Source organism: Aethalodelphis obliquidens, unplaced genomic scaffold (genome assembly GCF_003676395.1).
Source record: "Aethalodelphis obliquidens isolate GAN/ISIS:26980383/991018 unplaced genomic scaffold, ASM367639v1 scaffold12, whole genome shotgun sequence".
Classification (NCBI taxonomy): domain Eukaryota; kingdom Metazoa; phylum Chordata; class Mammalia; order Artiodactyla; family Delphinidae; genus Aethalodelphis; species Aethalodelphis obliquidens.
In genome coordinates this window covers 23,029,551-23,095,403 of record NW_020837956.1, presented here as the reverse complement: position 1 = coordinate 23,095,403, position 65,853 = coordinate 23,029,551, and the positions used below count along the sequence as shown (strand labels likewise).

The 65,853-nt window shown below is 53.4% G+C and overlaps 1 protein-coding gene across 1 annotated transcript; it reads left to right on the top strand.

Moving 5' to 3' along the window:
* Window positions 1-21,530: 21,530 nt before the first annotated feature.
* Window positions 21,531-60,251, top strand: KCNK3 (potassium two pore domain channel subfamily K member 3). The gene is made up of 2 exons (XM_027113629.1): window positions 21,531-21,970; window positions 56,988-60,251. The coding sequence occupies exons 1-2, from the start codon at window positions 21,688-21,690 to the stop codon at window positions 57,905-57,907; spliced, it is 1,203 nt and encodes a 400-aa protein (XP_026969430.1). The 5' UTR covers window positions 21,531-21,687; the 3' UTR covers window positions 57,908-60,251.
* Window positions 60,252-65,853: the final 5,602 nt, after the last annotated feature.

The following is a 65,853-nucleotide window of genomic DNA, read 5'->3' as shown; positions in this document are numbered from 1 at the left end:
CACACACACACACACACACACACACACACACACACACACACACACACGTGTGTATGCACTCCCATCTATTCCCACCCTGGAGCATCCTTGAATTTCAGAGATGCACGTTGTGATGTGGACCCTGGTCCCACAAGAGGCAAGAAAGAGATTTCTGGGTGACCCGAATCGCTGGGAACACGTATAAGGAATCAGAGGGAAAAAACACAGGCTGGAGGAAACAAAACATAGGAGAAGGGATTTCCTGAGTGGAAGGGGTCGTGAAACTGACCTGGGGTAGGGCAGGGGTGAGGTGCAGGCAGCTTCCCTGGAGTAAGTCTCTGGCAGCGCCGGCAGCTGGGGCTTCAGAGAGGGCGGGTGTGCCCTGGCGCTGAGGGGCTGACTTAGGATCTGAGAAAGAGACCATTCCTTCTGAGCGACTAGGGGAGCTCAGCTCTGGCCTTAGACAGAAGGATGGAGGGAAGGAGGGGAATGGTAGGCCAGGATGAGGCCTGGAAGCCCTCTCCAGTGGGCTGGTCCAAGCAGCTAGGCAGAGTGACTCGTTGTCTGGGCCAGGGTTGTCCTTGCTCTGGCTTGTCTGTGGTGTCATTCCAGTACTTTCCTGTAAGTATTTGCCTGAAGGGTGGTCTGGGCAGAGACAGGCTAGGGATGGGCAGAGTTCAGAAGCAGTGGTGTCCTTGGGTGGAAATGTGTCACATTTTCTTGGCATCCAGGGGAGAGGTAAAAGGTAATGAGAGGGATTTTCTCTCTGTGGGAACGTGAGCTAAGAAGAGATTCAAGGGAGGGTGTCCAGTAGACCAAGTTGCATTGACCCTGGTGAATTAACCATTATCCCAGACCAGGCCTTGTCAGGCTCTCAGAACTAACCCAACCCATAGACCCAACTTGCCAATCAAAATCCCAAGAGTCAGGAACATGCAGGTCAGCCTTGGCCAATGTATTCAACCGTAATGTCGGCTCTGAATGCCCCCACCTGCACTTGGCTGCCCCAGCTTGGCCCTGGACCCCTATACAGCTGAGGCTATGAGCGTGGGATGTGTGCAAAGTCTGAGGGCCACTACATCCTAGCCATGGTGCAGCCCAATGACATTCCCGGGCCACACTAGAGTATGGGGCCTGGTCCCCGGAGCATTTCCAGATTCAGGGCCTCTCCCCCACATGGTGTTGGACAAGCACTGCCCCCCTTGGCTCAGGGCTCCTCTTGCCCCCCACTCCTTTGGCCCCCATCTTTGGGTGGAGTGAGTCCATTTCATTACACTCACCCAGAGCCTGCCCCCCAGGGGTCACCTGCAAGCCTCGGTGGGCACTGAGAGTGCTGGCAAAGCTGGTGATCCCACAGCTCCCGACAATGGCTTGGCTGACTTCCTTAAGCTCAGATGGTGAGCTTAAGGCTGAGGGAAGCTTCTGAGAGTTGCCCCCAGATCCTGCCCCTGAAAGGGGCTTGGCCTCTCCCAAGGCAGATGCGGAATCTCTGAGAGAACGTAGGCCTCCGCCAGTGGAATGTCAGGGCTGATGAGGACGCTGCAGACCTCCCTGTCCAACCCACACACCACACAGATGAGGACCCTGCGTCCTGGACTAGGTCACAGAGATGGGTTCAGGGCAGACTGGGGCCAAACCTGGGCTTCCTGTTGCTCATTCTTCCTATTACAGCTCACGCTACCACTCCCCAGCCCCTGCTCAGATATTAATACCCAGGAAGCCTTCCTGGGCCCGGGTGAGGACCCCCGCCCCTCCCCACTCCCCAGGATGAGCATTGGTGGGGGGCAGGGTGAACTCTGGCCAGGGCAGGGAAAGTGCTGTCTAAACACGCAGTGGGGCCTGTGTGTCTGGCTCGCTGGCTGTCACCCGGGCCAGGTGGGCCTCTGACACACAGCAGGAATTTTCCATTCGCGCATCCTCTGGCTGGTCGGGATCCAAGGCACTTTTAAGCCTTTGTTTTTTCATTCCCGTTGTCTCCCCTGCCCCATGAAGATGCGCCCTGTGGTCCAGAACATGAGTCCCTAAACTCTCAGGAAGGCTTCAGTGAGACTCACCCAGGAGCCACCTGTTAGCGCCTAAAATCTAGAATTATCAAATGTAGGAGCAGGAAAAGTGCTTTTTAAAAATCTGCACGGATGATGAAATTAAAGTTCCGAAATAAGGGTGACCTGGCCAAGATCACTCCACCGTTAAGTGGTGCGACCGAGATCACAGGTTTGTCTAACCCTGACACTATTATACTTCCATAGTCCCAGTTTCCCAAGGTTAAGAGCCAAGGTCAGCGAGAGACGCTCTAAGCCACGTGAGGGAGCAACAAATGTGAAGCTGCCTGCAGGAGCAGAGCCATCTGTATGGGGAAACTGCTGGATCACAGAAGCCTCCAGAACGGGCAGCTGAGCTGCCCAGGACACCTGCTTCCCCGCGCTCCTTTTCCCAGCCTGCAGCAGCTCCAAAAGCTCCTTCCCAGAGGTAAGGCCAGTGGGCAGCGGCCCCACCCTTCTAGGGCCTGTGACCCCATCCAGCATCGCGGTGATGAGGGTATTTCCTGGGTTGGGGCAGACTTGGCCTTGTGTCCAGGGCGTTCCTTGGGCCTTGACGTGGTGGACGTGTGGGGAGTACAGACTGGGAGGCTGGGCCCACATACTGGAGACTAGCCGTTCTTAAGCCTGAATCTTTTTTTTTTTTTTTTTTTTACTATTTATTTGTTTATCTGGCTGTACCAGGTCTTAGCTGCGGCATGCAGGATCCAGTTCCCTGACCAGGGATGGAACCTAGGCCCCCTGCTTTGGGAGCACGGAGTCTTAACCACTGGACCACCAGGGAAGTCCCGAGCCTGAATCTCGTGGGATCTTTGTCAAACAGTGCAGGGGCTCCAGGGGGCCGCCACAGGCAGAGGTGTATCCCCGGGGCAGTGTGCCTGGTGGTTAGATCAATAGCTTTGCCTGCAGGGCAGGTTCACAGCCAAGGGGAAAAGACTGGCTCTCCACGTTGAATGGCATTCTGCAGACCCCTCCCTGGGACCCTGGGAATGTTTCCTAAAGTCACAACTAACTCCCCAGAGAGTGGGTCCTCGCAAAACTGGACCTCAAGGAGCCTCAGCCTTGTCTAGGGAGGTTGACAAATGGGAAGGGGGTGACAGGGAGACCTGGAGTGCCATTTGGCTTGTGCAACCTCCTACCTCCATGAAACATGAAGAGAGAGGGCCCCAGTTATAAACTCAGCATTTCCCGAAGAAGTTCTGTGAAATAGAGCCAAAGAGAGTTAGAGAAAAAAAAACGTCTCCATGGTCAAATAAGCTTGGGGAACCGGGTTAAATCAATCTTACTTCCTCAGACATATTACACATTTCCTACACATCTCCTAGAGCAGTTGTTCTCAGCCAGGGGCAAATTCACCCCCAGCGCACATGTGGCAATGTACTGAGACGTTTTTAGCTTTCACAACTGGAGGGGTGCTACTGGTATGTGGTGGATGGAGGCCTGGATGCTAAACATCCCACAATGCCCGGGATAGCCCACCACAAAGAAGTGTCTGGTCCAAACGTCAACAGTACTAAGACTGGTAGACCCTGCGCTAGAGCACGGCGCACTCCCAGGGCAGGTGTCCAGGGCCCACAGTGCAGAGAACAGTTGTCATTTTGGGCCAATCAGCACCTGCCCCCCTTTCCTATGTTTAAGGGTTTCCCCTGTCTGCTGAAGCAGAGGCTGCCTCCCAGTACAGAAGCTGAAAGTGTAATGTGAAATTCACATTGTCCCCGCCTCTCTTGAGCTAGGGCGCGGGCACATGACCTCACTCTACCCCTAGACCGTGATGCAAGGAAGCCCAGAATATGTAGGTTCTACTCTGATGTGAGTGGTGGCAGCAATGGTGGCAGCAGCCACCATCTGTTTTCAGAGGCTTCAGTGGTGGCAGTTCTAGAAGCGGCTTCCAGGGCTGGTGGAGCCAGTGGCACAAGTATAAAGCACTAGTTCAGCGGCGGCAGCAGTGGGGCTTCCTGGGGCCAGGCATGCAGTATGACTTTGGGCATTGTCCCTGGCTGCTCTGCCCTTGGTTTTCTGACCCTGCAGGAGATTCTTTGAGCTGCCCAAGGTCCTTAGAATAAATCCCTTTTAAGCTTAAATTAGCAGAGCTGGCTTCTGATGCTTGCAAACAAGAACCAACGCTGAGTGATGCTTAGAATTTCCCAAACACATTGGAGCGCAGGACGTTTTCTTTTGCAAAACATCTCAAGACACCATTGTTCTATAAGCATCCTTTGAGGAACACTGGCCAAAATGACAGTCGAATGGGGATTCACATAACCTCTGCTCTAGCCGGAACCAGACCACTGCTGTGGCCCACCCCTACCCAAGGCTACGACGCTCAGCGCCGCTCTCCCGGTCCTCGATGAGTCAGGGCTACGCACATCTACCCTCCTCCCCCGTGACAACGAGAGTTGAGAATAACCACAGCTGGCTGCAGCCTCAAGAACCAGAACATAATCAAGGTTTGGAAATGATTGGGCTTGTCGGAAGGTGGAAGGAACTGAAATATGGATACGAAAAGTGTTGCTTGATTGGGCTGGTGGTATGTTTAAAAAGAAACTTGAGGTTTTGAGAGTATGTGGCATCAGGAAGGAAAAGAGGGGACCTTTAGGGGAGGTCAGAGTGATGAAGAGTGAAGCTATTTTAGGGAATGTTCTGCCTGGACTTCATGGAAGGTGCTGAGCAGGGTTTCAGGTGTGTTTAAAGACTCATTTAGACTCATTCATTTACTATGGAATTCAGACACTGAGCAGGTGCTGGGGAGACAGTGTTGAACCAAACAGACACACCGACCTGCCCCTGCCCTCCTGGAGTTTACGGTCCAGTGGCGGAGACAGACATCACATACTTGAGGTACAGCTGGTCTTTTCATTATGATGGTGTTTTGTCATTGGGAAGGAGAGGACCACGGCATGAGGGGCCTAACCTCCCTGGGGTCAAGGAGGACTTCCTGGGGAAGGGACTGTCAGAAGAGCAGGTGTGCGCCAGGTAGACACAGGGGCGAGCCCGGGCAGAGGTAGGGTTCGTGAGGAGGCCAAGATGGAAGGAGCATGACCTGGGGACCTGAAAGAAGGATCCAAAAGCCCAGAGGGGCAGGGTAAGTGGACTGCCAGGCCAGGCTGGAGCAGTAGGGGGTGCGGATCCGCAAGACCCCCCTGCAGGCCACACCGAGGGGCCAGGTCTTCATCCTAAAAGTGATGGGAAACATTCAAGAGTTCATACTGGAGCCGTGTGACACAGGCTGAGGGGAACCTGAAGCTAGAAAACAAAAATGACGTGGCTTCTCCGTTGGCTGGGGTTGATAAAGGGAACCGGGCCTCAGATGGGGATGAGCCTCCAGGTGAACTAAGAAAAGGAGGTGAAAGGGGAAAGCACAGACTTTGGGAAGCACCTCTAGTGTGCTCAGATCACGTGCTGGGTGTTTTACATGTGACTTTACATTTCCAGCAGAGCTGAGATAACCATAAAAGCAGCCCTGGTCCCACACAGAACTGGAATGCATGCTTTCCCTCCCCCCTCCTTCTCCCTGCATGCTGTTCAGGCCTGAAGACTGTCAGAGAAGTTCCGGGAGAAACAGGCAGGGTCCTTGAGAAGCAAGGCGGCCAACCTACACTGCTGCACAGTGCCAGAAAGTTGGGGAGTGGGGGGAAGGAGTCTTAGAAACCTGGCTGGTCCAGCCACCCCTTTTATAGATGAGAAAACTGAGGTCCAGGGTTCAGCAGCAGAGCTGAAAATAAAGCCCAGGTCTTCGGCTCCTCGACCAATGCTCTCTCTGCTGTTCCAGATGTGTGTATGTGCGTGTGCGTGCACACGCACGTCACACACATATGCCTGTGTGGCTGAGACGAGGCCATCCGTCTCTCCATCCATCCATAATCCAGGCTGGCCATGATGTCGGCCTGAATTAAGATGTTTATAGAAATGAAAAAAAAATGCTTAGAAAAGAAGTTGATCTCTACATGGAGGGGAGTGTCCAGTTTCAGAAGGTTAATATCTTGATTTTTTTTAAATCCCTTTTCTATTTTTTCAAAGAGGATTTGGTGTTCTCAGACCCAGCTGGGAGCTTAAGAAAACAGAGTGGTGTTTCTCTGCCTTTCCCTGCAGCTCTGGGCCTCCCTTACTGGACCTGCGGACAGGGAAGCTTGGATCCTGACATTGGCTCAGGCCAGCCCCGTGCCTCATTTCCCTCTCTGTACAGGGGCATCAGGCTTCCCTTTCTGCATCCCTCCCCCGACCTGGTGGAGAAGGTTGGTCCAGCCTGAGGGTGAAAGGGCTCAGATACAGGAGGTGAGAAACGGGACTTACAGTTGAAGGTGTTCAGGGGAACTGACCTGGCAGCTGAGGAGAATCACAGGCCCTGAGGGAGGTGTGTGCGGAGAGAAGAGGCAGATGCAGAGACCGTAGTGTGTCTGAAAACCCAGAAGTCCCACCTCCCCCACTTACCGTCTGGGTGGACTTTGGAGCCACCCTTCCTCCTTGGAAAAATGGAGATGACAGCGGGACCACACATGCACTGGATGTGCTCTTAAAGCTGAGTTTTGGGGCAAAGAGGACAACATATTTCTGGGTTCACCATTGGTGGGTGGACAGAAGCCTTGGCGTGGCCATCTGTGTGCCCCAGTCAAACCCTTGGAGATCAGCCACCTCCAGGAATCCTAGTCCATCAGACCCTGAAGCTCCCTGGTCCCAAGCTTCCAGGAGAGAACACCCCTCTGCAGACGGCTGGGCCTCACAGGGTAGCAGGTGAGCCGGAGCCCTACCCAGGGCTAATTGGGTTCTCAACAATTTTGACTACAATAAAAATCAAGTTCCAGTTCCTCCAGATTCCCAAGGTGAACACAAATACCTCTGCTCAAGTCTGGTACCCTGACCATTGCCTGGAACCCCATTATTTCTTTGCTAGTCAGAGATCTTTCTTACTAGGAAACTCAGCAATGGGACTAGAACTCAATCAAGAACCAAGTACCATCATCATGTTGCATGCCCTTGACCCTTCCCTTCCCTGGGCCTCTGTTTCCTCACTTGTAGAGTGGGAATTTCGACCAGATGACTTCCACCACAACTCCACACAATACACACACACACACACACACACACACACACACACACATTTCCTGTGACACTCATTTCAAGATTCTAAATTTCCCCTGAATCTCTGCTGAGTGTCTTGCCTGCCTCTAATCAGCTCAGTCCATCCACAGCCCACGCAACACATGCTAGACCAGGAAGCCCCTTTTCCTGACCAGCTCACCTAAGCCTCAGGGCTGGCTTCTTCCCTAAGCTCTGGTGCAGGGCTGGTTTTCCCCAGCTCTTACCCGGGAAGTAGGGAACAGAGGGAAAGGAAAGAAGCACTGAGACATGCCAGTCCTGACTCAAGGACTGGTACTTCCCTTCTCTCACCTAATCCTGCCAACACAGTTTAAGAAGGTGGGTCACACAGCTGGGCAGAGCAGGACCCACCCAGGGATGCTGACCCCAGAACCTGTGCTCTTTCCTCTGCCTCACGACTGCATCCTTAGATCCACTCCATTGAAACAGGGTAGAGTTCTCTGGCCAGGAGTTCTGTCCTGACTCAATTCATCAATCCTTATTAAGAGACCGGAGGGTTTGTTTGACAAGGTGTTGCGGGGGGCAGAAAAGGTCCACGGAGCCTATGGGGTGACTCCCTTCTGGCCTCTGGACTGGGGCTCAATCCCTCCCCCAGGGCCGTGTCAGGCCATCATCAGACACCCCTGGGCCTCTGGCAGCAGTTTTCCCGTTTGTCCTTTTGGATCCAGCAAGTTACAGCTCATTCCTTTGGCCACATTGTTCCTCAACGACATCACTTTTTCCATCTCCCTGACGGCGCAGTGCCCTTCCGCCTGAGCACTGCCTTCCAGCTGATCTCCATCTCCCCGATGGACTGTGGGTTCCATGGACCACTGGACTGTACCATCTCTGGGTCATCGGACATCCATGCAGCACAGAGCCCAGGTACCCACCTGTGCCTTCCCATGGTGACCCAGCACCAGGACCACCCCCTGTCCATGTGGGTGGATGGTCCGTTCCCCTTCGGATTGCTCGGTGTGCTAGTTCTCCCAGACACCTAGCTCAGAGACTCAGAGGTATCCTGCAATCTGTGCACGGCCGTGGAGACCCTTCTGAGTCCCTGCCTGGGCTGGTGGCTGGGGCACCATGCTAGGGCGGGCCGTGGACAACCTGGCCTCCTCTCTCCTCTCCACCTCGGATCAGTCACTGAGTCCAGCTTGTTCATGACAGTCCTGTCTCCCAGTCCCTTTGCAAGCTGGAGTCACTTGGCCTCACCCACAGTTCTGCCCTGTTTCCTAGTCAAAGTCAAGCATCTGTCCCTTCTGGCACAAGCCCAGGGTCTGTGTCCTAGCCCTTCTTCCTACGGCCTTCCTCTCTGAGCTGCTCATTCATTCACACAACCAGTATTTTTGAAGCTCTAGCTATGTGCCAGGTTCTGTGTGGACAGCACCTTTTGTTCTATTCTCCTGTTGCAGCTTGGTTCTGACCTCAATCATTTTCTAGCGAGGGAGTGTGGCAGAAGAGTGAAAGCACAGACTTTGGAGTCAAACTGATCTGGGTTGAATATTGGAACTGGCATCTATTTACCTGTAAGAGCTTAGCCCATTTGCTCCGCTGTGAGCCTCAGTTTTCTCATCTGTAAAGTGGGAATGCTGCCATTCCAAAGGCAGCACTAAGTGTAATTATATTTGTACCTGGCACAATGTGCGTTTCTGGCAGAAAAGCAAGAAGGAGCCTGGAACATGTGGAGAGACTGCGAAGATTACAGAATGGCTGGTGCAAAGAGCCCTACGCGGAGCAAGGGGGATGAGGCTAGAGAGGCAGACTGGGCAGATCACACAAGACAGGAGCCCAGGCCGAGGGACACGGGCTTGGCTCTGAGGGCCATGGTCTCTTTGGAATAGCCCTGGCTGAGCACCTTTCATGTTCTCCCACTGCCTCCATCCAGCCGTGCAGATTTCTTCTGCTGGCACTCCAGGCTTTCCAATAACCTCCCAGTACAGCCCTCCCTCCCACCACTCTCAGAATAGTATGGGGAATAAAGTGGCTTCTTCCTCATACCCTCTCTTCTGGCAAGTGACTAACGTGGGGTGCTGATGAGCAGGGCAATCCGGGCCTGCTTGGTGCCCCCTCCCCCTGCATCCCACCTCCCTCCTCTTTCCTGCCAGTATGATCCAGGGGGAATCGGCTCTCCTCAAGCCCAGCATCTGAATCAAGGTTGCTTCTCCTCCCCCCAACGAATGCCCAAAGGCTATGCGTGGCCCAGCAAGGCCACTGGTTGCCAATCAGCGCCAGGGCTCCTCTTTGAGGACAGACCAAGGCTTTGGTCTGATTACATGGGCTCCAGCCATCTGAGATCACCAAGGTCAGGAAAAGCTGGCAGTCAGGTGGCCCCCACGCTCTGCTCCAGCAAGGCCACCCTGCTCTGAAAGCTACAGTCATGAAAATCAAAAGAGAGAAGGGCTGGATTAGAGAGGGAGACCTGGGTCCCAGCTGTTGTTAATAAGAACACTCTTTTTTTCTTTTTTTAAAAAATTGAGATATAATTGACGTGTAATAACGTGTTACATATAATGATTTTATATGTGTACATATTATTAAATAAGTTTTGTTGACACCCATCACCATACATAGTTATCATTTTTTTCCTTGTTATGAGAACTTTTAATATCTACTCTCTTAACAACTTTCAAATATAGAGTGTTGTTAACTATACATTAGACCCGCAGGACTCATAACGGGAAGTTTGTACCCTCTGACCACTTCACCCATTTCAACCACCTCCCACCCCCTGCCTTGGACAACCACCAATCTGTTCTCTGTATCTATGAGTTCAGTTTTTGTAAGATTCTACATGTAAGTGAGGTCATACGGTATTTGTCTTTCACTGTCTGGCTTATTTCACTTAGCATAATGCTCTCAAGTTCTGTCCACGTTGCCACAAATGGCAGGGTTTCCTTCTTTTTAATATCTGAATAATATTCCATTGTACATATACCACATTTTCTTTATCCCTTTATCCATCAATGGACGCTTAGTCGGTTTCCAAATCTTGGCTATTGGAAATAATGCTGCAATGAATATGGGTGTGCAGATACTCTTTTGAGATAGTGATTCTATTTCCTCCAGATTAGTACCCAGAAGTGGAATTGCTGGATCAGATGGCAGTTCTATTTTAATGTTTTTGAGGAGGCTCCACACAGTTTTTCCACAGTGGCTGCACCAATTTACATTCCCGCCAACAGCGCACAAGGGTTCCCTTTTCTCTACATCCTCACCAACGCTCATTATCTCTTGTCTTTTTGATAATAGTCGTTCTAACAGGTGTGAGGTGATAGGTCACTGTGGGTTTGATTTGCATTTCCCTGGTGATTAGTGATGTTGAGCATCTTTTCATGTACCTGCTGACCCTTTGTAGGTCTTCTTTGGAATAATGTCTATTCAGATCCTCTGCCTATATTTTAATTAAATGGTTTGGTCTTTTTTATTGAGTTGTATGAGTTCTTTAACTATTTTGAGCATTGACCCCTTATCAGATATATAATTTGCAAATATCTTCTCTTGTTTTGTAGGTTGCCTTTTCATTTTATTGATGGTTTCCTTTGCTGTACAGAAGCTTTTTAATAGTTTACATTCTCACCTTTTAATAGAATTAATTAATTAATCTTAGTTTCACATTCATCATCTCACTTGGAATCCCTCAACCACTGTGTGAGGGAGGCTACAGTGGAGATGGCTCTCATCCTTCTCTGCTGTACAGGAGGAAGCTGAGGCTCACAGAGGGGCCATGGCTTACCCAGCTCTCACAGCTGGTTGCTGCTGAGGTCTGCTGGCTTCTGGCCTCCTCCACTAGGCTGCCCACATGGTGAGTTTGGGTCACGTCATTTCCTTAGTACCAACCCAGAATCTTAGAATTTCAGTGCTGGGAGGGACTGATGTTTCAATTCCTCTTCAGTGGTCTTGGAGAGGGTGTGGAGAAAAGGGAACCCTCCTACACTGTTGGTGGGAATGTAAATTGATACAGCCACTGTGGAGGCTCCTTTATAAACTAAAAATAGAGCTAGTATATGATCCAGTAATCCCACTCCTGGGCATATATCCAGGGAAAACCATGGTTTGAAAAGATACATGCACCCCTAATGTTCATAGCAGCACTATTGACAATAGCTAAGACATGGAAGCAACCTAAATGTCCATTGACAGATGAATGGTAAAGAAGATGTGGTCGTATATACAATGGAATATTACTTAGCCATTAAAAAGAATGAAATAAGGCCATTTGCAGCAACATGGGTGGACCTGGAGATTATCATACTAAGTGAAGACAAATATCATATGATATCACTTTTAGGCAGAATCTAAAAAAAAATGCTACAAATGAACTTATTTACAAAACAGAAACAGATTCACAGATTTAGAAAACAAGCTTATGGTTACCAAAGGGGAAAGGTGGTGGGGGAGGGATAAACTGAGAGTTTGGGATTGACATGTACACACTACTATATTTAAAATAGAAAACCAACAAGGACCTAGCATATAGCACAGGGAACTCTGCTAGATATTCTGTAATAACCTAAATGGGAAAACAATTTGAAAAAGAATAGATACATGTATATGTATAACTGAATCACTCTGCTGTACACTTGAAACTAACACAACATTGTTAATCAACTACACTTCAATATAAAATTTAAAAATTTTAAAATAAATGAATAAATAAATAAATTCCTCCTCAGCGTTCTGACAGCATCCAAGAATCTTTCAGGGAGTTCTTCCTCTGGGAAAGGAACCAGCACAGGTAGAACAGACACTGCCATGGCCCAGTGACTCTCCTGTCTCCATCTGGCTCATTACCCCCTCACTTCCAGGGACCTCCTCTCCCGTTCCTTCCCCCGCTAACATGACCCAACTTCCTCAAAGAATCTGGAAGCCACTAAATCATGGTCAAAAAAATCTTGTCTGTTTTTGAGGGAACACACATTTCATTAAATTTCTAGAGGAAAAAAATTCCAGGAGGGCATTCGTAATTTTTAAAAATACATTATTTCAGGTTTTTTTTAATAGCCTGAATAATTAGATCCTGCAGCATATATTTCCATGTTTGAGGATTTCAAAAAGTTCTTCTCTAGCTGGTCAGGTCATTTTAGCCTGGACTAGAATCCAAACCAGATGGACTAGATAGACTAACATCTCTGCTTTTGTTTTTTTTAAATTAAAACCATTTCATTGAGACATGATTGACATACAAAAAACTGTACATATTTAATGTATAAAACTTGTTGCATTTGGAGATAAGTGTACATACACCTGTGAAACCATCCAGACAATTTATGTTGTAAGCATGTCCATCGCCTCCAAAAGTTTCCTCCTACCTCTTTATTTATTATTGCTATTATTATTTTTAACAGATTTTATTTTTTATTTTTATTCTATTTATTTATTTATTTTTATTTTTGGCTGTGTCGGGTCTTAGTTGAGCCATGTGGGATCTTTCATTGTGGCGTGCAGGTTTTTCTCTCTCTAGTTGTGGCAGGCGGGCTCCAGAGGGCGTGGGATATGTAGTTTGCAGCACGCAGGCTCTCTAGTTGAGGCACGCGAGCTCAGTAGTTGTGGCGTGCGGGCTTAGTTGCCCCACAGCATGTGGGATTTTAGTTCCCCGACCAGGGATCAAACCCGAGTCCCCTGCATTGGAAGGTGGATTCTTTACCACTGGACCACCAGGGAAGTCCCCTGTTGTTGTTGTTATTATTTTTTATAAGAACACAGTGTTAGATCTTCCCTCTTAGACATTTCTAAGTATACAGTACAATATCGAGATGGACTCCAGTTTCAAGCTTGGACTAGATTCTTCCCTAGTCCATCCTACTCACTTGACAGACAGGGAAACTGAAGCTCAGGTCAGAGAGGCACTCTCCCCAGTGAAATTCAGCTCCTTGGTGGCAGAGCCAAGTCTCAACACAGGTCTTTGAGTTTCCATTCAGTGCTGCTTCCACGGAGCTGCAGCACCGCAGTGGCCTGAGATCTGGGCAGCCCAGGGAAGGGGCCGGGGTACCACTTTCTGAGCAGCCTTTGGCCTGAGACAAATCTGCCCAGGCCTGAGCCTCAGACTGCTTTGATGCTCCTAGTCACGCATGTGTCTCGCTCAAACGACTGTCCCTTTGGACTGCTGCAAGGGGCTGATTAGCTGTAATTGCTTTGCCTAGAGCAAGCTATCCACTTAATAGAATCAGCTCCAGTAATTAGCCTGCTGGAGGCTCATTTCCCTTGCTGGAGCCCTAGGGCCTCTAGGCCCTTACTCCAACCTGTGAGTATTGGGCTTCTGCAAGCAGTGAGGTGTAGGGTATACGTGTGGGGACCTTGGGTGGGTGGGGATGGGGGAGCTGGGAGAAAGCAGTGCTGTGAGGGCTCAGCAAGGGCTCCAGGTACAGCCCTTCCTGGGGCCGGAGCATTATATAGCATTTCCAGGAGGGTCAAAGGGCCTGGCACAGAGGAAATGCTCCATGAATGGACCACAGAGTGCGTCTAGTCCAGCCCCCACACTCAGTACTTTTAGCAATCATGTCAGAAGGCATTTCTTGCAGATGCTATGTGCCAGGCACTGTACTAGCTCTTTGGATCCTTCTAAAATAGCCTCAACCCCAAATAGACGAGGGAGATTAAGAGGTACAAACTTCCAGTTAAAAAATAAGTGAGTCATGGGTATGAAATGTACAGTGTGTGGAACATAGTCAATAATAATGTAATACCTTTGTATGGTGACAGATGGTAACTAGACTTACCGTGGTGATCATTTTGTAATGCACAGAAATATCAAATCACTTTGTTGTACACCAGGAACTAACAAAGTGTTGGAGGTCAATTATACTTCACAAACAAACGGACACATCCGTAGAAAAAGAGATCAGATTTGTGGTTACCAGCGTTGGGGGGGAGGGTATCGGATGAAAGCAGTCAAAGGTACAAACCCCCAGTTGGGTCTAAGATAAATAAGTACTAGGGATGCGGCGTGCAACATGATGAACACAGTGAACACTGTTGTACGTTGTCTAGGAAAATTGTTAAGAGAATAAATCCTAAGAGTTCTCATCACAAGGAAAAAGATCTTTTTTTCTTGAATTTTGTATCTATACGAGATGATGAATGTTGACCAAACTCAATGTGGTAATCATTTCATGATATATGTAAGTCAGATCATTACGGTGTACACCTTAAACTTATATAGGGTGGTATGTCAATTATATCTCAATAAAACTGGAAGGAAAAAAAGACGAAAAAGAAAACAAGACAGCTTGAACCCAAGCGATCAATCAGGCTGTGCTTGCATAACTTCATTGACCAGGAGCTCATTACATCTGGGCAGCCCATGGCTTCTGCAGAGGCAGAGAGAACGCTCCATCTATTTTAAGCTGAAAGCTCTTTTACTGGAGCATTTCCACACAGATCACCGGCCCCTCCTAGGCCACCCAGAACAAAGCGAACCCCTCCTCCGTGTGACAGCTCACATGTCCTCTGCATCTTTTTTCCAGGCTGAACATGCCAAGTTCCGTGGTTTTGCCATGTACATCACGTTGGTGAAGTCCCATGTTAATCTAGTTGACAGGCCTAGAACTGGCTTCTGTTCATCAGTTCCTCTCTCCCAGTATATGGTCAGGACCCCAACATCCAGGACGACAGGATAGGACTCCTCTACCGGCAGAAACAGCTGCAGCTCTAGCCAGATCACAACTCTACCCAAGGAGTGCCACGGTTGTGACCCAGCCCCTCAACTGAGGGAAGGACACCTAAAACCTGCTCACTGGGAATAAAGTCACCCCCCTTGCCCTCTCCCCGACCCGGATGGACACACACACACACACACACACACACACACACACACACGCTGCCATGCATGCTCACAGACACCACTCAATGCTCACTGGCTGATTAATCATTGCAAGTGCTATTATAATTATTGTGTTTGTTGCTAAGAACTGGCTGCCTCTGCTTGCTTCTCAGAAGCCATAAACCTGCAAAGAAGGATCTCAAGATTTGTGAGGCTGTTGACTAGATCTCCAGGCTCATTTTTTTCCTTAGCAGCAACACGTTTGTCAGAGAATACGGGTCATGGCGGCTCCAGAACCTCTACTGAGGACAGGCTGAAGGGACTTAATTCTAGCGATGTGAGGGGGGAAAGTCTAGGGCACTTACCTTGCCCTCGAGGTCAGGATAGCTAGGCTCAAATCCCAGCTCTGGCCCAGCAAGCCATGAGGCCTGGAGATGCGGACTCCCCTTGCCAAGCCTCGGTTTCCTCATCGGCACTGCCTGGTCTAAGGTTTCCTCTCGTTTTAATTATTCTGTGAGCTTGGCCAAACACAGAGGAGAATGTGAGTGGAGGGGAAACTGACAAGGGTTGGCGGATAGAGAGGGGGAAAAAAAGATCAGGCCTGAAACTGAAAGTCTCAGGCTCACAGCCTCCTTTAGACACACACACACACACACACACACACGCACACACACACACACACACACACGCACACACACACACACCGGGCTGGAGAGCAGCGGCTGGTTTTCTCCCAGATCTCGCTTTGTCATCACCTGCATGCCTGCCTAAGACCCCAGTAATGTAGGGGAGGGGAAAGGGAGAGAAAGGGGGAAATTAGTAGAAAATAGTGAAACATACAAGTGGCAAAAATAGAAAAGTGGATCATACCAGTGTCAGTGAGGAGCAAGCAGACCAACTCATGCACTGCCAGGGAGAGTGAAAACCAAGACAGCCACGCTGAGGACAGCCCCGCGGCGTTTAGTGCCATGCAGTGGGCATAAGTACTGTGACGCTTCTGGGTATGCGTCCCAGTGGAAATTCCCTGCAGGTCCTTAAGGACACACACGAGGATGCTCATCTCCACGCAGTATTCAGAGTCAGAGAGGGAGGCCACCAAGGAGATCGTCTCTATGGGAAGGGATCCGTCCAATGTGGTAGCTAGGTGCAGACTTTGGACTAAGGCTTTCTGCTAACGCAGGGAGCAAGCCCGTTCCCTATGGCAACTCTATGAAGACGGGTTGGTTCTCACTCTCACTAGCAGGACACCCAAGTCTGTGTTGTGAGCTTGTCACCCAGCCCATCGGGGCAGGACTGAGAACAGAGCCAGGTGTCCACCTCCAGGGGTAGCGCTCTTCCCCCAACAGCTCGCAGAGCCTCTCCTTTGTGAACAGCTGCCTTTTGTGTTTGGTTTGGGCTTGAGATGTTAAACAAATAGTGTCTCTTGACAAACGCGAGCCGGCTGCACTGGACTGGTTATGCTCTGTAAATCCAGACTAATCCTCCACGTCTCTCCCTACAGAGGCACACCAAGAAACGCCTCAGTCATAGCTTAAGTGCCCTGAATCCAATCAACCTGCCCTCGGAGGCCAGGATCCCTGGGGCAACTCTCCGTGTCAGCCACTTCCCTCTCTGCTGCAGCTCCTGGGCCCACAGGGCCCTCCCCCTTCTCAGGCCTGCCCCTGGCTTGATGTTGAGATGGCCCTGGACACTCCTTCCTACAGCAAACCAGGGGCTCCAGGCCCTGCCAGCCCACCTAGCCCAGCCAGGGCTACTGGAACGAATGGAGGAGTGTTTCCAGAGCGCTTTCTGTGCCAGGTGCTGTATCAAGCGTTGTGGACCGTGGAGATGACTAAGGCCCTATCCCTGCCCTCCAGGAGCTTGTGGCCTCATCCAGCCAGGATGGACCAGAATTTCACGGCAGGCTCTGGTCCAACTAGTAATTGATAGAATCAGGATTTGAACCCCAGCTTGTCTGACTAGGGGTCAGTCCTTTCTCCCCCTACCTCACCACCTCCTGCCACCATCTTCCAGCCAAACTGGCCAATAAAGGGGGGCTAGAAAGTGAGGGACAGAGAGGCCTCTGTGCTCCTCATCTGTCAGACCGTATTCTTGGCTGTTGTAGAATGAGCATTGCTAATCACAGGGCTAAGCCTGTCGTTAACATCACGGAATGTCAGAGTGAGAAGAGACTTTTCAAGATAACCCACCCTTTCATCCTATAGAAAAGGAAATCGAGGCACAGAAAGACAAAGCGACTCCTTGAGTCCACCAGCTAGTTGGTAGTTGGCAGCAGCACCGGGACCAAAGCTCCTGGACCTGGACTCCCAGTTCAGTGCTCTCCCCACTGACTTTCTCAGGCCTTCAAACTCTCAAATTTATCTTTATCCTCTTCTTCTAAACAAGGCAGGGCTTGCTCCAGCCTTTGAAGTATCTGCAAAGTGTCACAGAAAAAGATTGTCCGGGTTTTTCTGCCCACAGGCTTTGCTGTCTGGGTCCCTGGCCTCACTGACGCTGCTGGTCTCTATCCCAGCAGGTGAGGATGCTTTAAGGTCTTCACTGTGTACTGAGTACCCAAGGAAACATGTGGGGCGACTCTGATGTGCAAAGCACGGTGCTCCCACTGCGAGAGGTGTACCATGAGTAAGAAGGGTCTCTGCCTGGAGAAAATAATGAGCCGGGGAGGAAGACAAATATTAAAGGGTCAGCAAGGCAGGGGGAGTGTCTACTGAGTTGAAGCTTGGACAGGGGGCTGTGGAAGCCCAAAGGAGCCAATGATTCTGATTGGAGGCAACTGGGGAATGCTTCATTGAGGGTGTGGCCTTTGAGTTGGGTCTTGAAGCCTGAATAGGAGTTCGATAGATAGAAAATGGAGAGGTTGAGGAGGTATCAGCATCCCAGCTGATGGGAGCCACATGAGCCAGGAGTGAAGCACAAAAGTACTTGGATGTGTCTAGAGCTTAGAGAGGAATGGAGTGGAATATAAAACTGGAAAATAAGCACAGGGAACTCTACTCAATACTCCGTAATGGCCTATATGGGAAAAAAAAGTAAAAAAGAGTGGATATATGTATATGTATAACTGATTCACCTTGCTGTACACCTGAAACTAATACAACATTGTATATCAACTATACTCCAATTTAAAAAAACCTGTAAAATCTTATGTGTATGATGCTTCGTACATAATAATATGCAGCAACTAATGATAATTAAATTCTGTACCATTTAACCTGACTCAGACTGTGTCCTTTTCCTCACAAACTAAAGTCTTAAAAGCAGTGACTATACTCTCTTTTCACCTGATTCTTGGAAGAACTAGGGAAGCAGAAGCAGGCCGGGAAGGTCATGGGATGTTATAAATGAAGGGAACAGACATGCCCTGATCCAAACCCCTCCATTTATGGCTGTGCAAACCGAGGCCCCGGGAGGAGTGACTGGCCCACAGCAAGCAGGTGGCAGAGCGGTGGCAGAGCCAGGACCCCAGCCCAGGCCTCCCAACTCTCCACCCTGTGTTCTCTGTACCGGACAGGATTTCAGAAAATCCTCGCACAGAAGGCTGACCAGTATAATGATTTGAAGGATGTAAAAAAATCTCTCTCTTACTGGCCCAAAGCTTCCTCCCCTGGAGTCACCAATGGATTAAAAAAAATACAAGAATTTGGAGAAGCCACAGCTGAGCAGTTTTTATCGTTTATAACGGACAGGGTTGACAGAGGTGCTTTCTGACACTTGACCTTGGGCAGAGGGTGGGGCATCCCCATGGGGGCGTGGGGGTGGTGGTGAGGTACAGGCAGGTCCTGGAAGTCCTGGACAGAAGGGAGCAGAATAGGCTTCCAGGCCTTTGGCACCATCCCACCCAGGTCGAGGGCTGGCCAATGCGATTCCTGCCTATAGGTCCTGGGGGTTACTCAGAAAACCTGAGTGGCACCCGTGCAATTACACCCACTGGTCCCCCCTCCTTAAAAGAAGGGAAGGAGGAGGGGCAGGAGGAGGAGACCCAGGCTGCCCTCCTGGGCTCCAAGGGCACTGTGCTCCCCTGCTGGTGGGTGTCCTGACCTCAGACATAATGAGAGATAATAGGAAAGACCCCAGCCACGGCACGTGGGTCCTGGGCTTCCCACTCGCTTTGGGACCCTGGGCAGCACCCTTCTTACTCTTTGGGCCTCAGTTTCCTCATCTGTAATGTGAGAAGCTTGGGCTAGATGATCTCTAAAGGTCCTTTCAGCTCTGAAGTGCTGTGAGAACAAGCATTATCACTATTAATAATAAATGCCCTGCCCCTAAAGAGAGCTTTTTCCCTTTTCCAAAGCTCTTTCACTCATAATATCACCTTTCATCTGCACAGCAGTCTGGTCTGGTAGCCAGAGGTGAACAGACCTCGGACACATACATAGCCTTTCACACTGAAAAGCAGGCTAGTGAGACACTTGCTCCCCTAGACTGGCTTCGGGGGAACTGGCTTCTGGGGTGATTGTGGCCAGGAACACAGAACCTAACTTGAGCCTGCACCCCTGGGAAGCCAGGAAAGGCAGTGCTTTTCTTCCAAAGAGCTGCGGGATGCCAAGAGGGAAAGGCTGCAACAGGCTGAGTTCATGGCCAAAGGGGCAGGACCAAAAGTTTGTGGCCGATCAAAGAGTCTGACACAACCCAAAGACCTTTGAGGGGAGGGGGAGGGGACAAAGAGCCACCAATCAAGGCCTTCCCAGCAGGCTCTGGTCAAAGACCTGAGTCTTAGGGGAGAAGAAGTTGTTATAGAACCTCATATTGTCTGATTTACATGTAGGTCATCCCCTTTGATTCCTTACAACAATCTGTTCAAGAGCTAGTGTGATTAGCTACCCCATTTACAGTGAAAATAAACGAAGGCTCGAGGAGTCATCATGGAGAAGAGGACGGGCTTGGAAAGCAGATGGAAGTCTCTTCCCAGCAGAATGCCCTTGGGGGATTCTCTGCATTGCCTTTAGCCTCAGTTTCTACATCTATAAAATGGACATAACCATCCCTTCCTTTCAGGATCATGGTAAAGACTAGAGATAATGAATGTAACGTGCCTCGCCTGATACAAGGCAGATGTTTGATACATACTTGTTGCACGAATGGCGGAAGAAAGGGATGAGTTGGGGCACTCCTGGGAGAAGCAGTGTAGTGACCGGCAGTGACAGGTCAGCCCAGGATGTGGACAGATGGTGCTCCCGCTTCTGGCTGGCTGCCTCCTGAGCCCACCCTCAGAGGTCTTGGGGTCTCTCGCATGTCTCTCCTCATGGCCCACGCCAGGGTCCTGTGAAAGACTTTTTGACCCTCCTTGGCAGTGGGATTTGCATTCCAGTCATTCTGCTCACTCAGCCCATCCAAGTCTGGAGTTGTTTGGAGCTAAGCAGGGCCTGTGGGATCATCTGCCGTGGCACCTCATCGAGGAGATAAGGAAGCAAGACTCCGAGGGGACAATGACGCCTCGCTGAAGTCCCACAGCCTGCCGTCCTCGCCACCACTGCACCATGTTGACAAATGAAGAAACTGAGGTGTAGGAGGAGGTCTGCTGGCTCCTCCAATTTGTCAGCGAGGCTCCTGATCTGCGCCCCTCCCCCCCCACCCTATTTCAGTTAGATCCCAGTTCTATTGGGATGCCCCGTGGTGGTGTCCAGTACTATCCCTGGCAGCCCGGCGCAAGCCCAGCCTGGCCAGCTGGTGCAGGACAGGGGCCATAGGTGTCAGGCCCGTCCTCGAAGGCCCCTGGGGAGCAGAGCAGGAGCCCCTAGGACTGGGTGCTAGTGGCCTAGGCTAGCAGCCTGTGCTTCCTCAGCCAGTTCCAGGAGCTGTGCTGACCTAGGAAGGGACACATTTCACGAGAGCAGGGCTTTCCCTTGGGTGTTGGCCCATGTGTGCCCGGTCCACAGCTGTGCCCTCCTATTTCTGAGACAGCCAGCAGACTGGCACAGGGGAGGGACTAGGGCCTGGGAGGAGGGAAAGCTTGGCTGGGTCCGAGTGCTGACACTAACTCACTGTGTGCCCTTGCACGGCACTGGACCTCTCTGCCTCAGGTTCCTCATCTACATAGTAAAGGGCAGGACAGCAAGGCCCGAGGTCCCGTCCAGCTAGAGCCTGTTGTGATTTTGGTGGAGGGCTGAAGGTGGGGTGGCCCAGAGGCCTGATTGGCCCAGTTCCTTTCCCCTTCCTTGCTTCTCTTTTTCTGTGTCGTCGGTTTATCTCCAGCTATCCAGGTCTCTCTGTCTCTCGCCTGCGGCTCTTTCTGTTTCCATCTTTCGCTCTGTGCCTCTCTCGCTCTGTATTTTTCTGCCTGCCTCTTCTTTTTTCTGTGTCTATGAGTCTACCTCTGGTTTTATCTCCTTGTCTGTCACACCCCCTTCTGACTCTTCTCTCTCTCTTCCTCTGTAGTTATATGCATTTCTCTGCCTACTTATCTTTCTCTGGGTCTCTCCCTCTCTCTCGCTCTCTGTCCTGCCCGGTCTCTCCGCTGCTCTCCCGTCGCTCCCCCTCCCCTCCCCCTCCGGCAGCCCCCCCTCCTCCCTCCCTCGGCGCGTCTCCCCAGTCCTTATTTGGCTGGGCGGGAGGGCTGGCGGGAGGAGGCGGCCTGCGGGCGGGGGGCGGGGGGGCGGGAGCGGGGCCGGGCGGAGGAGGGCGGTGGGTGGTGCTGAAGGGACAGCTCCGCGGCGGCGGCGGCGGCGGCGGCGGCGGCGTTGGCGGCTGCGGCCCCGGGGCGCGGAGTGGGTGCCCGGCGCGGGGAGCAGCGAGCGCAGCCATGCCCCAGGCCGCCTCCGGGGCAGCAGCAGCGGCGGCCGGGGCCGGGGCGCGGGCCGGGGGCGCCGGGGGGCCGGCGGCGGCCCGGGCGGGACGATGAAGCGGCAGAATGTGCGCACGCTGGCGCTCATCGTGTGCACATTCACCTACCTGCTGGTGGGCGCCGCGGTCTTCGACGCGCTCGAGTCGGAGCCAGAGATGATCGAGCGGCAGCGGCTGGAGCTGCGGCAGCAGGAGCTGCGGGCGCGCTACAACCTCAGCCAGGGCGGCTACGAGGAGCTCGAGCGCGTCGTGCTGCGCCTCAAGCCGCACAAGGCCGGCGTGCAGTGGCGCTTCGCCGGCTCCTTCTACTTCGCCATCACCGTCATCACCACCATCGGTAACTACTCGCCGGGCGGGGGGCGGGGACCCGGGGGCTGGGCGCCGGGTTCTGGGGTAGTCCGGAGCCGGCTGGGGCTGGGAGGTTCTCCCGTAGAGGGTCTAGGCGCCGAACCCCGCGCTCCCAGAGACCCGAGTTCAGCCTGACGTGTCTGCTCCGTAGGGACAGGGCTCGGGGGAGGCGTCGAATCCTGGCTCCGGACTTGACTCTCCAGCAGGGCCAGCCCTAACTTGTCCCTGCCAGGCTGCGAGAGGGCCCCAGGGGACTCTGAAGTGTGTGAGAGGGGCAGGAGCGACGGGCGGCGGCTGGGGAGGAGGGGTGTGGCCGCGCCAGGCCCTGGAGCAGGGCGCCGAGTGTAAGTGGTGGGGAACGCTCGACTCCTCCGTGTCCTTGCAGATCGGCTCCCGGACCCCAGCGTGTCTACGCCGACTGGGGCTTCAGGGAGACGTGTGGAGGCAGGTACTTGGCACTCTGAGGCACACGGGGCCGCTCTGGGTGCCTGGAACACTCCATAACTGTGGCTATGAGTACTTCTTGGGGTGTGTGTGTGTGTGTGCGTGTCTGCGTGCACGTGTGTGCCCAGCGCCAGGAGTTTAGGCTCTGCCAGCCAGTGCCTTTAATTTTCTTAGGGCAGCAGAGCTGGTGCTGGAAGCCAGACCCAGCCCTGTCTGCCTTCTTTACTGCTGTCCCAGGAAAACAGTCACCTCACAGGAATGGCCCCAGTTCTCCTCTTCCAGCCAGGGCAGACCTCAATGTAGGAGGCCACACACACCCAGACTCTCTCACAGTATAGGCACAGGTGCACACACAGGCACACACGCAAGCTCACACAGGACATACACGGGCACACACACAAGGCGCACAAGTGGGTACCCGAGAAAGAATCTCCAGTGAGGCCCTTGATGTGCTATTCAGTTGTCCAAACAGGGATAAACACCTTACCCACTCCCAAGACTATAATTCCAGCCCAGCTCCATTACTTGTCCCATTGTATGACCTTGGGCAAGTCCCTTCCCCTGCCCGAGTCTCAGGTTCACCTCCAGACAATGAGGGTTTGGCCGAAATGACCTCCAGGACTCCTCCGGGTCCTGATGTGCTCCCAGCCCACCTCCCCCCAGAGCTCACTAGGGCGCCTCCAGGAGCTGTTTCCTCCATCTTTCCCGTTCCTTCTCCTCTCCCTGGTCCTCCTCCTAGCCCTGGCTGAGCTCCCACGGGCTCATTGCCATTTGGCATAGCCCATGACAAGATGGCAGTGTTTTCCTGGGAGTCAACAGGAGCCGAGAGGGGTAAAAGGCAGTACTGGACGCCGTCCCTGCCGTTTGTCCACTGCAGGACTGTCCCGAGATTCCGCTGCTCTCTGGAGACCGCAGGGAGTTATGCTATGTGGTTTCTGGAAGATGATGAAAAGGACCCCAGGAGTGAATGTGGCCCAAGTGGGGGCACCTCTGGGTCCTGCTGATGCTGTGAGTGAGTTTAGTGCAGGATGGTCAGACTCAGGTCTGCCCAAAGAGGAGCCTGCTTTCCTGGGAAGGACCAGACTGGGTTTTGTCCGGCGTCTCCTCCCCTCTCCCACCTCCCTGCCACCTGCCAGGGTTTCAGGAGCACTGCAGGTCCTTAGACCTTCCCTCTCTCTCTCCCCACACATCTTACCCTTGGTGTGTGCCCCACCTTTCTCAGTACCCTGGTCCCCAGCTCCACAGTAACCACCCAACTGACCTCCTTGCCTCCAGCCTCATTCCCCTTTAGGGCAAGCTCCCGAGGATAAGGCTGCCAGAAAGAATCTCCCCAAAGCACAGCTATGACCATACCAATACCCTTCTCAGAAGCCCTCAATGCCTCCCTGCTGCCCATGTAATCCATAAATCCACACTCCTCATCCCAAATTTTCAGGACCTCATACCTGGCTGCAATCTCTATGTCCGACTTCATTTCTCACTTCTTACTGACATGATCTCTCCACTGCAGCCCAACTGTCCCTCAAGAACACCTGAAGTGTGCCCATCTGGCATGCCTTTTTCTCTGTCTTCTATTTATCTTGTCCAAGCTAACCTTCCAGGTCCAGTTCAAATCCCATCTCCTCCTTGAAGTCTTCCAGACCATCCCAGGCCACTGGCTCCGGATGACTGCAGGACTTACTGTCAAGACCAGCTGAGTGACACAGTGTAGGCTGTTTTGCACAGCTGTTTACATTTCAGGGGGTGTATTTTGTCTCTTTAACCACACGGGGTGTAATTAACCTCCGTGGGGGCAGGGCCCTGTGGTTCCCATCTCTGTGCTCGCAGTGCCGGCACAGTACCCAGCAATACGCAGGAGCACTCAGAGGATGCTACTGATGGGTTTAAGGTGTGCAGAAGTGAGACGGCATCATCCTTCCCCTCCATCCCTGCCGTTTCCCGAAGTGTTTGTAATCCTCACCAAGAGAGAAGCTGAAAGCTGGGGGTAGAGGCAGACAGAGTGTGGTTCTGATGATTTTTTGTTTGTTTGTTTTTTTGCGGTGTGCGGGCCTCTCACTGTTGTGGCCTCTCCCGTTGCGGAGCACAGGCTCCAGACGCGCAGGCTCAACAGCCATGGCTCACGGGCCCAGCCGCTCCGCAGCATGTGGGATCTTCCCGGACCCGGGCACGAACCCGCATCCCCTGCATCGGCAGGCGGACTCTCAACCACTGCGCCACCAGGGAAACCCTGATTTTTTTTATTTATAAGGAGCTTGGCAAGAGGAAAGAGAGCATCAAAGAACCACCCTAGTTCTGTGGGGGCTCTAGACTGGCACTGCCCACTCTGCCCCACCCAACCATCACTGGCTTTTTGTCACCTCTCACTCTGGCTATGATACCTGGCTGGGAGCTGTCCATATGGGCTCAGATCTAAGAAACAGCTCTCTGGGCTGTGATCAGATGGTTGGAAAGGGCCCTATATTAGACTGATCTTGACCCCAAACCCAAAGGCAGCAGTCTGTGTCCACCTGACCCCTTTGGGGACACAAATGGGTCTCCTGAGAGACTGGGAGTCCCTCTGGGATAGAATAATGACAAAATTTCCCGTTCTTTCAGTGCCTTAGTGATCACAATGCACTTTCATCTCATTTCTTGAGTCTCAGCCTTCATAGCTCAGGGGAGTTGCCAGGGCAGGTACTGTTAGCTCCCTTGCACAGATGAAGGCATGGAGGCTCAGGAAGGGGAAGGGACTCCCTCAAAGTCACGCAGCTGCTGAGCAGCGGAGTTACTTAGAGCGAGAAGCAGGGACTCCTGACTCTAAGCCCAGTGTTCCTTCCCCTGCTGGTTTCTTGGCCGCTTCCTCTGCCTCCATATGCCGTGAAGCCCAAAGCCAGCCAGGATTGGCATGGCCATGACGTGCTCAATCATGCCGGCTTGCAGGGCGCTCATGGGCAGCCCTGACTGGTTGAGGGTCAGCAGGGTCTGAGTTAGTCATTCACCTGGTTAGTCACAGTCACCACTAACTGCGAGGATTCCTCCAGCTCCCTCGTCCCTAGTCTCCCAGACAGGAAACCCTTCCTTTGTCGGGCCCTAAGTTCATCAAATGCGAAGGGAAACTCTTTTTTGGGAAAGTTTAACCTCTCTAGCTGTTGAGTCATTAGGCTCCTCCGGGGCCCCAGCCACATCTATTCATAGCCTGGAGGCTGTCAGAGCAGGAAAGGGCCCTGAGATCAGCTGGTGCTACCCACCCTCTTACCGAGAAGGAAGCAAAGAGGTGACGGGAATAGGGTAGTCAAACCTGACTCGCAGGCCCCCGCTCCTTCCACTTGTGCAGACTGCTTCTTTCTTTGTTATTATTATTAACAGCAGCAATGGCAACAATGCTAGTGGCAGCCGCCGTTTATTAACTACTCTTCGGCAGGCTGTATACAAGACGCTTCATTTATATTCCCGTTCAGTTCTCTCCCCAACCCTTCAAGGTGGGCATTATTATTCCCATTTTTCAGTGGTGGAACCTGAGGCTCTGGGTGTAAATTACTCACCATGGCCTGTGACTTGAAAGTATAGATTCAGTGGAGCCTCTCTGAGTCCCACGCCCTGTATTTTTTACCAATTCTTCCTCCACTTCAAGAACCCAGCCCAGACCCTTGTACTTTGGGTCAAGTAGCCAAGGCTTGTCTCTTCCTCTGGCAAAATCCTCCCCAGAAAGAGAGGGTCTCTGGCTCCAGCACGCTGCAGCCAGCCTCTGCTCCCCTGCACACTGGCCCCTGACCAACCCAGGCCACGTGCCACAGCCGTGCCCGGCACCAGGCCCTCCCGGAGACTGCCGTGGGCTCACAGGTGCCCATTCTCCCACCGCAGCTCCCTGGATTCCTTGTGGCTCTAAGGTAACAGGAGGCCAGGTGATTGATTAAGCTGACGGAGCTGGGACAGAAAACCTTCTGTTCTGCTCTCTCCCCAGCTTCCAGCAGAGCACAGGCTCCCATCGCCCACCGCATGGCCTGGGAATCCTTAGATTGTGAATTCAAGCAGATAGTTCATGAGGGAACCTGTACTTCTTACATCTTTCTAAGAAGGAGGAAAGTATAGGAGTGACCTGCCACCCGCCAAAATCCCAGAGTCCTCAAATCAAAAAGTGAAAGGAGACAGTAGCAGTCATCCAAACATCCAGAGAGGTGAGTGACTTGCCCAAATTCACACAGCAAGTCGCAGGTACAACCCTTTGGGTGCCTAAAGATCTCTCCGTTGCCCCAGCCTGTTTTCCTCACGACCCCCACTTTGCTCTTAGCACCAGGGTCTCCGTCCGCTTATCACTCAGCTGTTCCCAGTACTCTCTTGACTTCCCGGGGGATGGAGGGGCAGTCCAGCCTGAAACGGTCCCACTGTCCGCTCTCAGTCAGTATTTCCTTCCTCGCTGCCCACAGACCACCCCTCTGCTTCAACTGTACAGCCTCTCCTGAGGGTGGCATATGAACACGGGTGCTGGCTTAGAAGCCCGAGTGCCTGGCTTCATCACTCAATCCCCCTCTCCGCTCGCCACCTCCACCGCCTGCTACTAGTTGTGTCACTTTGGACAAGTTACTTAGTCTCTCTGAACTTGCTTTGTCATTTACTATGGGGGAGAATAATATCTGCCTCCTAGGATTAAATGGGATAACATGGAAGAAGTGCCTGGTACAGAATATGTGCTTAATAAACAGTATCTACACTTTAAAGTGTTATCATTTCTCATGTATTATCACTTTCCCTACAGAAGGGAACTGCTCTGTTTCCCAAGGATTACTATGACCACAGCACCTCTACTCCTTCCTAACAGGTGGGGACAGTGGGATTGGGGACCAGAGGCTGCCACACCCTTCCCTTTATCCTCCTAATCTCACTCCCCCATCCCAGGCTTCCCAGATCCTCACTCATGCCTAGAGTCTTCCTGACATCCAGGCTCAGGGGCAATGCTCCCTCCTCTGAGCAGGCAGACCCTGCAGCAAACCAATCAGGGAGAGTGAGGTGCATGGTGGTAGAACCCATCCTGGATTGGAGCAAGAGGACAAAAGTTCCAGTTCCACTTAGCTTAGCTGCTGGTCCTCTATGACCACCAGTTTCTTCATCTACAAAGTGGACGTATTTGATCAGAGGTCCTTCTGGCTGCCATGCCTCCTGCCTGCACGTCCAGTTCCCACACGTCATGATTGGGGGCTAGAGACATGGAGGGAATGGGGGCCAGAATAGGACAGAAATAGAAGACACATGCCTGGCCACAGTGGGGACAGGACAAACACAATAAGTATTTTCAAAGAAAACATAAACAAGCACAGATGAATGTAGTGCAAATCACCACTAGAAACAGCTTTCAGCTGGCAGCACAAACGGTAAATCTGTGAGTTGATTTTGTAATAAAAAAATGTAAAAACGATTTCCCTGCCATCAGCCAGCAGCAAGGGAAGAGACCCAGCTCTGATTGAGATCATGATGAGTTTAGGCAAACCTCAGCAGAGACCCAGGATGGGCACTCCCTCCCTCCCACCCCACCCCTGCCTTGGATGCAGGGAACGGACGTGTCTACAACACGTCAGGCTCTGTCCGAGGCATTTCTCACCTCCTGCATTCCCACAACTACCCTGGGAGGGCAGGCATTATCATCCTGTTATGGTCAAGGAAAAGAAAGCTCAGAGAGGTTCAAACATTGGCCCAGGACCCTACAAATATAAAATGACAGTAACAGGGCTTACACCCAAGGCTGTAGGAAGTATCTTTTCATGGAGTCGTGCAGCGCCCTGCTCCCCACGGAGGCTCTGCTGTCCCTCTCGTATGAATGTCACAGACAATGGAGGATGGGGATAGGGTCATGCAGGGCACTCAGCTGTGACCTCAGCTTCAGGATATCACATCCTCAGGACTATGGGTAGAGCATTTAGCCCAAAGAGAAATCAGTTAGCTCCACCTCTCTCATTTTACAGTGTGGAAACTAAAATTCTAATTGGAGAAGAAGGGAACCCTGTTTACTGATGCCTCCTTCCGTGTTGTTCACCACCCCACCCCCAGGCTCATAGAGAAGAAAGCAGACTGCCAGCTGGCCTGTCCTGCTTGCCTGGGGCCCCCTCCTCACCCCTCTGTTAGGCTCTGGTCCTCAGCACGTGACAAATGCCTGCCGTGAAGCAGTCACCGGCCCAGCTGATGCGGCCACCTCCCAGTCTGTCCACACTTCCCCGTTGTCCAGAAACTGTCCATGCTCAGGCAGCTCCCAGGTGGCTCCCGGAGACCTGCCCCTCACCTGGAGCCACCCCGAGCCCCTACTGCTGCAGTCACCCCTTCACTTTCCCATTTCCAGAGCTGGCTTCAGCTACTACCTGGAGCCGACAGCTTTGGTCCTCCTGGTTCTGTGGCCCCTGGGATCCCCACCACGCTGGGGCCGACTTCCCACGCTCCCCCTTCACCAAAGCCAGCTCCTTACCACCCTGGTTCCCACTCCCGCCTCTTCCAGTGACACACAGGGTCGCCTTTGTGAAGAGAGTGTATGGATGCAGGGAATATAAGGCAGGAGCCTGGGCTGGGAGCTGGAAACTGGGTTCTTTCTCTCCCCTTAGACAAATCATTCTCTCTCCCTCTCTCTCTCTCTCTCTCTCTTTCTCTGCTTTCCCCCTACTCATGAGAGGCACAGGCACTACCCTGCTGGGCTTCAGTCTCCCCATTTGTACAAAGGAGGTGTTCCCCAGGGGGAACTAGAGAAGGCTAGCTCAGCAATACGGAATTCTCTACATTAGTTCTTCTCCCTTCGTCACCTCTGACGATTTGGTTGATCTTGTTTAAATGCAGATTCTGAACCAGTAGGTCTGGGATGGGGCCTGAGAGTCTATAATTCTCACAAGGCCCCCAAGGGACACTGATGCTGTTGATCTGCGGTTTACACTTTGAGTAGCAAGGATCTAAATAACCTGGAGACCTGACTTCCGAGAACAGACCTGAGGTGGGGACTATGGATTTAAGAACAAGATTGTGTAGAGCTGGAAAGGTCCTTAGGAATCTGGTCATGGAGTGTCAGAGCCAGTGGCCTCAGAGCTGGTGGAGCCTCTTCTGAGGCTGGGGCGGGGCTTTGGTTTGCCCCAGAGGAAGTAGATGCAGAGGTAACCTGGGTTCAATCAGAGAAACACAACCAGCTGGAAATATATATATAGAGAGAGAGACTTATGTGTCTTGATTTACGTGATGGTAGTTGCTGGCTAGGTGAGTGAAATCTATATGGCAGGACATCGGGAAGGACAGTCTGGAACTCTCTCCAGCTTGGGCTGAAGCTGCTGTTCACAGGCAGAGTTTCTTCTTCTTCAGGGAAGCCTTGGCTCACCTCTTAAGGTCTTTCAACTGATTGATTCATGTCCACCCAGTGATCTAGGATAATCTCCCTTACTTAAAGTCAACTGATTACGGACTTTAATCACGTCTACAAAATGCCTTCATAGCAACCCCTGGATCAGTGCTCAGTTGGATAACTCAGAGCTTTAGCCTAGCCTAACTCAGATGATCAAAAAGATCATCACGCTACCCATATATCACACTGGGGACCTCAATAAGTGACTTCTAAGGTTCTTACCAACCCTGAGATACTTAAATTCTTGATCTTCAAAGAGGCAGCCTAGAGACTTAGAGTACCCAGAGTGGGACTCATCAGCGTCCTGGGGACCCCCAGACCCTCTGGGTCACCTTCCAAATAGTACTGACTTTAGCCTTCATTTCAGGTTTACCAAACTTCATTTTCAGTTTACTAAAAATCATTGAGATCTTCTGAGTGCCAGACACTATACCAGGCACCAAGAGAATAGAAAACTAAGATCCAGATCCTTCCCCAAGGAGCCCCCGGTCTGCTGGAATCCTGAAACCACAAGTTGAATGGTATATATGCTAAATCCTAGTGGAGTAACTCAGAATAAGGATCTGAGAAGGCTTCCTGGAGCAGGTAGTACCTGAGGAAGGCTTAAATGAAGAATGAGAACTCCAGTAAGTGAGGATTGGCAGTGAGAGCTTTCTGGGGTAAGGGAGCAGCATGAATTAGGCTGGGGCCATAAGTCTGCCCAAGGAAAGGTGGGCGGAGCCAACCTTGGAGGGGGCTGAGTGCTAGGCTCTGGCAGGCGGACTTGATTTGACAAGAACTGGAGGAGGGAAGTGATAGACTCCAACCTGTGTTCTCCTGCCTGGATCCTGACCAGGGATCAGGATGCAATGCCCCTATGACCCCAATTGAGCCACCAGCTGCCTCCATCATGCCAGTTGAACCAGTGGGTCACCCCAGTTGAACTAGTGGGTGCCTCATGACCCCAGGTGAACCAGAGGGTAATGGCAACCTGAATCCTGATTATCTAGCTTCAGTCCCACCCTGGTCACCCAGCAGACCTCAGCCAGCCCCCAGGAAGTGCTTTCACTTCCTCCCCTCTCCACGATTCCTGGACCAAAGATCCACTCTGGAGCCTAGACCAAACCCAGGCTTATGGATGGCGTTCAGGAGGCCTTGGGACAGCACGGAGCTGAAGGAGATGATACTGTCCCCCACCGCTGTGTGGACATTTTCTGCATAGACAACGCCAGGCCCCTGCTGCACGGCTTGGCATGGACTCAGTGTCCCTCTTCAGGAATGTGCAGGGCCTCTCCTGACCACAGCTCCGATGCAGAAATAACCATCGCAGAAACATCCGGAGAGGCGCATTCCAGCCCGCTGGCCACAGGACCATCTGGGAGGCTCTCTCCAGAGACCCGAACTGTCAGGCCCTGGTTGAACAGCCCCAAGAAGGTGATGCCAGGCTTCAGACAGGAGGCAGCCCTCTCCCCCAGGACGGTGCTGTCCTCCCACCAGGGCAGGGGAGGTCCCCAGGGCCCTGGGGGCAGGCAGGGCTGGGTGGTTCCAGGCAGGAGCAAGTCTCAGGTCGACGCAACAGATCCGTTCTCGCTTGGACCTATTCTGTCCAGATCTTAGACCTGACATGAAGCCGCCACACCCCACAGAGCCTGCCTCAGTTTCCACGGTCATGAACCAAGGCTGCCATTCACTGGGAGGTTTCTCTGGGCTGAGCCCGTCACACGTATTACCTCATTTAATCTTCAGAGCCACCCTATGAAGGCGACACTATTACTATTTCCATTTTACAGAGGGGGACCCTGAGGCCCCGAGGGGCCAGGGCAGGCCCGCAAGGTGCGCTGCTGGCAATCAGCAGAGCAGGGGCGTGTAAAGCAGGCCCAGCACTCGCTTTTATAAAACGCTTGGTCACATGGTATCTCTCCTGAACCTCATAACAACCCAGAGGTGTAGGTGTCAACGAAGAAACTGGACTTGAGAACATAAGATCGCTTCCCGTGACCCAGAGCCAGTGAATGTGGAGGCAAGAGTCAAGTCCAGACCTTCCAACCCCAAGACCAAGCTCTCCCCCGAGGAGGGCTCTGGCCCCCCGTAGCTGAAGGTGGGTTGGATGGTCCGGATGTTGGGGCATCGTAGAAGTGGGTGTTGGCCTATGGAGGGTGAAGAGGATGGTGCTGGGGGGCAGGGGGTGGCAGTCGTCATGGAGTGGCCTTAGTTCCATGCATTTGAACAGGAGGGAAACCTGAGACTAGAAATGAGAATAGAGTGATGGTTCTTAAGAGCAGCCAGTGAGTGAGAGAAGGGCCTGGTTGGGGGTGACTTGGCAACTCACCTGCTCCCCGGCGTGCAGGGGGGAGGGCAGGGAAGATGGCCCCTGCATGCTGAGTCGGACGCTGGTCCCCGTAGCAGTAGTTATTTGGAGCCAGAACAATGGGTGTCCGGGCCTGAGCTAAGCCCAGGAGGCTGTGAGTTTTAAAATCTCCCCTGATGAGGGGAATCTGCAGCCAGGTTTGGGAAGCACAGGAAAGAAGAGAGCTTATTCGAATCAGCGTTCTGTACTTGGGAGGCTGGGCCACTTGCCAGCCAGCAGCTAGCATTTTCTTTCTGGGTTTCCTTGGGACTTGAGAAACAGTCAAGGGGCAGCTGAGGAAGAATCTTTGGAGTTCACAAGCCAAAGCTCCTGGGGTGAGCCAGGTGGCAGAGGCCCCAGGAGTCAGCGGGTGGCCCCAGGAGAAGGGCAGGTTCCACTCTTCCCAGAGGAGAAGGGGACCGAGAGGGTCTCAGTGGGGGTCATGGGACAGGAGGTGACTCCTCCATGGCTTAGCTCTCAAGTGACCCCAGGGAAGGGGGTCAGCCCCCTTAGCTGTGTGAGTATCACTCACCTGGGAACAAAGTGGGGGGCTCTAGCCTGGCTGAGCCAGCGTGACCCCTCTTCAGCATGACCTTGCATCGTGGATTTTCCACCATGAGGGCTAGACAGAGGAAGACCCTCCGGGGCTACTCTTGGTCCTTGGTCTACCTCCAAGCGGGGCCAGAGGAAGAGAAACCTGGACGTAAAGTCAGTGGCAGACCTCCTTCCCCTGGGTGCCCAGCTCAGTGCCCCAGACTCCTAAGTACTTGTCTTCCCTGGGCACAAAGAGGCCCTGATGCCCCCTATCTTCCCCTTAGGATCGTCAGTGGGCTACGTGTCGTTTCTCAGAGCTGTGACTGGTGTTGTAGCACAGCTGAGCTAAGGAAAGTGGGGGACACAGACCCTTCTGCTGTTTCTCTGCTCCTGCCTGGCTGTGAGACCCACAGCAAGTCACATCCCACGCTGGCCTTGTCTGCAAGGGACTGGGCTGGTGATGTCTGAGCCCCTTACAGCTCGGACCATCTCTACTCCAGCTCAGCCAGGACCTAATCCTGGCCTCTGCTTCCAGCCCCTCCTGAGATGCTCACCACCCAGGGTTACAATCTTGTCTCCACTTCATCGCATGATGGCTGAGCCCTGGAGGGACTTCCTCTGTGTCCAGTCCCAAGAATAGAGCCTTGTCCAGGACCTCCAAGTCACCCCTTTCTGGAAAGAGCATTTCTGACTGTGGCCGCAGCCTTGCTTATCAGCAGAGCGAGTCCACTGCCCCAACCCCTGGGACAGCTGGAATGCGGGAGACTCCCACCCAGAAAGGGGGGCCCCCTAACAGCTGGCAGCTCCCGCAGTAGTCTGTGGATGGGGTGTGGGAGGAGCAGTGGTGCTGAGAGCCTGCTGACCCCAGCCAGCACTTTCAGGCAGGAGGGTAGCCAGGAGAGAGGCTGCAGACAGTCTTTCTTCCCAGGTTGCCCCTGGACCTGAGCTGGCCCGGGATGAGGGCACTGGTGGCAGTTCCTACAATCCAGGCCCTCGGCTAGCTCAGAGGCTTCCAGGGTCCTGGGAGCTGAGGTCCTGCTCGTGGACCAACCTTCAGCATCCCACCTAGACCAGTGACCTGCTAGACCTCTGAGCGGCTGGAGTTAGCCGCATGGGTCCTCACAATGGTTTGATATCTCAAAATGTTCTTGGGCCATTACATGATATGTGTGTGTTGCAGAGCATACGATCACATTCCTCCGCCTTTGGCTGGAATGGGGTCAGTTCAGGGTGCTGACGCCAGCATGCTCTTGCAGTATAAGGGCTCAGCTTGGCAGTGGATGGCATCACTGCAATTCCTGGCGTCCTTCAGATTCTTTGAGAATCACCAATTCAGCCCAACCCTTCTCTCTTCCAGATGAGGAGACTGAGACCAGGGCAGGGTGCAGGGGGAGATGGGGCGTGGCCTGCCCCAGCCACCAGCAGTGCGATATCAGAGCCAGTCCTCAAACTCAGGCCTCCTGACTCTTTCCACTCCCCCAGCACCCACACAGTCATTCCTCCATTTTCTTTCTTTTTCTGAGCATCTTCCATGTGTTGGGCACCGTTCTGGGCCCTAGGGACTCAGCCCTGGTCCTCATGATGCCTACATTCCAGAGGAAGCAGATAGTTGATAAACTACATTATGTGATCACAAAAAAAAAAAAAAAAAGGAAATCATCCCGATGGTGACAAGTGCCAGGAGTCAGTAAAACAAGAGAATGGGGTAGACAGTGATGGAGAGGAGGGATGGGCGATCTGGGAAAGCCTTCCAGGGAGGGGGCCTGTGGAATGCAAAGATCAAGGAGGAGCCTTCCGGGGCGGGGGGCGGAGCATGGGGACAGCAAGCGTGAAGTCCCAGGTAGGCCAGAGCTGACATGATTGAGGGTCAGGAGCAGAAAGGGCAGTGTGCCTGCAGCACGCTGAGCGAAGGGGTGGACGCATGGGAGGACTGGATCCTGCAGGGCCATGGAGGCCGTGGTCAAGAATTTGGATTTTACTCTACATGTGATGGAAGCCGCTGGAAAGCTTTAAGCAGGGTTGTGGTGTGATATAACTTAAATTTTTACCGGTTCCCTCTGGCTGCTAGAGGTCAGCTGGTTGTAGTAGAAGAGGGAAGCTGGGAGACCCGTCAGGCTGCAGTTGAGTAACTTGAAAAACAGAATGGTGTTGGATGGGACTCGGGTAGAGACTGTGGAGACTGTAGAGAGAGGTGGATTGGGGGTGTGTTTTCAAGACAGAGTTGGCCCGACCTGTTGATGGATAGGATGTATGTGCTGGGGGAAAGGAGGGAGCCAGAGGGCTATGGGAGTAGGGGGAAGGGAATCATCAGTGGTAATCTTTGACCTGAGCAACTGGGTGGAAGGTAAGCATTTACTGAGATGGGAACTAAAATTCAGAGAGTAAAAGGTTTGTTAAAGAGATGAGATTCCAGACTTCTTGTTTTAGACATTCAGGTTAATTTTGAGATGCTTATTACAAATCCAGGCAGGCAGCTGGACAGACAAGTCTGTAGCTCAAGGGGGAGGTCAAAGCTGAGATATAAACTTAAGAGTTATCAGATGGCAATAATATTTAGAGTCATGCAACTTGATGAGACCAGCCAGGGCGAGGGGAGAATGGGAGAGAAGAGCCCAGGCCTTTCCTCCAGCACCGGGAGGCCAGGCAAGGAAGGGGACCTGCCAGGACACTGGAGGGAGACCTGGGGAGTGCAGTGTCCCAAGGCCAGGAGGCGTTGATTTAAGAGAGAGGGAACTGTCAGCCAGGCCAGCTGCTGCTGGGAGATCAAGTCAGATGACCGCAGAGAAGCAACCAGTGCGTTTGGCAATGCGGTGACCACTGGAGACATTGACCATGAAAACATGGTGTAACTAACATTTGAACAGCTTGTTCCAGGAGCATGGGGAGGAGAGAGTGGTAGGGCATCCTTTGTATTTGACCAGCCTGACATGGAACAGAGGGGCCAGATCCCAGCAGAGGCAGGAGAGGGAACAAACAATATCCCAGCTCCCCATTTTCAGGCCTTTTCATAAATGCTTTACAAACCTCCTCCTGCAGAGGCCCATGAGGTAGTCATCAGTATGTCCATTATGCAAATGAGGCCCAAGGCCCAGCAAGATTACTGGCTCAGGACACCCAGCCAGGGCCCTGAGTCCGGGTCTGTCTGACCCCAAAGCCCCTGCCCCCAACTGCCGCTCTGCCTGCGTCTCCTGGCTGCTCCTTTCCCCCGCCCCTCCCATCCATCCTTGTCCTTTGATCATTTCTGTCAGCTTCCAGCAGTCTTGGCCTCTGCCTCCCTCCTCCGGGAAAGCTCTGCTTTTTCTCTTTGATCCTGCACGTCTGTCCTCGGCTGCGTCCTCTGCTGGGCCCTGTGTCCCCTCCTCCCTGTCGCTTCAGGATGTGCTGAAGGTAGGGGATCTGCAAGAGTTTCTGAGAGCCTTGCGGGAACCTGGCCTGCGGGATGAGAGCGTGGCTCCTGCTTCCCTGACTGCCATTGGGAAAAGAGCCTGGGGGCTCCTCGGGCCTGGCTGGGCAGCAGACCAAGCCCTCGGCACTGAGGGTCCAGAGACGCGAGCTCACAGGCCAGGGATGTCTGTGGAAGCAACTAGAAGGGGGCAGCCAGGGGGGCCGTGCATTCTTACCCCGACGGGCCAAGATGGGCCTCCGAGTTCTCCTCAGGAGACAGTTACAATGATTGGTGGAGTTCAGGAGTCCTAAATAGGGAGATGTAATCGGCAAAACCAGCCACCTGGCTGCCAACACCACATGCAGAGAAGAAGGGGACACTCAGGACTTCAGAGTCCCTTTTGGAGCCTGGCTGGTTCCAGTGGGAAGAGAGGGGTGAGGCCCAGAGACTCTTGTCGGAGCTCCCTCCTGGCCTGGGTACTCTCCTCCGTCCCCCCCCTCCCCGTGTCCTGGCCGAGGTGAGGGAGGCCGCCCGGGATGCCCAGAGCCGCCTCCAGCTTCCACCCTCAGGATTCTGAGGCCCTGTGTGCCCCCGGCTGCTCCAGGAGGGCCTGGTACGCAGCCCCCGACTGGAAGAGGTTGGCAGAGGGAACGCAGCACACGGAGCCACGGGCCCATGCACGCTCCTCGAAGCCCTGACCGGGGGCTGCGGCAGTAATTAGCTCCTCACACATCCCCAGGGTTATTTTTAAGCCACGTTCTTCCCTGGTTTATTTTTAAAGTAACACTGGCACGTGGCTGGCCGGCTGCCCTTCCCAGGTGCTGGTGCCAATTCGGGCCAGGAATGGAGCAGGGCAAGATGAGCCCCTCCCCCAGGGCTCCCCACCAAGTGCCTGAGTTAACCAGCCCCTCCCTGGACGGCAAGGGAGGTTCCTGCTGCGCAGAAAGCCTGGGTCCAGCCTGGGGTGAGCAGGTGGGCTGGTGTGAAAGACACCCCCCGCCAGCCTGAAACTCCATCCTGCCTCTGATGTACACATTTCACATCTTGTGACCTTGACCGAGTCACCTCACCAGCACGAGCCTCAGCTTCCTCATTTCTCAGTGGGGTGAGTGATAGTGATTCTTGCGTCTCATGCAGAAAGTAAGCGATAAACTGAAATGTTGCACAGATCTAAGGGAGTATTGAGATTAACGCCCCCTGCAAACATGCTGCCCCTGCTGTCCCACTAACCGCTTCCAAGCCATGCCTGTCTCCCAGGGTGAGTGACTCGCAGGCTGGGAGAGGCTCCTCTTCCTTTCATCCCTTGACCACCCCCTAAGACCTGCCTCCACATTTTCAGTCTGGCTGGACTCTAATCCAGGCCGCCCAGGGTGAAGGGTGAAGCTGTCAGGCTGCTGGTGGCCATTAAAAGGCTTGGCCTGGGGCAGGGGATGGTGGGAAGTGCGACAAGGGCAGAACCACCCCTCCCCCAGCCCCTCCCCACCCCCCACCCCCACCCCCAGCAGCCTTCCAGAGAGCTTAGCTATGGAAAAGCACAGCCAAAAGTTAGCTCCAAAGCCCTCTCCTAGGGTACGGTGCAGCAGCTCAGGCTGGAGAAGAACGTCAGGGACGTATGGTGGAGGACGCTGAAAGGCAGGTTGAAAGTGTGAGCTTCTTTCCCTGTAGGCAATGGGGAGTCATGGAAGTTTGTTTGTTTGTTGTTTTTTGGTTTTTTTCCCTTCCTGCTTGTGGTTTTTATTTTATTTATTTATTTATTTATTTTAACATCTTTATTGGGGTATAATTGCTTTACAATGGTGTGTTAGTTTCTGCTTTATAACAAAGTGAATCAGTTATACATATACATATGTTCCCATATCTCTTCCCTCTTGTGTCTCCCTCCCTCCCACCCCTCCAGTAGGTCACAAAGCACCGAGCTGATCTCCCTGTGCTATGCGGCTGCTTCCCACTAGCTATCTACCTTACGTTTGGTAGTGTATATATGTCCATGCCTCTCTCCCGCTTTGTCGCAGCTCACCCTTCCCCCTCCCCATATCCTCAATTCCATTCTCTAGTAGGTCTGTGTCTTTATTCCTGTCTTACCCCTAGGTTCTTCATGACATTTTTTTCTTAAATTCCATATATATGTGTTAGCATACGCTATTCGTCTTTCTCTTTCTGACTTATTTCACTCTGTATGACAGACTCTAGGTCTATCCACCTCATTACAAATAGCTCAATTTCGTTTCTTTTTATGGCTGAGTAATATACCATTGTATATATGTGCCACATCTTCTTTAGAGCAGAGCAGTGACAAGTGCAGAGTAGAGTATGATCTGGAAGTAGGCGTGAGGAAGATTAGGAAGTTACCGAGGATCGACTCCCCAGGTCCAGACTGGAAAGGATGAGAGCCTAGGTGGTGGCTATAGGAACAGAAAGAAAGGGCAGGACTAGGAAAAGAGGAATGGCTGGGACTAGGTCCGGGGGGAGACGAAGAGGGGAAGGCAAGGTGTTCAGCCTGGTTGACTGAGGAACTACTAGGAATCAGGCAGTACAGAGAGGCCACACAGTGGGAGGGATGGGTTCCGGTGGCCCAGCCAGGCTTGCGCGCACACACTCCAGCCAGGTGACAGTGTGCAGTAGAGCTGGAGGCGAGGCCTTGATGGTCTCCCTAGAACCAGAATCAGATCGCCCAGGCAGAATCTTGGTCCACTCTTAAAATCAGGGTGCAGGAGAAGGAAGCAGAGGCAGCAGGGGAGACTGCAAAGGACCCGTGGGAAGCAGGAGGGTCGGGTATCCAGTGAGGAAGAGGACCGGCCATCAGGGCTGAGCATGGTCAGAATATGAAGGAAAATGAGGATGCCAACAGCCAAGACCGCCATGTATGACTGTCCAGGTTAGGGACTGTCCGAAAGAATCCAGCTGATGGGTGTGGGTTGCTGAAGTCCGGCCTGCTTACCAAGCCGTGCACTCTCCCAGGGGCTGCATCCACCCAGATGGGGCCCGTTTCTTTTCTAATTGGTCCCAGAGTGCCATGTAGTTAAGGCAGCCCTGCCCACAGGGCACCGGGTCTGGTACTCAGGTAATTCCTGATGCTGTCGGGGAGAGTAGTCTTAGTGGGTGAAGCAGGGGCATCCTGATGGGTAAGGGGAGAAGCAACAGGGGCATGGTGGGCCTGCCTCCCTTCCTCCTTCCCTGTCTCCCTCCCTTCCCTTTTCTGAAGACTTGAGGCAAATAGTGAGAAGTTAGCAGAGGACAATTTAAAAATACCCTCAAATGGGGGGCCTCCAGGAGAAAGGTTAGGAAGAAAAGCCCAAGGCCGGGGCAGCATGTAGTTAGGGGTTCAGCCTTAGGAGGGGAGGCCTCACCACCTCTGAAATGGGAGTTGGAGGAAAAGAGCAAAGCACTCAGAGAGAGCAGGAGAAGCAGTATGGGGAGAGCCTCGCTCTGCCAAGTGTTTGCTGTGTGACCTTGAGCAAGTCACTTAACTTCTCTGTGGCTCGGTTCCTGCATCTTTAAATAGGAATAAGGGATGTTAGAGGAATAAAAGAGGAACATATATTAGCTCGCTTAGAGCAGTGGCACATAGTAAGCACTGTATAAAGCTCAGCTAAGACCGTTTTGAATTGGGGAGGAGGGAGCAGTGACAGAGTCATTGAATCATTTGAATAAAGCCAAGGGCAGGGCACAGCAGCACTGTAAGCAGTAGCTGGGGAGGGCTGGGTCCAGGGGACTCTGCGCGGCTTGCAGCTCTAGGCACTGCAGAAAGCAAGCTCGGGACACCCCTGCACAAATAGGCATGCTCTATAGGCCATAGGAGCCAGGAAGTCATTCTCCAATTACACCCCAGCCCAGCCGGGCTCTCCTGCGATTCTGGGCTGTGAACAACAGTGTTGATGGAGAACTTGCAAGGCTGGTGGAGTGGCAGAGCTAATTGAAAAGGTTGGGAAATCAGAGGTCAGAGGAGAAGTGACAAGCCCGGGGTGAGTCAGGAAGCGGGAGGCAGGCTTGGGGGATGCGTGTCTGCTTCCATGTCTCTATGTAAAGGGCAGTGTCCCAAGGATGCGGACAGCTGCTTGTGTCTCCACTGAAGATGGCTGAGAAGCAATGGCCTGAGCCTCATTTCATTCCACCTAAGGAGCATTTCCGACAGGGCCCAGGGTTGAGTGAAGTGTGCTTCCATGGAGAGGGGCGGAATCTTAGCCTCTCGGTTGGGTCCAGGCCTGTGTGGAGGAAGAGCTGTGTTTGGTGGCTTCTTTAGATCCCTGAGGGCCTGGAACTTGAAGGAAGAGCGGGGGGCCCAGAGGCCAAGTCCTGTAGGGGACTCCTCTCCTTTTATCGAAGGGCAGATTCTCCTGCTTCCTGGGTGTGTCCACCCTATAGCCCCCTGGTTCTTGTACTCTCTGCCCTGGATGATGAACAGGGTCATGCCAAGAGGCCACAGTGGGGGACATGTGGGGTATTGGAGTGAGTGAGTGTGTGTGTGTGTGTGTGTGTGCGTGTGCGTGTGCTTGTGTGCGCACGCATGCATGTGTGAGTGGTAGGGGTGAGGACACCATGTCTACAGGCTGGCTCAGAGGGAGAGAAGGTCCTGGCAGCTGGCTTCAGGCTGAAGTCCCTGCTGCCTGGAGTCCCTCTCCTCCTGGGCACTGTGCCAACCTACACCATCTGAGCTCCTGAGCCCTGGGCAGGGTGTTGAGCCTAAGAAAAACCTCCTTCACATCTCCTGGCATCTGCTCCCAAATTCCCTGCCAGCCCAGAGCTGTCTGGGCCACCAGCCATGACCAGCAAGGAGAGTGGGAAGCAGGTGAAGGAGACAGAGCCCACGGGGGCCACGCTGCCAAAGCCCAAGGCCTCCCTGCCAAACCCAACCCGTGCTTCCAGACCAGCTTCACGCATCTGCTGGGAATCCACCACAGACACCGGGCAAGGTGGGCCAGTGCGAGAGGCACCCACCTCCACGCAAAACTTAATACCTGGCAGAGAGTGGCAGGGACAGAAGAAGGTACCGTTCTCCCAACTGGGAGACAGGGGAGGGTGCCCCAAAAGAGGCAGCCCTGGAGCTGCCCCTCCTCGGAGGAGGGAAGAGAGGAGGGAGGGAACTCCAAGCAGCCCAGCAACATGAGGAAGCGCTCAGAGGTGAGGCGCAGAGGGGACTGGAAGTGTTGGGGAGCCAGGAGAGAGCAGGCCAGGTTGGGGGTGCATTAGGTTGTGCACAGCCTACGTGCTGGGCCAGGAAACCCCTAGAATGTATTGTGTGCATTTGGGGAACTAAGGAAGGCTTCTGAGTGGTGAGTGGCAGCTCAGAGCTGTGCTTTAAAACATAATGTTAACAACAGCTCCCACCTCCTGAGACCTTCCACATGCCAGGCCTTGTACTAGGTACTTTGCACACTGTATTTCTAACCCCATAGTCACCCAGCTACCTAATAAGAGAGGGGATCAGAGAGGCAGTGTGGGTTATGGCAGAAGCAGCAGGCCTGCGATCAGGAGGCCTGGGTACCAGGTCCAACTCCGGGTGAGACATTTCCAGGTTTCAATGTCCCCAGCCATCGGATGGAGACCGTCCCTGCCCAGGGGCCACATAGGGCTGCTGCGTGGATTCAGCAGGAATGCCCCTAACACTATAGTGTGCAGTGCCCTTATGCGTCTCCCCAGACTCATCCAGGGCCCTTCTGCTGCGCTGCTCACTTTGCCAGACACACCTGGGACACAGTGCTTGGGAGCCTGGCTTCTCCTTCTGGAGCGGCTGGAGCTTAGCCAGGGTACCGTGCCCCCTTGGACCTGTGTGAGTAAAAGGGGACTTCTGAAAGGAAACAGCACCACTTAGCTGGTGTCAAAGACCCGCAGTCAGAAGCCTAGGCCTCTCTCTCCATCGCTCTCAGGCCACACCATCCCTGTCTCTGCTGTTCCTGTTCACTCTGGCTTCTCTTCCCCAATAACCCCAACTTGCATGTGGCTTTGGTTCACCCTGGTCTCAGTTAGGACCCAATTCTTTGTAACCCTGCAGCTCAGCTCCCCAAAACTACCCAGCCGCTCAGCCCTCATCACAACCCCTGGGAGAGACAACCTGACTGGTCCACCCAGCTGATAGTTCGGGTCCTCTTAGATCAGGTATGCATCCCTAGTCCAATCCGTAGTGCAGGGTACAAAGGTGCTACCTGGGCCCATCCTTAACTAGGGTTGTTGCAGGACAGCTCCGAAGAGGCAGGAAGGGGGTAGCCACACCAGACATGTCCACCGCAGACAGCCTCCCTGGGGGCCCGGGGCCCCTGCCCCCCAGCTCTCTTCTCCTCACCTCCTGCTCTGTCTGGCTCCAGACCTGATTGATACATCCAGGAATCTCTAAAGAGAACCTCCAGGGAGCTGTTCGCTGGGACAGAAAGGACTGGCCATTCAATTTCTGGTGGAAAGCAGGGGAGGGGCTCAGAAGAGAGGATCCTTGGCAGGACGTCATCAGGATGGATGCAGAGCCCTACGCCTCTAAGACCCAGATCCTACCCTGAGGGGCTTCCGGTGGTCTTAGGATGATGACCAGCGGGACACATTTTCCATGTTCTATTCGCAAAGTGAAGGGTCCCAGGGACACCTGAAAGTGCCTGGACTTCGAAGGCAAAAAGATCTAGGTTGAATCCCAGCTTTTCCAATTTTTATCTGCATGACCTTGGACAAGTAGTATTTAACCTGAGCCTTAGTTTCCTCATCAAAATGGAGTTAATAATGCCCACCTTGAAAATCAGGGTGAGAGTTGGAGAAGATTGCTGCAAGGGGGGCTGAGTTCCTGATACCGTTCCAGTTATTAGTAGGTGCACTAGGAACAGCGAAGGCACAGGCTCTGTTCTGGCCTGTGACTGTCCCCTCTTTCTCTCCCCTTCCTTCCTCTTACACTCCATCCCCTCCCGGTCCCCACCTGCCACCCCAGACCCAGCTACACAGAGGGGAGGCCAGGAGGCGAGTCCCCACTCAGGGGACCAGACCTGGACCCTGACCATCTCTCAAAAGCCTTGTCCAGGGCCCAGCCCCACCCCGGGCCAGCCGCCCCCAACCTCCACCCTGCACAGGCAGACTTGACTAAAAGGAGGTTTGCTCACAGAGGCATCACTGTGCATAAGGTGGTGGGTAAATATGCCAGGCAGCGTCTGCCAAGAGGCCAAGTGAGTGGCAGAGATGGATGCTGTGTGCAGAGCTGAGAGAAGGGGATGCTTGTGGCCCAGACAAGGAAGACGGTTTCCTGGGAGAAGGCAATGGGGATGGGGTGGGAACACAGCAGCCAGCCACGCATCACCAGAGGCTGTGAGTGTTTTAAAAAGGAAGGCAGGGGGGGCTTCCCTGGTGGCGCAGTGGTTGAGAGTCCGCCTGCCGATGCAGGGGACACGGGTTCGTGCCCTGGTCCGGGAAGATCCCACATGCCGCGGAGCGGCTGGGCCCGTGAGCTATGGCCGCTGAGCCTGCGTGTCCAGAGCCTGTGCTCCGCAGCGGGAGAGGCCACAACAGTGAGAGGCCCGCGTACTGCAAAAAAAAAAAAAAAAAAAAGTAAATGGTAGAAGATGGAGGAGGAGGAGGAAGAAAAGAAGAGGAGACGGAAAAGGAAGAAGAAGGAGAAGGAGGAGAAGAAGATGAAAGAGGAGGAGAAGGAGGAAGGAGGAAGAGAGAGAGAGTACGGCCTCAGACACTGACCTTGATCCAATTTCTAGTGACAAGCAGGGCCAAGCAGCTCTGTGCAGCAGCCAGGGGTTCACACCACCCTGAGCAATGCTTCCCCATATCCAGGGGCCTCTTCAGAGGCCCTGCTCCCGGCCACAGGAGCACTGGCAACACTGCTGTGCCTTCTAACTCCTGGCTTCCAGGTGCCTGCAGTCCCACCATCACAGAAGGGCCCCTTTGACATAGACTCCCCACATCCAGCGATAACTCTTCACTTCAGGGACAGTCTTCTCTCACCTGCCCACTGGCTTGTCTCTGTTCCCAGAGGGCAGGACTGAGCCAGCCCCGTCTTCACATCCTCTCCCAGCGCTCAGCTTGGTGCCTGGCACAAAGTAGTAGGTGCTTGAGGAATATCTGTTCAATTAATTAATCAAGGGCAGCTAAGAGGGAGTAAAGCCATTTTTGCTTTGATGATTTTCCAGCTGATTTTTCAAGACCAGCCAAGTGCTGCAGCCTCCCTGGGGCCCCTCCTGCCCACTCAGCCTCCCCAGATGCCCCCCTTAGCTGTTTCCAGGGCTGGCTCTGAGCTCTCCCACCACCTCCTGCCTGGCTGGAGCCGGTGGAGGGCGTCTTCTGGGGAGACCCATCACACTCTTGGGTCTGGCCTCTTGGGAGAAGGGCTGGAAAGAGGAAGCATCTTAGCTGGGGAAAGCACATGCTTGACAGACAGGGAGCAAGCTGCCATGACTTTTCCAGAACGACCTTAAGAGGAGCGATTCATGAAGGTCCCACTTAGATGGGCCATGGACCCAGATCCCTGACTCCAGCCCAGAGACCCCGGAGGCCACCGGGATGTGGAAGGAAGAGAGCAGGACTCGCCCTGGCTCTGCCACACACCTGTGTGGCCTTGTCACCCAGCCACTCAGCTCAGTCTCCTCGGCTCAAAACCAAGGCACCTGCCTTCCAGATGCAGCATCTAATCAACTAATACGGGTTAGGCTGCACGAGGCAGCAGGTCTGAATCTGTACCCTGACTCAGCCACTCACTGGCTGTGGGGTCTTGAATGAGTTAGGGAAACTTTCTGTGCCTCGGTTTTCTCATAGGCAAAGTGGGGATAATATCTACCCCATAAAGTTTTTGTGAAGATTAAATAAAATAATGTAAAGCGCTGAGTACAGTCCCTGGCGCACAGATGCTCCACAAATGTGAGCTTTATGATCAACTACTATTACTACTGCTGCTACTACATCACCACTATCACCATTACCATTAGCTCTACTGGGTGACAGGCACTGAGCGCCTGAGAAATACAAGACGCCATCCCTGTCCTCAGAGTCCAGAAGGAGACTGAGAGGACAAAATTAGATGAAAAGGAGGAGGAGGTGGAAGAGGAACCGGCAGAGGAGGGAAGGAGAAGGAAAGAAGGAAGAAGGAAAGAGGAAGAAAGAAGGAAGAAGGAAGCAGCTGAAGAAGCAAAAAGGAGTGAAAGCTCAAAGGCTCCAGAGACTGGTCCCTAGGGCTAGATGAGGGTGGGGCTAGGGGCCCCTTTAGCGCTCAGCAGTCAGAAGGGAGAACCTGGGGACCCACAAGACTTCAGGCAGGGACGTGCGGCCATCTCCTGCTTGACTCTCTGCGGCCTCCTGCGCTGGGAGGCTGCGTGCGGGGTGAGGTGGGAGGACAATTTTGTCTCTGAAGAGTCAGCTCTGGCTGCCTCTCTACTTCAGCGGGACCAGCCCATCTCCAACCCTCCCCCTTCCCATGACAGCCCAAGGATTCTCACCCTATGCACAGCCTCTGCTCAGTGCTGACTAGGACAGCTCTGCAAAGGGCCCCAGCATCTGTGGGCCTAACACGCACCTGGAGGCTCAGGGCCATTGCTTTGGGGACCCAACTGTCCCACCAAGATGACTGCTTTCTTCATTGTTTGTAGGGGAGGGAACTTGGCCCCTCTGTAAGCCCAGAAACCTAGAATGTCACAGGACCTCAAGAACATCTCCTCCACCTCCCAGAAGAGGAACCCCAAGCCCAGAGAAGGGCAGGGTCCTACCTGTGACCATACAGCGGCACAGCTGGAAGCAGACCCCCGGTCTTCTGACTTCCATCCGGCCCTGGAGAGTCCTGAGGCGACCAAGTACAATGGAAAGAGAAGAGCCTTTGAATTTCAAGTTTGATTCTAGCATTTATGGCCTGAGATAAAACACTTTACCTCACTGAGCCTCAGTTTCCACACCCGTAAAACAGAAAATAATAATAGTAAATACCTCCTCTAGGGATTGCTGTGCGAGCTCAAACAATAGAATGCATAGAAGTTGCTTTGTAAATGACAAAGGGCTGCTTAAGTGCAACACAGAAATAGTTATTATTCTAGAACTTAGAGCACTACGTATATTAAGGACTCAAAAAATGTCTGCTGGTTGAATGGATGAATGTTTGTGGACTGGTGAGTGATGAGCAAAGGGCTCCAGGAGCACTGATTTGTTTAGGTGGGTGGGATCAAGGAAGGCTTTGCAGAGCCGGTGACTTGTGAAATGGAATTTGATGGAGGAGTAGAAGCCCATCAGGGACAAAAAAGGAGCATGAACAGTGTTCAGAAATGGGAAAATGCAGCCATGCCTCCAAAGAGCTGTGGATACAAATTCCACGTGCAGGTTTGGGCTCCAGCCCCTGCTCAGAACTCACCCCTATCCTCAGGGCCTGTGCGTGGTATGGGGAGCAGGGGGAGCTAGCAATTTATTAAATCCTAAAATATAACTTGTCTGAGAAGAAATAACCTTCTAATCTAACTTCCCATTTGATAGGTAAGAAAACAGAGGCTCAGGAGCTGACATGCCTTAACAAAGACCCTACAGCAGGCTCAGCAAACTAGAGCCTGTGAGCGGAATTGGCCCACCGCCTGTTTTTGTAAATAAAGTTTTTTTGGAACATAGCCACGCCCATTCATTTACATACTGTCTAGGGCTACTTTCTTGAGACAATGGCAGAGCTGAGTGGTTGCAGGAGACCATAAGGTCTGTCAAGCCTAAAATATTTGCTATCTGGCCATTTACAGGAAAAAGTTCAAGTCCTGTCCTACAGCAAGGTAGTGGCAGAAGGAGGATGGGAGCCAGGCCCCCGACTCCTGGTTGGGTGTTCTTTAACTCCGTGCGTGCGTACCCTACCCTCTGGGGTCCACCTCGCCGCATGTAACACTGCCTGCAGGATGCGATTTCAGGCAGCCAGGCTCTGGGCAGGCTCAGCTCCAGGACACATGGTGCAGCCAACAGGGAACACCCAGGCTGGCCACTGTTGCCCCCATGACCCAACAAGGCTTCCTGTTGGGAGCAGTTCAATCCCTTTTGGGGGGAGTCTGACAAGGAGATGCCAACATGTGCCTGCTTCTCCTCCGTGGGCAAAACAGGAAGAGCCAGAGAGTTTAAGTGTAGGACTCAGGCCAGCCAGATGCCAGACTTACAGACACAGCCTTTCAAGAAGCACAAGGGTGGGGGTGGGGGGACTGGCATCCCAGCCATCTGCTGAGGTGGCCAAGTCCACTTTCAATTGTGCTGTAGAATTCCTTTCTCAATGCCAGACTGTCCCTGGTGGATTCATTTAATTAAAACCCCACCAGATCCAATCTGTTACAAGTTCTAAGCTCACACATGTTCCATCCAGCTAGTCATAGGATACAGACAGGCCACAGGCCTGGGCCATGGCCACCTGCTGCAGTGGCTGGGCTACAACAGACCTCACAGCCCCCAGGTCAGTACCCTCCCGGGTTCACCCAGTGAAGCTGCCCTGTGTTGTGTGAGACACTGCCCGTTCTGGGCCTCGTGCTCTGTCCATCCTCCCTGGCTCTATCCCATTCAACCCTCAGGCTCATCCTTGATGACTCCTTTCCTTGATTCACTCATTCAGCAGAGATTTATTAAGTTACGTGCCGAGCACTCCTAAGTGTGAGGAATCTGGTAGTAACAAAAGAGACAAAAATCTCTGCCCTCGTGGGCCTTACAGTTTAAATCCACAAACACGAGAGCATCTCACACACTGTATCTACGCTTTCCCTTCTCCCCTCTCCTTTCCTTTCCTCCTCTTTCCTCCCTTCCTCCCCTCCCCTCTCCCCTCCTGAACCTACTTTAGGCCTGAGCACTTGACAATGGGACCATGCAGAGGCCCCCTGCCTGGCATCTCCCACTGCCATCCCCACCCCTACACATAGGGATGCCAGGAAAATCCATCTCCATACCTCTTTGGCGTGTACCTCCCCTGCTCAGAAGCTGTCAATGGTTCCTCACTGTCTTCAAGTTAAGATTTGGATTCCTGCACCTCCCCTTCCAAGCTCTTCCCATTTTAGCCCTTGCTCACCATACCAACCTTCTCTACTTTCTGCTCCAAATAACCCGGAACTTTTGTTGTTAGGTTTATAATATTCATATTAGGTTTATTCCTATTCCTATAGGTTTAAACCTATTCATAAATAGGTTTATAATATTTATAATTCATTTCTTTATACTTAGTAATAGATTTTTGTAGAAAATATAGAATCTATAAAAGAAAATTAAAAGTAATCATGAGCCCATGATTCAAAGATAAACTCTTAGGAGGTTTTTAGTATATTTCCTTCCAGCTTCTCTTTCTATGTGTGTGTATGTGTGTGTGTATAGCTGCATTTTTCATATTTGTATATTTACTGTGGGATCCCATTACACATAAAGGGCTGTATCCTACCATTTGTATTTAACCTTCGATGGTGGTTTTCTATGTAATTAAGAGACTTCTAAGAACAGCACTTTAATGGCTACCCAATACTCCCCCACATAAATATACCTTAATATGTTTAACCAAACCCTATTGGCGAACATTTGGACTGTTTGCAATTTTTCACAATGAAAATGCTGCTATAAACATCCTTGTTCATAAATCTTTGTTCCGATCTCTGGTTATTTTCCCAGGAGAGATTCCTAGAAGTGGCATTGCAGGGTCACGGGCAGACACACTTTCAAGGCTCTTGAGGCATATCGCGTAGCTGCCTTCCTGAGAGAGTCTGCCCGTCCCCCTCCGCCCCTCATTTGTGAGCATGCCCGTTGGCCTCGAGTTAATTTCCTCTGCCCCTAACATGCCACGTGTCTTCCTAGCATTGTGTCTTTGTTTCAACAGCTCCCCTCCGTCAGAACCCTGCATTTCCCACCCATCCTTTAGAGCTCGGGGCAAATACCACCTCCTCCACGTATCTAAACTGAAGTTCTCCACCACTAGCCCTCCCTCAGGTCCTGTCTTAAATTCTTCCTAAAACTTTTCCTACCTTTGCCTAGCGTCTTAATAATTTGTGTAATAACAACCTCTTCTTTGGGCGGGGCATTGAAGTTTTCAAAGTGCTTCCACTGAGATGTTTCATCTGATTCCCTTTCACATGGAAAATGTTTTGTGGTCAAGGACTGTGGTTTGATCATCTGGGTCTACTTCCCCTGGCCCCATCACCCACCTCAAGTCTAGCCCAACCTCAAGCTAGCCCTTAATTTACTGGAAGTTTACGACAGCCTTCACTATTCCTAGTCCTACCAGAACAGACTTCAGAGGACTCCGCTCTGCAGCGAGGACTGAGCTAGATCAGAACGCCCTGGATTTCAGTCCTGGCTCTGTCCCTGCCCCTCTCTGGGCTTCAGTTTACCCATCTATAAAATGAACGAGTTGACTACATAGTCTCCCATACTCCAGGATAGATGGCTCCCGCGGCCCCTGGCCCCAGGCACCCAGAGCAGCCCTGGGGTGCCTGCGAGGGCCCCTGTGCAAAGCCAGCCTCTGGGATAGGCCAGAGGGAGCTGGCCAGGGAGGCAGGCCTGGCTCCAGGCCAGGCTGTGTCTGCAAACACTGACCTTGGCTGCCGCGGGGATTTTCCATGACACCAGCACCACCCCCCTCAGTTCCCCCTAATCCCATGTGGGCCTGGGGAGGGCAGAGGAGGGGGGCTGTCCTACATCAGAGAACCCTGAACCGTAGTCATAGGGGCACCTGCGGATGGAAGAGAGCTAAAAGAGAGACAGAGGAGAGGGCAGTGGGCCGCCACGTGGGAAGCTGGGGAGGAAGGCAGGGGGAGGGGGACGACCATGGTGGGGAGTGGGGACAAGAGCTGGAAGAGGAGCCGGGAGGATGGGAGGAGAGGATCTGGAGAGGGGCAGGGCGGGGGGGGGGGGGCGGTGCTGTGCCTCCGAGCTGTCCTTCCCAGGCGCTCTGGCCTGGAGGGGGACAAACTCCAGACCCAGTTCTGCACACTGGTCCCTCCTGCCAACCCAGGTCCTTGAGGCCCCAGTGGTTTCCCAGGCCTAGCTCAGGCCTTGGCCAGGGCCGGGGACAGCAAGGGATTCCTTCTGGGCCCTAAGGCTGATTTCATTTTGCAGAGTCCTGGGGGCCACAGGGAGGGCAGGAGCTGTGAGTCACAAAGGGCCCTCCTCTTATTCCCCACCCCTGCTGCCGCCGACTGCTGGGTGTCTAGGGGAAGTTTCTCTCATCCACATCTCATACTTCTGGGCTGTCTGGGCTGAACAGCGTTATCTGAGCAGCTGCACCCACCCGGCCTTGTGCCGGACACAGGGGACTTGCAGGCCCTCCGGGGGCTCAGAGCCCTGCAGAGCTCCTCTGCAGAAATCCAGGCCTGAGAGCGAGGCAGAGGGAGAGGTCCCTCCAGCTTTGGGGAGGTGCTCCAAGGTTCCTGGAAAAGGCAAGGTCTGAGCTGGATCCTGCAGGATGGAAGGAGAGGGCCTGCGCTCCCCTCCCCATCTCCACCAAGCTGGGCAGCCTCTTTCTTCCCTCCCTCCCAGGGCCTGGGCCAGCTTCCTTCCGCCCCATCTCCTTTAACACACCAATTAGGTCCCTGCGGAGCCTCCGGTCCTACTTCCTGGCTTCTCACTGCTGCCACCTCCAGATCAAGGGGGCGGCTCCCTGTCTGTGCCTCAGGGTCCTCCGTGGACCTTTCTGAGGTGCCCTCTGCAGGCCCAGCAGGAGAGCTCAGCCTCCTCTGGGGGTGCCTACGTCTCACAGCCAGTCCCCTGGAGCCGCCCCATCTCCCTCAAACCCCAAGTCCTCTCCGGCTGCCCCACCAGACCCAGACAGCATGCTGAGGTCACACCCCCTCCCCAGGTGCAGCTTTCCATCAGCCCAGCTTGGCCCAGAGTGCACAGCCTCTGGGTACCTCTGGCCACGGGTCACCTCATCCATCTTCTCTCAGGGCAAACATTAGCCCAGCCAGGGCCATATTTACATTAGATAACTAGGTCTGCGGGGAAACCAAGAAACAGGTTGCAGCTAGGCATTGCCAAGGGCTGTGTGTTTCTAATCTACGGAAGGGCTGGGCCAACCAGAGACGGGACACCAGAGAATCTCAAAGTCAGAGACCGGGAAGAAGGACCTTAGAGTTCTTGTTGCTACAGAGGAGCGTTTCCCAAACTGTGCTCCAGGGAACACTTGTCCAGCAATATGCACTGTGAGAGAAGTGTTCCAAGGTCATACTAGCAGGAAAATTTAAGCACATTCTCCCAACTTCAACTGACCTTGCTCTTGAACACGTCTGTGGCTCTGATGAAGCCTCCACTTAAATCAGATGACAACAAATGCAGTTGAATTCAGCATTCCTGCAATTTCATTTAACCAAGCAACACTTTTCTCATCCATCCAACAGTTATTAATAGTACATGAAATTGGTATTCCAGGAAATTACCTTTGGGAAACACTGATCTCAGAATGTCAGTGCTGAAAGGAACTTTAAAGACCATCTAATTTTGATGTTCCCCAAAATATTCATACTAATGATTAATATTTATTGATCCCAACATCCTAAGCATTTTAAGTCAACTAACTCATCAAATCCCCAGAGCCACTCTATGAGGTAAGTGCATCATTATTCCCATTTTACAGATGAGGAAACTGAGGCGCTTAGAAGATTAAGTAACCTGGCCAAAGCTGAAAGCTGTTTGACTCCAGAGTCTGTTCTCACCTATACCACTAAACGGCAGAGATCCCCGTGGAAAGTAGAAATATCCATTTTCAGTATTTCAAAAGCATAATAATAACAGTTCAGTCTCAGAATCAGTTATCCCATGCTAATCAGAAGTTCTGACTGGGAAATGAGTTCCTAATTAATTTTGATGGGAAAATAATTCATTTTTTCACAATTATCTATGCAGTGCCTATTCTAGGTAGTAGCTACACTGTACTGATCAACATATTATACTTCATATGTAAAATATTTAAAAATTTAGACTGTATGAATGGGTGTGGGTGAACAAAAAAAACAAAAAAGGCATCCATAGCAGGGGGAAAAGGTGGGAACCCTTTATCTTGTCCTGTCTTTCCATGTCACAGATGAGGAAAATTGAGCCCCAGAGAGGAAAAGGGACTTGCCCAAGGCACAAGCTGGTTATGGTTAGGGCCAGGTCAGACCCCCAGATCTCCCGCTTCCTAGTCCCAAGCTCTTTCTTCCACCCAAGGCTGTGGTCAGCTTTCTAACTTTGTGGCCAGCTAGGCCAGGGGTAAGAGGTCAGGCACTCAAGCTGGCAGGTATGTGAGGTCAATGGGAACAGTCAGCTGAGTTCAATCCAGCCAAGGCCATGACCAAGGGCTCAGACTGATTATTTGTGCTTCGACTAGAAGGAAATAGTCCACAGAGAGAAAAAGTTCAGTAAGAGGGAGGGATGGCCCCCCAACCCTCTGCATCTCCCTGGAAGACAGAGCTTTGGCCAGTTTCTGAGGCCCTTGGTGATGTTGGGAGGAAAATAGAAGAACTAAGGCCCCGGGGCTCCCATCCCACCTAATTTTTCCTGCTGTCTCAAAATATTCATAATTAATATTTATGTCCAGCCACATAATTTTTAAATCTAGCCACTTGGCTTCCTCAGGTAAATTCTATGCTCCAGCCAGGTTTCTAGGCCATCTCCTAGCTGGGTTGCTCCCAAGCAGGGGCTGCTGGGCTCTGGTTGAATGAACAGGTCAACCTTGGTTATACTGAGCCATAGGGCAGAGGACAGAGCATTGAGTTTGGAATGGAATATCCCAGGTTATAGTCCTGGCTCTTCCATTCACTAGCTGTGTGATCTTGAGCAGGTCACTCTCCCTCTCTGGGCCTCTGTCGCCTCATCTGTACAATATAAGGACTGGACCATATGGTCAGTAAGGACCTTTCTGGCTCTGAGCATATGGTGGATTCAGGAAGGGTAGCTGGGAGAAGAGGGGACAGGAACAGCCCCAGTCAGCTCTCTGAGAGGCAGGGTCGAGAGTCTCAGGGTCAGGGCGTGAGTTCTGGATGGTCGCTCCATCACGTATTAGGAGGCAGGATCCTCAGAGAATCAGCCCCGGAGCATAGCCTCTGTGTATGTCAGCAACACACAAGGACAGATGGAGCGCCTCATCCTGAGATGCGCAGGGCTGGACAGGAAGGAGAAAACGGGGACTCCCTTTGCCCCCTCTCCCTGGTAGAAACCAAGCCTGAGCACTGGGCAGGCGGCAGGCCTGCTGGCAGGCAGACAGGCCTTGCCAAACTCCCAGTTACTTCCCAGAAGTTCCAGGGCCCCCTGGGAGTGGCTCCACCCCAGCTGGCGCCCCTCCAAGCTGGGTGCCCACGTCAGCAGGTCCTCCCAGCTCCCTCGCCCTTTCACCCAGTGACAATAGAACAGGCGAAGGGGCGGGGGCATGCTGACCCTAGGCCCGATGCTTGGAGAAGCATCTGAATGCCTTGGCATTGCACCCCTGTTGCCATTTCCGCCCCATCCAGCTCAGGGCAGTGGCTGAGGACGGGGCTCCAAATGGACTGCTCTCCTCTCGGGTCTCAGTTTCCCATCCTGATCGCCTTCCTGGGTGATAAACTGGCTCTGAGGCATCAGAATGAGCGATGAGTCAGAAAGTCTAGTGGCCTTGGCCAACTCACGAGGCTCCTCCAGCTTTCATTATTCCAACTATAAAGTGGAGATAGTCATAATAACGACCTTGCAGCAAGTGTTGGAGAATTAAAGTTAAAAATGTATCTGAAGGATAAGATGCGCAGCCTCAGTGTGTGGTAGGAAGTGAGGGTGGGCCCTGGAGGGCACCAGACCCCAAAGGTGGGGCAACACTGCACAGGACAGTGGCCGTGGCGGAGCATGAGACTTGGGGCCGGGGGGCTCTGTGGGCAGCCCACAGCGGGTAGCGAGGCTGCCAGGCCGGCAGGCACTGGGTTTTCCTAAAGGATGGTGGACCGGGGGGCAGTTACAGCTTATGAACAGACACAGGTGAGGTGCAATGGTGGTGAGAGGGGGTCATTTTCCCTGACGCTGGGATGTAGTTGCCTGACCCCATCAGGGACTGCCTGCCGCTCAGGACTGCACTTTCAGGCCGACTTTCCCCTGTGAGTCCCCTCCCTGCTCCTTCTGTCGTGAACTCCACAGGTTCCAAAGTGCTTTGACGTCCAGTCTCTCCTTTTTTTTTTTTTTGGCTGCGCCACGCGGCTGGCAAGATCTTAGTTCCCTGACCAGGGATCAAACCTGGGGCCCTGGCAGTGGAAGTGTGGAGTCCCAGCCACTGGACCACCGGGGAATTCCCTCTCCTTTACTTCTGACAGCAGCTCTGGCAGTGGTGGCCAGGGTGGGGATTAACAGCTGTAGCTCAACCCCCCAGAGTGCAGAGCAGACGAGAGAGGTCCAAAGAGGGGAACGGATTTGCCCAATGTCACACAGCCAGCCTGTAGTCAAGCCGGGGCTGGTCCATGCCTCCCTATCCCTGTTCAGCCGTGGCCACAGTGCTGTGCCCTCCCCCGCATCCTATGCTGCGCAGGCCTGGGGGACAGGGAAGGGCAGGATGATGAGCTGCTCTGACTCGGAGCCTGCCCAGCTGTCGAGGTGAGCTGTGGTCTGGCTGCTGTGGCTGAGCTGGCGGGCACAATCTGTTCTCACCCTGCTGGGGTGCAGACGGGCCAGGCATGGCAGCTCAAGAGCTCAGCTATCCAGGCCCCTGGCAAAGGGTGACACAGTCACCAGCTAGATGCCACGGTCAGGGAGCAGGGGAGCCCATTCTAAGGGCGGCCCACAGCCTCACATACCCCGGCAGCAGTCCCCCGACCTCCCTGAGCTTTAAGATTCACATGGCTTTAGGCTGACAGAGATGCCAAGCTTACTGGAAATGAGCCGTCTGCCAGCCTAGGTGATCTCTTGGAAATGTGAGGGAAACCTGGCACTGCATTGTGAGCTGTTACTGAGCTGTTACTGAGTGCTTCATATGTACCAGACTCCGTGCTAAGTGCTATACACATTATCTCACTTATTTCTCCCCAAAAGTCCTGTGATGCAGGTGCTACTTATGAGCCCCATTTTACAGATGTGGAAACTAAGGCTCAGAGAGGTTTTCTTTTTTAGAAAACACACAGTCCATGGCAGAGTCAGGATTTGAATTCAGATCCCATACCAAAGCAGACGGTATCCTGCCTTGCCATCAATTCAACAAACATATTTTGGGCATAGCCCATGGTCATGGCTGGCAGTGAGTGGGGGGGGTAGGGAGGAACATGACAAAGTCCAGCAGTGCCCACCCCCACCCACCCCAAGCTAGTACTTAGCGTACATATGTATTTACAGTTGGGGGACCTGAGTGACAGAGTAGGGGTTGGTGGTAGTACTGGCCCTGGACTTCAAAGCTGAACATTCTCAGGGCCACTCAAAGCAGGGATCACTTCCAGCTGTGAGCAACCCAGGATGGCTGCAGAGAAGAAGCAGCATTTTTAAGTTTTTTGGTTTTTTTAATTTTTTAAAATTTATTTTATTTTTGGCTGCATTGGGTCTTTGTTGCTGGGCGCAGGCTTTCTCTAGTTGCGGCGAGCAGGGGCTACTCTTCGTTGCAGTGCTCGGGCTTCTCATTGCAGTGGCTTCTCTCGTTGCGGAGCACGGGCTGTAGGTGCTTGGGCTTCAGTAGTTGTGGCATGCGGGCTCAGTAGTGTGGCTCGTGGGCTCTAGAGCGCAGGCTCAGTAGTGGTGGCGCACAGGCTTAGCTGCTCCGTGGCACGTGGTATCTTCCTGGAACAGGGCTCAAACCCGTGGCCCCTGCATTAGCAGGCAGATTCTTAACCACTGTGCCACCAGGGAAGCCCTCAGTTAAGTTTTGATAAGGCTTTAAAAGGTGGGAAAAATGGAAAGCATTACTTTATTATAATAATCCTATTAATAAAAGTAATAAATATCTTAATAGCTCAGTGAAGGAAGCAGGGCCAGGACCAGCAGACATAATTTTACAAATGAGGAAACATGCTCAGAGAGGGGGAGTAATTGGCTCAAGGTCACACAGCCACTAGTGACAGGGCCAGACTTGTGCCTAGGGCTTCTGAGTTCCCATCTAGGGTCCTTTCCTCTCTAGGTCTCCAGGCAGAACTCTTGACTTAGGCCATGTGACGGTTGGCTCAGAGGGAGGCTTTGCCTCTGCCTGGCTCCTGGCTGGGTGAGGGCTGAGGGGCATGGCTGGGCGTGATAGGGTTGAGACTGTCTGACTGGTGATAGCAACACCTGGAAGGACAACCAGGGCCCTTGCTTTGACAAAGGCAATGCCACATCCCCATGAGGAGAGACCCTACATTGGGGCCAGGCATAGAGGATGATCCCAGGGCCCCACAGAGGGTTTGATGAGGACTCTGGAGCACTGATTCATGGGGGGAGGGCACTGTCTCCTTTCTCCTCCTCTGACATGGGTGGGCCAGCTGCCTCTGGGAGACTGGTGGGCCCCAGGGGCGAACTACCCCCATATGCTTTGGCTGGAAGCAAGGAAATCATCAAGGACCCCCAGGGTCCCTCCCTTCACACTGAATCACAGGATGCAGGACTCATTCAGTCCAACCTCCACCCCTTATAGTCAAGGAAACCGAGGCCCAGAGAGGAGAAGGAAAAAGTCCAAAGCCCACAGACACTAAACTAGAATCCAGGTATCCCAACTGACTTGCCAGTACTGTTTCACGCTATCCACGCTGCCTCTAGACTAAGTTCCCAACAGCAGCACGAGTCAGCTCCTATTCTGGGTAGAGAAAATGGTCAGGTCTTTGAAGCCAAACAGACTCTAATTCAAACGCACGTTGCTCTGCCTCCAAACAGTGTGACCCCGGAAAAGTCACTTAACCCTCCCTGCTTCCTCTTTCCTTCCTACCTACCCCCTGGAGTGGTCATGATAGTAAATGAGAAATCATCAGCAAGGAACTAGCACAGTGCCTAGGGACAAGGATGCACCCATAACGGTGAGTCGCCTTCTCTTTGGCCAAAGGAAAAAGAGGCCAGACTCTGCGAGGCTGGGGAAGGAGAGGGGAGAGTAGGGGGAAGGGAGGCAGGTTTCTGGAAGGGCAGCCCCTTAGCACGTGTTTGATCTCCTCTTCCCCTTTTTCCCCCAGGCTACGGCCACGCAGCGCCCAGCACCGACGGCGGCAAGGTGTTCTGCATGTTCTACGCGCTGCTGGGCATCCCGCTCACGCTGGTCATGTTCCAGAGCCTGGGCGAGCGCATCAACACCTTCGTCAAGTACCTGCTGCACCGCGCCAAGAGGGGGCTGGGCATGCGGCGCGCGGACGTTTCCATGGCCAACATGGTGCTCATCGGCTTCTTCTCGTGCATAAGCACGCTGTGCATCGGCGCCGCGGCCTTCTCCTACTACGAGCACTGGACCTTCTTCCAGGCCTACTACTACTGCTTCATCACGCTCACCACTATCGGCTTCGGCGACTACGTGGCGCTGCAGAAGGACCAGGCGCTGCAGACGCAGCCGCAGTACGTGGCCTTCAGCTTCGTCTACATCCTCACGGGCCTCACGGTCATCGGCGCCTTCCTCAACCTCGTGGTGCTGCGCTTCATGACCATGAACGCCGAGGACGAGAAGCGCGACGCCGAGCACCGCGCGCTGCTCACGCGCAACGGGCAGGCGGGCGGCGGCGCCGGCGGCGCGGGCGGCAGTGCGCACACCACGGACACCGCCTCGTCCACGGCTGCGGCAGGCGGCGGCGGTGTCGGCGGCGGCTTCCGCAACGTCTACGCCGAGGTGCTGCACTTCCAGTCCATGTGCTCGTGCCTCTGGTACAAGAGCCGCGAGAAGCTGCAGTACTCCATCCCCATGATCATCCCGCGCGACCTCTCCACGTCCGACACGTGCGTCGAGCAGAGCCACTCGTCGCCGGGAGGGGGCGGCCGCTACAGCGACACGCCCTCGCACCGCTGCCTCTGCAGCGGGGCGCAGCGCTCCGCCATCAGCTCCGTGTCCACGGGCCTGCACAGCCTGTCCACCTTCCGCAGCCTCATGAAGCGCAGGAGCTCCGTGTGAACGCCTTGCGGGGCCTGGAGCACCTGGGAGCGCGGGCGGGGCGGGGGGCTCCTGCCCGGAGGAGCAGCGGGGTCGGCGAAGAGACCGCCCCAGCCGCCTTTGGCGCCCCTACACCCCTTACCACCCTCCCCCCACCCCCCATCTCCGACTGTGCCTGCTTGCACCAGCCGGCAGGAGCCGGGGCTCTGAGGACCCCTGGAGCCCGCATCTGCGCCCTGCAAATTCCGAGAAATGTGAAACTTTGGGGGGGGGGTGGTCGGGGAGGGAAGGCAGAAGCTGGGAGCCTCCCATCCCTTTGGAAAAATAAGGAGCTCCCCAGTTCGCAGAGGCCCTGCTGGTAACCAGACCATCACCCCTCCCCCTGTCCCTTACGGAGGGAACTTCGTGTTCCGTGTAAGTTTGCATCTCTATTTATACCTCTGTCCTGCCAGGTCTCCCACGTTCCCTTGGCTCCAAAAGTCAGGGTGTCTTTGTCGAGGTCACCCCACACAGTCCCACTCCCTTTCCTCATCCCCAGCTGTGTCTCCCAGTCTCCCACTACCTTTTGTGTTGTTTTGCATGGCTTTGCAGTTATGGAGGAAATGGAAACCCAGCAGTCCCTAAAGCTAGTCCCCAGAGGGCAGGCAGATGGAAGCAAGGACAGGCAGGCTGCAGAAGGGGTGGAGAAGGGAAGGGGGAGGCAGGGGTCCAACAGTCTGCAGGGTGGTCCCCTTGGTAGGTGAGAGCTAACTGGCCTCCAGTCACATCCTCATGTGGGGCCAGAGGGAGTCCAGCCTTCCAGACACTGCCCTTGAAATCAAACAGAAAACTTCCTCCTTGCCATCACTGGCCGCTGCTGCTAATAACCGACTCTTAGATCCGTGAAATGAGTTTGAAAACCCCGTCCTGACTACCCATTCGTTTGATTCTCACCACACCCCAGTTAGGTCACCAGGGCAGGAGTTGTCATGCCCATTTTACAGATGACACTGAGACCCAGACAGGTGACATGACTTGCCCAAGGTGACACAGGTAGCAAAAGGCAGAGGGGAGCAAGAACCAGGCTGTTTGTTCTGAGCCTAAGTGCTCTTTCTTTCGACTCCTCTTCCCGCTCTTTGAAAGCAAAGTTCCCAGCCTGCACACCCTGGCGTTGTGTGGGCAACTGGGCCTTAGACCAGAACCAGAGCCCAGGACTGAGCCAGTGCTGGGCTCAGCCGCTCCTCTGCTTGGCCATGAGGCAGGGCTCTCAGTGGGCTGCTGAAGCAGGGTAGGACCACTCAGTCGATGAACTTCCTACTTACAAACAGGGGAGTCCTTAGGGCCAGATAAGCGGAGCTGGGGCTGACAGCAGAAAGGCCAGGAGCTGGAGCTCTAGGAGTTGGGGAATTGGGCAGAGCAGCCTAGAGAGCTGGCAGGCATATCCTCCTGGGACGTGAACCCTGACCCCACAACCAGTGTTGGTGCCTGTGTCCCAAGTAGCTAGAGATAAGCCATAGCTGCAGCAAGGAACGCTCCTCCCAGGTGTACCCCCTGCCTACCCCACCTGCAACCCAGAAGCCCAGGTACAGAGCAGCAGTTGGAGGTGAGAGCCTGGGCTCCACAGTCAGGGCCCAGAGCTAGAGCTGGGACCATGACTCAGACAGCATCAAGGGATGGGTGAGGGGCCGCTCCCCCTCCAGCTGCCCCCTCTTACTGTTCCCGTGTCAGCTCCTTAACACTGCTGAGCGAGGCCAGCCCTGGCATTCAGGGAAGCTGTAGTGGGGGCCCCCAGGGGGATCAGCCTCAGCCCCACCCTGACCCTGCGCTCCGGCCTCTGGGCACCACGGGAGGGAAGTCTGGCCTGGCCTGTGTGTGAATGCCGTGTCAGTGTGGAGCGTCCTGGCTGCCCAGGTGCCACAGAGAGCAGGGCCCAGGAGCCGGGGCTGCCCTCTGTGTTTATGTTGGGGTGCCTCTGTCCGGTGTGCGACCCTGCCCTCGAGGGGTCCTGTCCCGTCAGTCCCAAGGGAGCCACGACCAAAGTTGTAGGGAGATGGTGGGGAGGGAGGCCGAATGGCCCTCGCAGAGCACGGCAGACTGCTCGGTCTCCGGCCAGGTCTTTCCTAGGGAACTGGAAGGCCGGTGTTGCTTCTCCCTCACCCCCTCCCACTGAAGGCAGCCTTTCTGCTTCCCCAATGCCTTATGCCTGGGCACACTGCCACAGAATATGCAATACGTGTGGGTGACATGCCCCTGCGCCCACACCCTCACCCCGGGCAGCCCCTGGACCCCACAGGCCGCAGCTGCCACGGCCTCCCTTCAGCCCCTCCTGCCTATCTGTCTTCACACTGAGAATGGCACCTAATAAATGCTGTCCATGGAGACCAGGGTCAGGCTCAGCTGCCTCTGTCATCGTGTACCCTTGGCACTGCCAGGGAGTGGCCACTCCCCCTCTGCGGTCTGAGGACACACCCAGCAGACGCAGCTCAGGGGTGAGATACATTGCGGGCACCTCTCTTCCAGGTACATTTTCCTCTGGGTGTGGAGGGACAACACAGCCTGGGACTGGGCCCCAGAGCCCAGGATAGACCCGGAAGCAGATGCATCCTGCAGTGGTGCTAGCGCCTGGAATCAGCGAGCCAGTGGCTTCCAGGTGCCACTGAGTACGATCCACAGTGGCCTTTGACCCCACAACCCATGCCTGTCTCCCCGTCTGTCTTTCTTTCATGAAGCAATACTCAACCCCTACTACAGCCAATGCATTCTAATACTTTCTATTCTAGTTCATGTTATAAAATGCTGGTCACAACCCACTAAATTGATTTCTCTCCCCACTAATGGTTTGCTCCCTGCAGATTGAAATACACTAGAGAAATAAAGGCAGTGTGGGTAAGGCTGCTTTGTCCCAGTCCTCCCACCCACCCACATAGGTCAGTTGAAAAATACAGAGAGAGACCTATTTACTGGGGATCCAGGGGTCGAAGAAAGAAGTGGTGGCACATGCAGGAGGCAGGACACGGCCAAGCCTTGTGTGCCGGCGCTCCTGGCTGCTCCTTGCGGCTGCAGGCAGGCCCCTGGGACACACTGATTGGCCTTCGGCCCTGGGGGTGACCACGGCACAACCGGCCCTGAGCTCCCCTTGGCTCACCGCACCCAAGACCACCTCATCAAAAGCCAGGGCTTCCTGCCCACGGCCTATCTGCCTCTGTCTTTCTTAGAAGAGCTAAGTTAAACGATGTCATTTTTGAGGTCAGCAGTGGCCAGTCCAATATCGCTTTGACTTTCCTAGGCAGTTCCTACAGGACATAAACTTGCTGATGCTTGCCCTCCTTTCTTCATTGCCTAGGGTGAAATAATCAGAATTCGAAGGAATTCCCCAAGGGGCTGCAGTCATCCCAGTCTTCCGAGGGGTGATCAGAATCGTGGCTGCAGTGACCTGCACCCCAGCCCCTGCCCACAGCTCCTAATGGCTCAGAATTGCCCTCGGTCCTACCGTGGGCTCTTTATCTCCAGGTGATGCCATCCCCACCCTCCTCACTTCCACACAGCCTCTGAGGCATCCTGCACTAAAAAAAATATATGTACAGCAAAACAAAAATAGAAAACCAGCACCCCAGAGTGGGGTGTGGTATAAATATACCAAGACTCTGACTGAAGTGGTTCCTCTGCGCCAGCCTCAGATGGAAACAGAAGCTTCCTGGGAGCTGAGAGAGAAAAGGGTCTGCAATGGAACGCTTCCCAAAACGCGTCCCATGCTATACCTTGTGGCGAAAAGAGTTCCTTGGTCAGATACACTGCACACATCGCTCAAGTGTGGAGCTTCCCGAGACATCTTAGCCCAGTGAAGGTTCTGAAAAGCCCAACGGCAGACCCAGCTGTTTACCTGTGCTTAAACTCACAGCATTGCCCAAAATCACTCCCAGCACCAGCCCTTCTGTTTGCACGACGTCTCCTCACACCCCGGGTCCCACAGAGCACGCTTTGGGAAACGCTGATCTAGTGAAACCTGTCTGATGAAGAGAGACGTTTGATCCTACCCCCTCAATAAACTCCAAAAGGAGCTGAGCTTATCAGTCCTTCTATAACTGAAGGCCGTGACATTATGAAATACCTGTTTTATTCCCTATTACACGTTAGCTCAAACCAAGGCTCGGAGTAGCTCGCTTGCCAAGATCAGGCGGTGGGCTGGTGGCAGAGTTGGGATTTGAGCCCAGGCCCGATGACTCCGAGGCGTAAGCTCTCAGCCACCTTGCTGCGTCCTGTCCCCAGGTGGTCCACGTCTTCAGCAAAAGTTTGGTGGAAGCCGCAGAGCTGTTTAGGACGTGTCATTTCTTATTCAGAATCTTGGTGAGTGGGGAGCCTATAACCTAAAAATGTCTCCCTTCAAAGATGACAGGTCCTGAGGCAGCCAAGAAATTCTGTCCCATCTTCAGTCCCCGCATCCCATAGATGGGACCATTCAGCTCTTTCTTTCTTTTAGCTTCACTACAACTTATCTCAGGAAGCCAAGGGCAGGGAAGGGATGTCTAGGGCCAGGGAAGAACTTCAGAACAGACACACTGTCAGAGGAAAAAAGCAACAGCCCCACCTCAGGGCACACCTCGCCGTCTGCACTGAGTAGCATGACGCTTAAGCCCCCCGTCACTCCCGAAGCTGGGTTCAGCCTAGAAGGCTGAGACTTCATTTCCCTAGGGGCCTTTGAACAGCCCAGTCTGTAGTGGACACGGTCCCCTCCTCTTGCCCAGTGATGCTGGGACAACAGCCTCAGGCACTGCCATCACCTCGGTCAAAGTTTGCAAAGCATCACACGCACACACACACACTCCTCTAGATGTGTGGTCCGGCTCCTCTTTCTCAGAGGAAGCGATTTTGGTTCAGAGAGAGGAAGTGAGATGCTCAAGGTCAGGAGGCAAGATAGCGGTGTAGCCAGGATTGGTATCCGATAGCCTCGCTTTCCACAATCCCTCCCCACACACCCACACAGAGCAGAGGCCCAGCCTCTGACTCTGATTTCAGATGAAAGCTGCTAATTGCTAATCTCTGAGGTTGAGTCACTCTCACTCATGCTGGAAATTTCGCACATCTACATCTGGACACACACCAGGAGACGCACAGCCCCGTCCCTCACTCACCCAGCTGCAGGGGAGGGCCTTGTGGGTAGTGCCACCCTTAGGACGGGGGCTGTGATGGAATTGACTCCATGATCTTCTCTGGCCGTGAACTCCCCGAAAATCCACGCTAAGGGCGTTTTCCATTTACAAAGCCCTCTCACTTCATTCTCTCGTTGGTTCGTCAGACAACTCGGTGATTTAGGTGAGAATTAACGCTCCCATTTTACAGATGACAGAACTAAAGAAAGACTTGAGGTCCTGAGAGCCGGCACTGTTCCACATTCACTTCCATATTGTTGATGGTTGTGCCGGGCCACAGCTCCCTGTGTGCCCCAGTACCTCTGGGCCCCAAGTGTCCCCCACAGTGTGCCAGGCTGGTTCCCATGGGTTGGGGAGGCCCAGGTGGATGTGACTCACAGAACCTATTAGCAGAAGGAGACAAGGAGTCATGAACATTTTACCCGCTTCACCGTGAGCCCTGAGCAACTTTGTCCAGAGCCATGGACTTTGGACTAAGGGCAGCACAATGCCCTTAATAACAACCCCCGCCCTTCAGCTGGAAGGGCCATAGGATCCCCGGGAGAAGGTCGTGACTTTGACCCAGGCCAAGTCCCTACGTCAACACTCTTCCTCCCTGAAGAGGGAACACGTGAACAGGTCCTCCCTGACTACAGAGTATTCTGGTCTGACTACCGGATCAGAGTGGTGGGAAGAAGGCCCACAGCCCTGGGCTTGTTCTGGACCCAGCATCAGGGTTTGAGAGGTACCGTCCTTCCAGATTGCACAGGTCCAGCTGGGGAAACTGAGGGTGCCGCTGGGGCAGGGAGCCTGGCCTGGGCTGTGCTGTGCTTGGGCCTCACCTTTGTCATAAAAACTCTCATTCTGCCCTTATTTCAGGCCACCAAAACTTCTAAGGAAACTTTTGGCTGCCAGAAGTACTGTGCCAGCCTCTCTCCAAAGGTAAAGGACGTGCCGGAGAATCAAGGGTGTGTTCATTATTGAGCACCTACTACGTGCCACAGACTTTACAAATCTCACAACCACCCTGTGAGGCAGGTGCTGTTACCCTCATTTTGGTAGATGAGAAAGGTAAGACTCAGAGAGGTTAAGTGACTTGCCCAAGGTCACACAGATAGTAAGTGGCAAAGCCGCACCCAGGACCCTCTGGCTGTAATGCTCAGGCACTTTCCAGGGCACATCCGTGCCTGGAATACATCTAGTCCAGCCTCCCCACAAAATAAGAACTGCCTCAACATCTTCCCTACCAGGCCATACAGCCTCGGTTTACAGGACCCTTGCTCTCCGAGGCCGCCCCTTCATTCACTGAAAAGCAGCTCTAATGACCACATGGAGACGTTGACCATATCCTTTCTCTTGAGACAAGAACTGCTTCCAGTTCTGGCTGTGCCTTCTGGAACCACAGGAAGTAATTCCGTCTGTTTCGGGCATTGCTCTAAAGGATTCAAGATGGCTCCCCACGTAGACAGGTACCTCTAAGTCTCCTCCAGGTTAAATGTCCTATTCTTTCAGCCACACCTCCATAAACAGTACATCTAGACCTCTCACCAGCCCTCCTCTGGAAGAGCTTCAGGTTACTTCTTCCCCAGGAGTTTGATCCCTCATGTGTGGTCCAGCTGCACAGAGGTGACGAGCATCCCCTCCCTTGCTCTGGATCTTCCTATTAACGCCGCCTAAGAGCACATCTGACATATGCGCAGCCGCCTCACGCTGAGCTTGCAGCCCAGCAAAACTTTCCCGGAGCTTGTCGTGTGAACCACTGTGACAGACACTACTGGTTACCTGATCAAGGGCCATCCCTGCGCCCTTCTGCCTTGATGGCAGAGGGAGACATTCCTCAGGTGCTGACCCTCCCTCAACGCCTGTTCCAGGAAATAAGCCAATCACGGTGACCTCAGGCAGCTTTCCAAAGACTGAATTAGTACGAGTGTGTTCCATTCTGGTTAATGGGTTCTTCAGAGAAGTCTGCTGGGGGCTACTGCGAGAGGCTTTCCTGAAAGAAATCACAAGGGAGGAAATGCCACTCTACTTTGACTGGAACTTGCCAGGTCTATGTGTGATGCCTGGAATAGTGACAGCCATGAGAGAAGACATCGTGGGCACAGTGCGGATGGCAGAAGGAGAAGGTGGAGAGCTTATTTGTCACTGTGACAGTGAGCGGCCCCTGGAACCCCTGACCTCAGGCCGTCTCGTCACAGGAGACAAAAAGTGTAAGACCCAGATGGGTTTTCCATTACTGGCAGCTGAAAGCCCCATGGCCCTCAGGCTCCTGCAACAGGATTATTGTACTGTCTGAACCTGGTGGACCCCAAGGGAGAAATGGCTTTGTTCTTCCTCCCTTCACGGCCTTTAGCAACACTAGCTTGAGCTCCCATTCCTGTCTCCTAAATATCACCTGGGGCTAATCCCAGAGCTTTGTGGTCGCTCTTGGGTATCAGGAAGTCCAGGCCAGTCTAGTCCAGTTTAAAACTTTAATCTCAGATCCATTTTAATGCTCATATTCTCCCTGTTCCCAGAATAGACCATCCTTCAGCCGAAGGGACTTAGAAAGGGGAGGAGGCATGCTCTTCTCCCCAGCCCCCTCCTTCTATTTCTGGCCCTTCCACAGTCTCAGGCTGGGGAGAGGAATTAAAAAGACAATGGAGGGACTTCCCTGGTGGCGCAGTGGTTGGGGGTCCGCCTGCCGATGCAGGGGACACGGGTTCGTGCCCTGGTCCGGGAGGATCCCACGTGCCGCAGAGCGGCTGGGCCCGTGAGCCATGGCCGCTGAGCCTGTGTGTCCGGAGCCTGTGCTCCGCGGCAGGAGAGGCCACGGCAGTGAGAGGCCCGCGTACCACAAAAAAAAAAAAAAAAAAAAGACAA

What these genes read in the sequence shown, in the direction of transcription:
- KCNK3 (XM_027113629.1), top strand. Translation starts at nt 21,688, where the DNA reads ATGAAGCGGCAGAATGTGCGCACGCTGGCGCTCATCGTGTGCACATTC. An exon ending in CACCGTCATCACCACCATCG is followed by an intron (nt 21,971 to 56,987) that starts GTAACTACTCGC and finishes TTTTTCCCCCAG; the next exon opens with GCTACGGCCACGCAGCGCCC.